The sequence below is a fragment of the Prionailurus viverrinus genome, chromosome A1 (assembly GCF_022837055.1).
Source record: "Prionailurus viverrinus isolate Anna chromosome A1, UM_Priviv_1.0, whole genome shotgun sequence".
NCBI classification, from domain to species: domain Eukaryota; kingdom Metazoa; phylum Chordata; class Mammalia; order Carnivora; family Felidae; genus Prionailurus; species Prionailurus viverrinus.
Genome location: NC_062561.1, coordinates 23149702 through 23221790, shown reverse-complemented (window position 1 = coordinate 23221790; position 72089 = coordinate 23149702). Strand labels below are relative to the sequence as shown.

The 72089-nt window shown below is 39.7% G+C and overlaps 2 protein-coding genes across 4 annotated transcripts; one reads left to right on the top strand and one right to left on the bottom strand.

The window, feature by feature from the left end:
• Positions 1-4595: 4595 nt before the first annotated feature.
• NUDT15 (nudix hydrolase 15) lies at positions 4596-13698 on the top strand. 2 transcript variants are annotated; one of them, XM_047864770.1, is made up of 3 exons: positions 4596-4842; positions 8450-8646; positions 13186-13698. In XM_047864770.1, exons 1-3 carry the CDS (start codon positions 4685-4687, stop codon positions 13323-13325), a joined length of 495 nt encoding a protein of 164 aa, XP_047720726.1. In that variant the 5' UTR covers positions 4596-4684; the 3' UTR covers positions 13326-13698. The 2 variants fall into 2 exon arrangements, with proteins under 2 accessions (XP_047720726.1, XP_047720727.1); XM_047864771.1 differs by lacking the exon at positions 4596-4842 and adding an exon at positions 5171-5476.
• Positions 13699-20594: 6896 nt separating this feature from the next.
• MED4 (mediator complex subunit 4) lies at positions 20595-68203 on the bottom strand. Of its 2 annotated transcripts, none has more exons than XM_047864768.1 (8): positions 68050-68203; positions 40823-41136; positions 33743-33809; positions 28604-28774; positions 26555-26612; positions 24969-25055; positions 23644-23775; positions 20595-21298 (listed from the first exon to the last, which is right to left on the bottom strand). In XM_047864768.1, exons 2-8 carry the CDS (start codon positions 40945-40947, stop codon positions 21126-21128), a joined length of 813 nt encoding a protein of 270 aa, XP_047720724.1. In that variant the 5' UTR covers positions 40948-41136; positions 68050-68203; the 3' UTR covers positions 20595-21125. The 2 variants fall into 2 exon arrangements, with proteins under 2 accessions (XP_047720724.1, XP_047720725.1); XM_047864769.1 differs by lacking the exon at positions 68050-68203 and adding an exon at positions 54278-54292.
• Between the last annotated feature and the right edge of the window lie 3886 nt (positions 68204-72089).

Genomic DNA, 72089 nt, shown 5'->3' with positions numbered 1-72089 from the left:
TAAGTTTCTAAGAATGGGATTGCTGAGTTGTAGGATAAACCTATGCTTAACATTATACAAAACAGTAAATTGCTTTCCAAAGTGGCTGTACCACTTTGCATTCCCACTGATGTGGAAATAAATGTTGGGGTTTAGAGCCAATGACCAAGAAAGAATTCTTGAGACCTCTTTGTTACAAAAAGGTGGTTTTATTAAAGTGCAGGGACAGGACGCATGGGCAGAAAGAGCTGCACTGGGGTTGTGAGGGGTGACTGGTTATACACTTTGAAGTTGGGAAGGGGATATGGATAGTATTAAATCTCTAAGGAATTTTGGAAGCAAGGTTCCCAGGACCTTGAGAGGGCTAACTATTGTTAGGAAAAGGTCATTTATTAATGATTAGTAAAAGCTGAGTAATGAGACCCTTCAGATGTGTATCAGCAGGCCATATTCTTGGAGGATGATTGCTAACATAGATCTTGGGGGGGTAGAGATAAAGCAAGTTTCCAAAGGAATTTTTATATGTCATAGACTTACAGGATCCCGGAGCTGGGGATAATGTTAAGCTAAGGTTCCCTTTGGCCCCTTAGCAAAGTATCATCACTGAGGCATCTGAGTTCCTAGAGGAATGCCACTCTGCCTGTTTCGAGGACTTGTCAGTGGGCTGTAGGCAGTAAGGAAATTTAATTTTTTTCTTTTGCTTTTGTTTCCCAGATCCCCTGCCAACAATGTATGAGAATTCTAACTGGACTGCCAGCACTTGGTATTACCAGTTTTTGTGGTTAAAAAAAAAAAAAAATCTTATTCATTCCAGTAGATCTATACAGGTGCCTCAGTGTAGTTTAAATTTTTAATGACTCCTGTTGCACATATTTATATGTGTTCATTTGCCACTCATATCTCTTTTTGGTGAAATCTCAGCTCAATCATTTTGCCCATTTATTTATCGGGTTGTTAGCTTTATTGTTTTTGGTCTTGAGGATTCCTTACATATTCTAGATCCAAATCCTTTGTCAGAAATGTGATTTGCAAATTTTTCTCCAAAGTCTGCAGCTTATCTTTTCATTTTTAAAAATACTGTATGTCTTAGTTACCTCAGGCTTCTAAAATCAAATATCTACCATGCACTGGATGTCTTAAACAACAGACATTTGTTTCTAACAGTCCTGGAGGCTGTGAAGTCCAAGATCAAGGTGCCAGCAGATTCTTGTGAGAGCCATCTTTCTAGTGTGCAGCCACCTTCTTCTTATGTCCTCACATGTTGGGGAGAGATCAGCTCTCTGGTCTCTGATAAAGGCACCGATCCCATCATGAGGATCTCACCTTTATGACCTCATCTAAATCCCAAAGTCCCCGTAATCAAATATATTTGGGGGTTCGACTTCAACATATAAAGTTGGGGAGGGGTGAAATACAATTCAGTCCATAATAGTGTCTCTCAAAGAGAGTAAGTTAAGTCCAAATTATCAATTTTTTTTTAACAGATCATACCTTTGGTGTCATATCTAACAAATCTATGCCTACCCAGATCACAAAGATATGCTCTTATATTTTTTTATAGAAAATATATACTTTTAGGTGTTTTCATTTAGGAATAGTCTTTTATGAATGACCTGTTTGTTATACGTGGCACCAAGTATAAATTAAATGATCCTTTGTTGTTGTTCTAACACCGTCTGTTAAAAAAGGCCTATTTCTGGCCTCTCCATTCTGTCCATTGATTTATGTGTCTATGCTTTTGTAAATACCGTATTTTTTAAATTAGTGTGGTTATCCTCGGTCTTGAAATCAGGTAGTAAGAATCCTTCAAATTTCTCCTTTTTAAAACTTGTTTTGATTATTCTATTCCTTTGCATTTCTAAATAAAATTTAAAATCAGTCCATTTCTACTGGGGGAAAAAAAAGCCTCCTGGTATTTTGGTTGGGATATCATTGAATCCATATAAATTAATTTGAAGAGATTTGTCAGATTAACAATATGGAGTCCTCTGGGGCACCCATATGGCTCAGTTCGATAGGCATCTGACTCTTGATTTCAGCTCATGATCTCATGGTTCAAGCCCTGCATCGGGCTCTGTGCTGACAGCGCGGAACCTGCTTGGGATCCTCTCTCTCTCCCTTTCTCTGCCCCTCCCCCACTGGTGTGTGTTCTCTCAAAATAAATAAATAAACTTAAAAAAAAAAATATGGAGACTTCTGGTCCATGGCCACGTATTTTCCTCCTTTTATTTAATTTCCCTCAGTGATTTTCAATAGTTTTTGGTATACAGGTTTTGCACATCTTTTGCCAGATTTATCCCCTAGTATTTTATATTTTCTAGGATATTGGTTTTGAACTCAGTTTCTGAATTTATTAAATATTATTTATTACTTATTTTATAATGAGGCATTGAATACCTCATGTAATTTACTGAATGCTGTACTGAGTGGAAAACAGAATGGGTGCATAGGTACTGGCACCGATGGCTCACTACCGCTGCCCAGCATCACAACCTGCTGCCCACATGCCATGCCACCACCCTGGGAAAACATCGGAATTCTAAATTCAAATCATGGTTTCTACTGATTGTGTATTGCTTTTACACCATCATAAAGTAAAAAAAATCATAAATAGAACCATCGTAAATTGGGACTACCCATATATCGAAATATAATTGATTTGAATCCTAGAAACTTGCTAAATTTGTTTCATTAGCTTTTTTGTGGACTTCTCAGGATTGTCTGTGAATGGAGACAGTTACTTCTTCCTTCCTGATTTAACAGTCTTTTACTGATATTTCTTGATTTTATTGGTTGCACTTACTAGAATCTCCAGCAATGTGATGACTTAAAGTGATATCCTTGCTTCTTTCAAATCTTAGTCTTTCACCAATGTATTAGACAGCTAGGGCTGCCATAAGGAAGTACCCCAGCCTAACTGGCTTAAATAACATGTATTTTCACACAATTCTGGAGTCTAGAAGTCTAAGATCAAGATGTCAGTGGGACTGGCTTTTCCTGAGGCCTCTCTTCTTAGCCTGTCTTCTCCTTGTGTTTTTACATGTTTTTTCCTCTGTCTGTGTTTGTGCCTTAATCTCCTTTTCTTTAAGGACACCAGTCATATTGGATTAGGAGTCACCCTAATGACCTCATTTTAACTCAATTACCTCTTTAAAGGCCCTGTCTCTGAATACAGCTATAATCTGAGGTACTGGGGGTTAGGACTCCAACAGACAAATTTAGTGGGGGGACCTAACTGAGACCATAACAACTATTAAATATGTTAGTTGTAGGTCTTTGTAGATACCCTATTGTCAGGTTGTTAAAATTCTTTTAAATTTTTTTGCTTAAATCTTTTTAAAATCATAAATAAGTCTTGAATTTTCTCAAGTTTTTTTTCTGCATCTATTAGGATGGTTATATGTGTTTCCTCTTTCTCTCTTTTAACACAGTAAATTACATTGATTGATTTTTCAAATATTAAGCCCACCTTGTATTTTACCCTTGTCCAGTGGTGACATATTATCCTTTCTATATGTTGCCAATTTTTATTTGGGAAAATATTACAGAATATCTTTCTGATACCTAACTTATTAAAGGATGCATTTGTGGGTGGAAGGACAGATGCTGTACAAGTGTTCAGTCACTCACCCGAACATAAATAATAAGCTTATTACTTTGAAATACAGAGGCAAATGTCAGAAATAATAGTTCAAAGAGCTAAAAGTGAAGGAAAGGAGTACTAGTGGGTAAAGTTTTCCTTACCCATCCTTACTTCATTTTCTACCATTTGACTTTTTAAATTATATGTACATTATTTTGGTAGAAGTAAAACTTATTTTAGTTTTTTTTTAATGTTTTACTTATTCTTAGAGAGAGAGCATGAGCGGGTGAAGGGCTGAGCGAGAGGGACACAGAATCTGAAGCAGGCTCCAGGCTCTGAGCTGTCAGCACAGAGCCTGACACCGGGTTTGAACTCACAGGCTGCTGAGATCATGACCTGAGCCGAAGTCCGACGCCCAACAAACTGAGCCACCCAGGCGCCCCAAACTTAATTTATTTTAATGAAAAAAAAATTAAATCCTCCCCATCCAAAGTCTAGTTATTTGCTCGTTTTTAGTTCACTTTCATTACAATTCTGTTTCAGGTGGGATTATTTTGCCAGTGCATGGTGTGCAAACAACTGGAACAGTGCCTCTCTTTCCTCTCAAATATCTAGCTCCTTCCAGCACAATTTATTGTTTGTCCTTAATTTTTTCCCATGTTGTGTTAATACTCTCAATTATTTATACTAGGTTGTTTCTATACTATCCGTCCTTGTCCTGGTCCAACACTGACTGGAGTTATAATTAGAACTAATTTACTGTGGTGGTGAAGTTCACCCAAACACAAAGAAATGGGAAGTGCAAAGGCCCAGAGGTTTATAAAAGCGTGTGGCTGGTAAACGCATGATGGAGAAATCTGAAATAGAGAATAATAAACGTTGAAAGTACAACAGTAAGTGGCATTACTTAAAACGAAACCTTGACGGGCAGTCCTGGGGTAGGCAACGCGACACTTCTCAAGCTGGGATCCCCACGTGAGGCAGAGACACCACGCACGAAGGTTACGTCCCAGGGACTCGGGCTTTGATTTCAGGGGCCCGCGCAGGCTCAGCAAGCCTGGTCGTGGCCCATGGGGCGGAGCGAACGTCACCTCCCGCAGCCTCTGCCGGGTCTCGCGCGCTATGACGGCCCGCGCGGAGCCGCAGGGTAGGCGGCTTGGAGTCGCGGTAGGAGTAGTGGTGACTAGCAGCAAGCATCCTCGTTGCGTCCTCCTGGGGAAGAGGAAAGGGACTATAGGAGCCGGCAGTTATCAACTCCCCGGAGGTCATTTGGAATTCGGGTGAGCAACCACCGAGCCAACCGAAGGAGAGCCGAACTTGCACGGGAAGGACGAGCTCTCCCCGTGCGTGCGTCTTTGCGTCGTTGCGTGTGCGCCGACGCTGAGTCATCTCGCGCGTTCCTCTGTTCTCTCCTCGGGCCGCCGCGCTCCTGGGTGCAAGCGCCGGCCGGGAGGGGGCGCTGAGCTGCGGAGGGCTGGCGAAGGGTCTGTGGTCGGCCTGAGCCCCGCCAGCCCAGTCCTTTTTCTGCCGGCAGCCTTCTATCCGCGCCTGCGGGCTGATGTGTAGGGTGTGTTTTTCTTAATGTTTACATATAAGAGGCGGAAAGTGGGTCTTTATGAAGCTCTAGCCCAGTTGTGGCAGTTCAGGCACTTGCACGGTTCGGGCTGTGCACTAAAAGTACACGGATGGACGGCCTGTGGCCTGCCCGCGCAGGTTTGGCTGCGCCGTGACCAAGCACATGGGCTAGTGAAACTCTGGGCCTCGGTGTCTTCATTTATACAGCGGGGAGGTTGGACGGAGCACTCTTTAACGTGGCACTCTGTGTTTGATGGCGGATCAGACCGATAAAGGAAGTTGGACAGTTAAGGGTCAGATCTACCCAATGGTGCGGAAAGCCGGGGATTTTGCTAAAAGGTGGGTTCTGAAGTGAGAATAGGTTAAAGTCAACGGTGGATGAACAGTATCTAAAGCGATCAGAGCCAGCGCTTGTTTTTGCATTAGTGTGAAAGTGCAAACATACATGAAAGTAAACAGTTGGTGAATCCTCATATACTTACTACTCGGCTTGTTCTTGTTTCATCTTTACTGCTCCATCCCAACAGACACGCAGATCCCTTGTTTTCTAGACTCTTCTGAAGGAAAACGCGGACATTTATTATACCGCCCATAAACAGTTCGTTATGTACCTGTCATAGGCTTTTTTAAAAAATGTAACTCCATTTTCACACCTTAAGAAAATACGTTCTCACACCTTAACAAGATAATTCTTTAATAACCTGTGATATAGTCAGTCTGTACCACTTTCCCCATTTGTCTTGAAAATGTATTGTTTTCTACCAATCAAGATCAAAGGAAGATTGTACTTTGGGATTGATTGTGATTTGGGATTGATAAATTTAAGTCTCCAAATCTAACAGTAATCCCTCTTTCCCTTTTTTTTACCATCCCATGTTGAAGAGTATGGGTCATTAGAATTTCTTACATTCTGACTATATTCTTGTAATCTACCTATTTGTTATAAAGTGCTAGTTAGAGACTTGATGCAGGTGCCTTTTAATCAGTTTGTCTTTGATAAAACATGGAATTCCTATGATCTTTTAGCACATGGAATTTTTTAAATGGTTTTCAGGATTTTAAAAAACATCAATAAGTTTATCATTTTTAGATAATTAAGATAAAACATTTAAAAAATTTTTTTTCATGTTTATTTTTGAGAGAGAGACAGAGTGCGAGCAGGGGAGGGGCAGAGAGAGAGGGAGACACAGAATCCGGAGCAGGCTCCAGGCTCCGAGCTGTCAGCACAGAGCCCGACGCAGGGCTTGATCTCACGAACTGCAAGATCATGACCTGAGCCGAAGTCAGCCACTTAACCAACTGAGCCACCCAGGTGCCCCTAGATAATTAAGATAAACCTTCAGTTAATAACTAATAAAATTTCCAGGTTAAGGGTCACATTGCCCAGAGGGACACACTGTATTGTACTTTGTCAATTGCAATGGCTAGAGATAGGTATCTTAATGCTAACACAATGAAGTATTGGAATTTTTACTCAGATATCCAATGATAATAGGCAGAATTGTCCTTTAATGAGCTTTTTACTGAGTGCTAGATATTATGCCAAGCTCTTCACATATATGCTTTCACTTATCTTTATATGACTGGTATACTGAATGGGCTAAGTTTGAGAGGAGACAAATAGAAAATGGCTTTATTTTCTCCTTCCCTTGTCTTTATAATTTTTTTAAGCTTATTTATTTTGAGATAGGCAGAGACACTGCCAGTGGGGTAGGGGCAGAGAGAGAGGGAGAGAGAAAGAATCCCAAGCAGGCTCCACATTGCCAGTGCAGAGCCTGACACGGGGCTAAAACCCACAAAACCAAGAGATCATGACCTGAGTGGAAACCAAGAGTTGGAGGCTTAACTGACTAAGCCACCCAAGCACCCCTCCTTCTGTTGTCTTTCCCTTTTCTGCTGTTCTCTGACATTTCCTGCAAATTCTATAGTTTTCCTGTCACTTGATTAGAAAAATAAATCACATTTGGTCATTATGATCCACTTCCAAGCATTTGTCTGTAGTGGGGAAAGGAGAGAGGAGGAAGACCTCCTCCTTTTCTCACTGTTTCTGGTTTCCTTCCCTCTCCAGGATGTTGGGGAGGGAGAGGGTGGGCCAAACTTTTTACATGACTAATGCTGCTGTGATCCATCCATTGGTGCCCTCTGGATGTTGTGCACTCTTCCTCAGGGTATGTCTGTTGGTTGTTTGGAAATCCCACAAGGATGTCTCTCCTGCACAGTTCTCAGACATAGGTGGCTGATTTAGCTCTTGCTTATTAGAACACTATCTTGCTTTTTCTTTCTGCTGGGATCCCCAGCAGTCTCTTGTAGCATCTACTGGACCCAGAAGAAAATTCACAATGGGAGTAATGCCCTCACTGTCACCCTTTCTCCTTGCTCATTCATCATGGGCTTCTGTAGCCAGTCTCCTGTTTTCCAGATTCTCAAAGTGGGAATAAACGTCAGCTTCTCTATTCACGTACATCCCTAAACACCAAGGGACACACTTTAGACTTGCCCAAGAGCTCTTACCTTTGTACCACCTCTACTCTGAATCACAGGCCTGTGAGTTTCTGTAGCTCGATATGACTTTAGCAGGGGAGGAATACGCCAGTATCTCCTTGGGAATCACACTCAATCTCTGTGATCAGTTTTCTTGAAGCACCTCTCACTTGGCTTCAGGCAGAGTTGTCCTTTCATCAGGATGAAGGGAAACGTTGCTACTATGCTTGAAAATTCATAACTTTCCTCCCTGCCCTAAATCTCCTTATTATGTAGGCTGGGTAGGGTGAAGGTCAAGAGACTTGCAAGCCTTTAGATGGCATCTGTTTGCTCTCTTGCCATACTCTTTAGAATTTAAGGTGTTTATTGCCTATTGTCCTGAATTTTAAGGCTTCAACGAAAATTCTGAGACTGCAGGAAAAGACATCATCCACTTCTTGATACACTTGCAACAACCCCGTTGGAAAGTAGTATTACCTCTTTTTATTAGGTTTAGCTGACTCTAAAGCCTGTGCTCTTAACTGTATCCTTAACTGTCTCCTGATTGCATACAGTTGCCAGGCACGTGAACTAGTGCTGAATTGGCTAAATGTTCTTTTTTTCTCAATAGGAAGTCCTTTTGGTCTTCAGATAACTTCAGATACTTTATAGTTGAGATAAAGAGAATGTCCAAAGGCAGGGTTGTTGATTGATTGTTAGAAAGCAAGAGCCAATTACAGGGTTTTTTGTTTTTTGCTTTAGACTAGAAATTTCTAGGCAGGAATTTCATGGCAAAAAAATAATAAGTTATGTAACTAAAATTGAATACAGTGCTGTGCTTCTGTTTTCCAGTGAAACGTGGGAAGAATGTGCTCAAAGGGAAACCTGGGAAGAAGCAGCTCTTCGCTTGAAAAATGTTCGCTTTGCCTCAGTCGTGAATTCCTTTGATGAGAAAGAAAATTACCATTATGTGACAATACTAATGAAAGGGGAAGTGGACATGACTTATGATTCAGAACCAAAGAACACAGAGCCTGAAAAAAATGAAAGTAAGAGAATTATGTGTAATAATTCATGTTCTTTGAGGAGTTTATCATCTGAGTATTACATTATGTTTGCCATGCAAAGAGAATTAATCTTTTCATACAGAAGTGTAAATACATATACTTAAATCCTGGAGACATAAGCATATAGCAGGAAACAGAACTGGCCTGGAGCCAGACTACTTGACTTGCATCCTGGTTTTTCCACGTAGAGGTTTGTAACCTTGGGCGAGTTATTTCACGTCTCTGGGTCTCTTTTCTCCTCTGTGATAATAGCAACTACCTCCGATGGGTTGTTGTAGGGATAAAATTAGTTAATACATATAAAGAACCAAATGAACACTGTAAGTACTCAGTAAGTCTTAGTTTTATTTTTAGCATTTAATTTTGCTTCAGACTGATTTTAAGCAAAACGTTGAAGGTGCCATCCTCAGTTTTCTCACTTGTGTAAGAAAGATACAAATTTCCTTGCATGGAGAGTGACTAACCTGACAAAACAATTATCCTCGGTGTTGAGTCGAGTGCTCTGAAAGCTTTAACAACATTGATGTGATTTACTGTGTGCTAAGCATTGTCCTAAGGGCTTTGCATGGATCATCTCTCTTCAAATTTCATAAAACTCCATGAGAAGGAATAAAATATCAAACTTACCAAATATATTCTTTGCCTTGTGAAACCTTATCCAAGCGGTCTTGTGTACTGGACCTCCCCTATAAACATTTAATTTATTCTCCACTATGGAAGAATCTTGTCATTCAACAAATGCTTACTGAATACTGCATGCCAGGTACCATTCTAGGCGCTAAAGAAACAGTGGTGTGTGGAACAAAGTCCCTCCCCTCTCAGGTTTTACATTTTTTTTAATCCGGGGGAAAGGCAACACATTAGCAGATACTTTACAATGTAATGATAAGGAATAAGAATAAAAGTAAAACGGTGTAAAGGATAGTGACCCATGGGTGCTGCATCAGACAGGGTGGTCATGGAGGGCCTCTGAGGAGGGGGCATATGTGCCAAGGCCTGGAAGAAGTGAAATTTCTAGAATGGATAAATCATGAGTTAAGTGGTTTGCAGATTGAATTCATTGACTGAACAGAAGGGCATGTTCTACCCGAAGGCCTGTTGAGTCATATACGACTTTTTATAAAACAGGTAATGACTTGGAATCATCTAAAGTGAACTAGCAACATCTGAGCTATTTTTACTCACTACACTCCAACACCAAACCTGTGGCTCTTTTCTTCACATCAGATAGTTCTCCAGACATCAATTGGATGCCTCCTGTACTTCTGGTCACCTGGCTATAAATTGGGGTTCCCACAACCTCCTCCTCAGGTTCAGTAATTTGCTAGAATGGCCTTCAGAACTCAGGAAACCACTTTACTTACATTACCAGTTTGTTATAGAGGAAACAGCTCAGAAACAGCCACATGGAAGACGCACTGGGCAAGGTGGGCAGAGGGAGGGACGCAGAGCATCCGTACTCTCAATGAGCACCTTGACGTGTTCACCTCCCAGAAAACTCTCTGAATCCTGTTGTGTGGGGTTTTCATAGAGGTTCGTATGTAATGGGATTGGTACATATTATCATAGTCTCTATGATTGATTAAATCATTATCTGCTGGTGATTAATTCAATCTCCAGCTCCTCTCCTCTCTCCTCAGGTGGGATGTATCTTTCTGGTCACCAGCCCCCAATTCTGAACCTATCTAAGGATAGGTTCAGCCCAGCCACCCATCAGCTTATTAGCATAAACTCAGGTACGGTTGAAAGAGGCTTATTATGGATGGCAAGTGTTCCTCTCGTCCCTATCTCTTAGGAAAATACAAAGGTTTCGGGAACTCTGTGCCAGAAAACAGGGAGGAAAGCTATATATAGATTATGATATAAGGAATATATCATATATATTCCTTATATATATATTCCTTATATCACAGCGACACACACATCAATACGCAAGAAGTATCCAAAGGCTTTCAGTTGGCCTAAGGTACAACTAAAATCATTCATGCCTTAAGAAGGGCAGGTGAGAAAATGTACCAGGTTCACTGGGGGCGCTGTCTACAAGTTCTTCTATCTCTCACATCCCCAATGATCCTGGATAAAAGGAGGAATAGGAGAGAGGGGAGTCCAGAGTAACAGTGGAAACAAAACTCAGTAGTCTTGACATCCTGAAGCTGTGGGGAGGAACAGTTACTTGTCTTTTTAATATTAACTTGCAGTGTAAATATGTATATTTCCACTTTAACACTGTTTGTAGGACTCAATTTACTTTTTTTCTTTAAAGCAAAGTACAGTTCCCATAACTGAATTTTTAAAAATTAGTTCGAGGTGTCATATATTCAGGCAGTAAGCACAGATTATTATTGTTCTCTTAAAAGAGAGCCCGAAACTTGGAAGGAATGACCATATCCTTATTTTTCTCTTTTCTACCAGCAGCAAAAACCTGACACAAGACGAGACAAAATGATGAAATACTTTGGTTTTGCATACTTAGCGTCCTTCACAAGGAGCAGACATAGTATTCATTTGTGGAGAAGGGCTGAGGGGAAAACAGCAGAGCCACTGACTGTCCCATCAGTTCTGACCAATCTCCAGCTGGCTGCCTCTGCCTCCCCGCCTCCGCCTCTGTTGGGGTTGGGGTTGCTGAAGCCTGGTGCAAGGCACGACTTCCTGTCCTGCTCTGCACTGTAGGCCTGTATTTCTAGTTTTCTTCCCCTGACGTTAGAAGGCATCTTAGGTTCAGTTGGGGTGTTCAGCTTCAAATCGTACTCGCTAGTTTTCCTTTACTGAACTTTGAATGCATAAAGAGCAGATGTTTGGGCTCATTCACCTTTGACTCTCCCGTGCCTGGCTCCTATTCAGAGTATATTGTTCAGACCATGTTGAAGGAAGAAGGGAACAAGGGGATGAGGTTCTTCAGTATAGTATCTAGACCGGCCTACATTTAAACAACTTCTAAAAGATTATTATCCTATGTTATAAAGTTCTGTGTTAGAGTTTTTGTTACTATGTTATGGTGTGTAATGTTTTTCCCTTCCTAGAATCTGGTAGTTTTGACTCATTTTTACATGCCTTGTGATTTTTTTTCATTTATATAACTTTTTTTGAGCTTGTCCACCTTCATTTTGTTGACCTTCTCACAGGCTAGTAATCTGAGGTCACACAGTATGATTTTATAAGGCCCAAGGTTACTAGCACCAAGTCAGATTTGATCAGAAACACTGATTCCTCAAAAAAAAAAAAGAAAAAGAAAAAGAAAAAAAGAAACACTGATTCCTCTCTAGCCCTTCATGACAACATAGCAGGAGTTATTTTCACTTGCTGGGTAGCCAGCTGCACCACAGCCAGGGTGCAGCAGCTCTGTGGTGGTGGTTTTATTTATAGCATAAAGATGCATTTTCTCTCCCATGTTTGTCAGATCCTGGATCTGGATCACCTGCTTCAGGTTACTGGTTATGACATCTTTTCTCCAGCCATCCAATTATAATCAGGAGGATCAGATGCTTCATTTTCTCGCAGACAGGATAAACTTTACAGACAGCTCCCTTGAGACTGTTAATTCCGCATCTTGCAACACATTGTTGGGTGACACCTCTCTCCCTCTCTCTCTCTGTCTCTCTTTCTTTCTCCCTCCTTCTGTCCTACTCTCTTTCTCTTAGACTCTTAAGTCACAGTTGCTGATCACTCCTTCCTGAACTTGTTCTAATTTCATGGATTCTTTGTCCCCTGTCCCAGAGTGAAACTGCATACCTGTATCTTACAGGCAGAGAAACACTTAGTGGAAGAAACTGCATTTAAACATAAGTATATGTGTGTGACCATGAAGAAACTTAGAACATGGAGTGTACATCTTAGTAATATAATATTTATATATTCACCTGTTATGAGCATCTGTGCTTTCATGTTCCTTACATTTAAGTCATCAAAGAGAATACTGTTGCCTAGAGCATTTTTCTAGGATTTTGTGTATTTCACAATAGATACTGTTAAATCTTTCCTTTTTCAATGGATTTTTGAAAATCAGTCCCATCCATATTGTCTTTCTATCTAAAGTGTACCACAGCCAGAGAATATTTTTATTCTCTGCACAGCTTCCATTACTTTTTAACAAGATGGAGGATAGCTTAGAAATGTAACTTACCTTATTCTATAGGTGGGGCAGCTGGTTTGTTTTCATGTAGTGTTACCACCTGTCATGTGTAAAGTTCTGTATGTTTTGTTCAGCCAAATATTCAAGCAAAAATTGAATTCTCTTAAATCTGGATTTTACCATCATGGGGCCCTTGTAAGCTTGGCCTCATGTTGAAATAACAGCATTTTTTAAATGATCCCCCTTCAGTTAAGATCTTCATTCTAAAGGCAAATGATGTTGGTACAGCTGAGCTAATGCATGGCATCACTGTGATTAGTAGCATGTTATTATTAGTTGCAGGTCATTTTTATATTTAATTAATTTTTTCGAAGTATAGGTTAACTTGCCAAAATAAATATTCTTTGTTTCCTTCCAGCTAAATAAATTGATTTGGTATCTTTCTTTTCTAGGTTGGGAATGGGTTCCCTGGGAAGAATTTCCTCCACTGGCCCAGCTTTTCTGCGCACTGCGGTGTTTAAAGGAACAAGGCTACAATCCATTTAAAGAAGATTTAGATCACCTGGTAGCATACAAAGGTCATCATCTCTAGGGGAAGAAGAAGATAACCTGATATACTTTGAAAAAACAAAATAAGGTTCTGTGAGAGAATGAAAAATACCTACATTTCAGAACAACTCCATCTTACGTAAAAATTTCTATATGCTTGCCAGTTGATTTGCCGCCTTTTAATATACCCACCACCCTTTCAGCCAGTACTTATGAAAAATTTGCTGGCATGATGTCATCAATTGCATTTCAGACTCAGAAAATGTGATGAATGGTGATATTGTGGCAATTCTGCTTTCTGTATTTTTCTGTGATATTTACTGTGCAGTTTGTCATTACCAGCCTGCCTGGCATGGAGGGCTATAGAATTTGCCCTAGTGTTTCTGTTCAAATAAAGATCCTAATTCAGATGCTAACACAGTATGCCTGTTGCGGAATTTATCACGTTTGTTGACTTTTCTTGTCTGTTTTATTTAAAACAAAATTTTTGGTACTATAGTGTGACAGTCTTTGCAACTGGAGTGACAGGACAGGTCATTAGGGTATATTTCCCAGGTTTCTGATTCAGAAGCTACCTCAAGAGAAGTGAGACAAACTGTCTGAGATATTATACTGTCATTAACAGGCCATGGACTTTTCGATTTCTCACATAATCTTTGTGAGATCCAGCTTCCTTATAGGTAAAATGAGATTAGACTAGGGCAGTGGTCCTCCAGGTGACGTCTGGGGAGGTCCATGAGACCCTTTCAAGGGCACTCAAGGTCAAAGATGTTTTCATAATAGGCAGGACATTATTTTCCTTTCTCATTGTCATTCTGTCATGAGTGTACAGAGAAGCTGTCCAGAGGCTAAGTGATGTGTGCTACTGTAACAGATTGAATTTAAGAGGAAACCAGGCAAGCCTTATGGATGAAACCGTTCCATAGGTTTATCTCAAATATAGTTGATTGGGAATTCATTGATTCTTCAGGTTAGTGATTATCCAAGCAGATGTCTTATAGCTTCAAAAACTTACCACAAAGTAGAGTTTTTCCATATCTGCTACTTTAAATTCTTAGTGGACAGGTTCATTAGGAGCTTATGAGATTGTTTTTTGTTTTTGTTTTTGTTTTACATACACATAATTAGATACGAAGATTTATGGAAAGAAAAAAACTAACCTGGGCTATATGTGGAGTTTGAGAAACTCAACAGATGAACATAGGGGAAAGGAAGAAAAAATAAGATAAAAACAGGCAAATCATAAGAGACACTTAAATACAGAGAACAAACTGAGGGTTGTTGGAGGGGGGTCTGAGGGAGAGGTGGATTAAATGGGTGATGGGCATTAAGGAGGGCATTTTGCAGGATGAGCACTGAGTGTTACATGTAAGAGATGAATCACTGGGTTCTACTTCTGAAGCCAAGACTATACTGTATATTAAATAGCTTGAATTTAAATAAAAAAATGAGATGAAATTTAAAAAATAAATATTTTCAATAAGATGGTGAAAAAAAATTTTTTAAGTTTCATGTTAGAAGGGGATTGCATTTTCCCCAGCACCTAATATGCTCCGTTGGCATCCGTAATCACTCAATAAATATTTCTCTAAATAAGCAGATGACTGGAGGAGGATTTAGAACTCTTAGGCAAGCAGTTAATTCTTAGATGGTTTGAGAATTACCTTTAATGGAAAAAAACTAATGCTGACTACTAGCAATATTCTCATACAATTAAATGTCCGCTACAGTTCCTGAAGTATGCCTCGCTCTGCCAGGACACTGGGGAGTCTGAAATATCTCTTCCTTCATCTGTGTGCCAGGTCAATCCCTGAGGTGTCCTGTATCCCCTGATAAGCAAGTGCAGTATCCTAGCAAAAACCCTCCCAGTGGAGCATGTGGTGAATTCAGCCTCCCTTGGAGAAACAGTCCTTTAATAGCTATCCAAATAAGGCAAATGCTTTCAAATAAAATACTGTCTTTGGGGCAGCAAGAATCACATTAACTGAGAACTGGGGAGAAGGAAAGCTCAGGGAATCATCTACGGGGGAGAAAACAAAGTCTTCTTCCAACATAAGATCAGTCATATCAATGCTGCCTTTTTAAAAAATAATTCGACTATTCATGATGTACTTAGAAGCCAGTGCTTTGCTTGAGTAGCCTTTGTGAAGAATGCAAATAAAGATAACAGCACACAATGACTGAGAGGCATGGACCAAGCCTTCTGCTTTATGGACTTGACAAAGTGAACACGTGAGTCCATAGTTAAGATCCTCCATAAGCATTTAGTTTATACCTACTGTGTGTCAAGTACTATGATAGGTACTTAATTATATTGTAAGTTGAATCTATCACATTTAATCCCAAATTTCCATTCTAGATTTCCCATTTTTAGTAGGCTATGTTTAAGTATTTGGCTTTTTGCCTAATAATAATGCTCAGTAGCTCTGTATGCAACGACATAGGACTCCTCATTTTACTTATCAGAACAGATCATGGGCAGAAGGAACAAAGTAGCAGGCGGGCAAGCCAAGCTGTTCACCAGCTTTTTTGACTTCATCCTCCTGTCCTCTGTTCTTTTCCTTCTTTACAGATTCACTTTCCACCCATTGTTGAGGACTCTCCAAAAGACATTATGTATAGCTCGGACCTTTTTCCTAAGCTTCAGACCCAACCACACACCACCCATCTCTACCTGAGCTTTTCCGTCCTTCTAATTTGTTATGTTCCAAACTGAAGTTGCCTTTGTATTCCTCTCCAGGAATGACTCCATCACCTGCTGAATTGCTCAAATTAGACTCCATTCCCCCACGTAAAGCAGCCACCATCTCTTGTCCATTCTGTTTCTTTCATGTCTTCTGAATCCATGTCCCGTGAGGTTGTCCCAGCTGCCTCTCCTCTAGTGTAGGGGTGTTTGTCCTCTTTTTCCCAGACTGCACCTGCAGTTTTTACCCCTCCAACTAACTGATTGAGGTCAAATACACATGACATAAAATTTATCCTGACTTATTTTTGACAGTACGCCTAAAGAGCCTTTTCAGGAAATTAAATCTCATGGTCATTTGGCTCGTTTCCAATTGAGGCTGTTACAAATAAGCCTGCTATGAACATGTGCGCATGCTTTCTTTAGGGTTCATGTGTGTACTGATTTCTGTCGGATGTAAACCTATGAATGGGAAGGCTGGATCACGGAGTATACAAATCTTTGCTAAAGAGATCTTTTTCATGTTATTTATTTATGTATTTATTTAAGTAGGGGAGGGGCAGGAGACAGAGATGGAGAATCTTTTTTTTTTAAGATTTTATTTTTTAATTTACATCCAGGTTAGTTAGCATACAGTGCAGTAATGATTTCAGTAGATTCTAGTGATTCATCCTCTACATATAATACCCAGTGCTCATCCCAACAGGTGTCTTCCTTAATGCCCCTTACCCACTTAGCCCATCCCCTCACCTACACCCCTCCAGCAACCCTCAGTTTGTTTTCTGTATTTAAGAGTCTCTTATGTTTTGTCCCCCTCCCTGTTTTTATATTATTTTTGCTCCCCTTCCCTTATGTTCATCTGTTTTTTATCTTAAATTCCACATAAGTGAAGTCATATGATATTTGTCTTTCTCTAATTTTGTTTGGCATAATACCCTCTAGTTCCATCCACTTTGTTGCAAATGGCAAGATTTCATTCTTTTTGATTGCTGAGTAATACTCCATTTCATATATATACCACTTCTTCTTTATTCATCTGTTGATGGACATTTGGGCTCTTTCCGTACTTTAGCTATTGTTGATAGTGCTGCTGTATACATTGAGGTGTATGTGCCCCTTTGAAACAGCACACCTGTATCCCTTAGATAAATACCTACTAGTGCAGGTGGGTTGTAGGGTCGTTCTATTTTTAACTTTTTGAGGAACCGCCATACTGTTTTCCAGAATGCACCAGCTTGCATTCCCACCAGCAGTACAAAAGAGATCCTCTTTCTCTGCATCCTCACCAACATCTGTTGTTGCCTGAATTGTTAATATTAGCCATTCTGACTGGTGTGAGGTGGTATCTCATTGTGGTTTGGATTTGTATTTCCCTGATGATGAGCCATGTTAAGCATTTTTTCATGTGTCTGTTAGCCATCTGGATGTCTTCTTTGGAAAATTGTCTATTCACGTCTTTTGCCCATTTCTTGACTGCATTCTGCTTTTCGGGTATTGAGTTTGAGAAGTTCTATATAGATTTTGGATACTAACCCTTTATCGGATATGTCATTTGCAAATATCTTCTCCCATTCCATTGGTTGCCTTTTAGTTTTGCTGATTGTTTTTCCTTCATTATGCAGAAGCTTTTTATCTTGATGAGGTCCCAGTTCATTTTTGCTTTTGTTTCCCTTGCCTCGGGACATGTTGAGTGAGAAGCTGCTGCACCTGAGATCAAAGAGGCTTTTACCTGCTTTTTCCTGGCAGATTTTGACGGCTTTCTATCTTACGTTTAAGTCTTTCATCCATTTTGAGTTTTTGTGTATGGTGTAAGAAAGTGGTCCAGGTTCATTCTGCTGCAGGTCACTATCCAGTTTTCCCAACACCATTTGCTGAAGAGAATATTTTTATTTTATTGGATATTCTTTCCTGCTTTGTCAAAGATTAGTTGGCCATATGTTTGTGGATTCACTTCTGGATTCTCTATTCTGTTCCACTCATCTAAGTGTCTGTTTTTGTGCCAGTACCATACTGTCTTGATTACAGCTTTGTAATACAAGTCCCAGATTGTGATGCCTCCAGCTTTAGTTTTCTTTTTCAGGATTGCTTTGGCTATTCAGGGTCTTTTCTGATTTCATATAAATTTTAGGATTGTTTGTTCTAGCTCTGTGAAGAATGCTGGTGTTATTTTGATAGGAATTGCATTGAATATGTAGATTGCTTTGGGTTGTATCGACATTTTAACAATATTTGTTCTTCCAATCCAGGAGCATGGAATATTTTTTCATTTTTTAAATGTCTTCTTCAATTTCTTTCATAAGCTTTCTATAGTTTTCAGTGTATAGATTTTTCACCTCTTTGGTTAGGTTTATTCCTAGGTATTTTATGATTTTTGGTGCAATTGCAAATGGGATCGATTCCTTGATTTCTCTGTTGCCTCATTATTGGCGTATAGAAATGCAACTGATTTCTGTGCACTGATTTTATATCCTGCGACCTTGCTGAATTCACGTATCAGTTCTAGGAGGTTTTTGGTGGAATCTCTGGGTTTTCCATAGAATATCATGTCAGAGAGACAGAGAATCTTAAGCAGGCTCTGTGGGGGTTGATCTCACAACCATGAGATGTCTTGAGCCAAAATCAAGAGCCACTTAACCAACTGAGCCATCCAGGCACCCCACTAAAGAAATCTTAAGTGCTCTCTTTATAAGGTGCCTCTTCAGACCTTGCTGGGGGTATTATATAACATATGATATATAGAGAGATATAGATATAACATATGATATGTGGATATATCTATATATATCCTGCTTTCTAAAATATTTTTAAAAATCCAAATTGTGAAATACACTTAGACCCCAGGGTTTTGGATGAGAGGTCATAGAACTGCATACATAAATTTAAGGTGAGTCTGTAGATAGCAGTTTGATGTCACATGAGAACACAGAAAGAAGGCAAGCCAATGAGAGACTTGCCAAACCTCCCTACACCTTGAGCTTGGACTTCTAACCTCTGGAACTGTGTGAAAATAAATTCCTGTTTAAGTCATGATTCTGTTTTTGTTGTAGCATACCTAACAAACTAAGCTAACAGGTGGCCTAAATCTCAAAGCTTAAGGAACTGTAACAGAATCAATGAACATTTGCTATTGTGGATTCCCACACTTTCCATGCCTGCCATCCTTGAATTGGAACTTTGGCAGCAACAAAGGCATCTCGTATAACAGGGTCCAGAGTGTGAAGTTAACTTTTGATGTAGAAAACAAAAAATGTTAATATGAAAATTTTCAAATATATCAGAAGTAGAGAATAGTACAATGAACTTCCATACACGCTATACTCAAGAGTCAGCAGGTACCAAGATTTTGCCTTATTTGGTTCAGCTCTCTCCTTTCCACCTCCTTCTTTTCCTTGGCTGCAGTATATATATATTTTAATTAGACAACCAATATTTTATTATACTGTATAATAGACACTGTTATAACCGCAATTTATGTATAGTGGTATGCCATTGGATTCACATTAATACAAAAGTAAAGAAATTGAACTGTGAGGTAATTTATACTTTCATTTAGAATTCCAAACTAGGATACTCATTTCATTCCACGTATTATTAAAGATATCCTCCTAAAAAATGTACTTTGTTCCCAGGAAATTGCAAAAGTTGGAAGACAAATGTTTTTCTATAGGTCATGTTTCATTTAAATATTAAAAAGGAAAAAAAGCTAGAAAAATCGAATTTGCAGTTCATTGCAAGGATGTGATTAAAAACTATATAGCACCTCAGGAAATACATTCTCATTTAAAAAAAATGTATATATATGTGGATTTTTAAATCCATCCCATCTTTTATCTTTAAAAAAGATAAAGAACCAAAATGTTAATTTCTATGATCTCTAGATAGAATGTTAGTTTTATTTTCTTTGTGCTTTACTATACTTGCTAAATGTTCCACTATGGATGTTGTATTACTTTTGCAAATCAGAAACAAAAAATTTTTTAAGTACACTAAAACTAATAAATCAAAATGTAGTTGTGTAAGCACATTATTTAAACATGGAGATTAACCACCAGAATTTAAAACTGCTTAAAAGTGATTCCTTGTGAAAACTGCAGTAAGAGGGAAGGTGAAGACAAGACAGTGCTTTCCATTCTAAAAACTTTCAGCCGATCTGTTAGTCTTAAAATCAGACATTATTATGGTAAGTTTTTTCGAAACAAAGAAATGAAGGAAGGAAGGAAAGAAAGAAGTGAGGGGAGGGAGGGAGGAAGAAAGGGAGAGAGGAAAGAAGGGAGAAAGAAGGAAATCAGAAGTAAAGAAAGGGAAAGGAAAGGGGAAAGGGGAGAGGGGAGAGGGGAGAGGGGAGAGGGGAGAGGGGAAGGGAAAGGAAAGGAAAGGAAAGGAAAGGAAATTAACTAGTGGGAAGACTAATGGGAAAAAAAGAAGAAAGCAACAACTTCATTTTATTTCTTCTGAGACTGTCATTATGGGCCTTTGTGAAACCTACCAGTTGTGATTACTAGTTCAGCTGAATGCATTACATCATGTTCATTCACACTCCAGAATTCTACTTAAGTATGTATAAAATCAAACTGGATTTACAGAAATAATTTCCTACCTACACTAAAGGAATATTTAAATTAAAAAAAATCAGAGTACAAACAAAAATATGTTTATTTACACATATTACAATAATTACAGACAGTAAAATTAAGACAACTTCCCATTACTGTGACAGAAGCTACCAGCCTTCACTTTCAAATGAGGGTTTTGTTATTTTGAGATATGATGCACAGTGATCCACTGCCCTTATTTAAAATGCTTCTCTAAATAATTCCAGGGGCTGATTAGTGATATGTACATGGGTTATTTCCCTCAACTTTTATTTCCAGAAATACTATGTACAAGTCCAACATAACTGGAACAAAACAGGATAGGGCAGCACTGAAATGAGTAATTTTTTTTCCAACAATAAATTTTGATTATTCTTTAAATATTCACTTAGTGGTTTAGAACTGAAACGATAATTTTTGGCTTAAAAAAGAAAGTCCAGTGATTTTTAATGGGCTGCACGGTTCCACTATAGGCAGTATTACCTGGCTTTTTTTTATAGGCTTGCTATTGTGTAAGAAACAGAATTCCACAGTATTCAATTCTGATGAATTTTGTCTTTTATGTTTTTTAATCAGAGTCACTACTACTGCTTGAGGAGTCTGTTGACATAACTTCTACATCATCTTCATTTTCTTTATTATGCCCTGGAGGTTCCAGCAAAAAGTCATTACTGTGATTCGGTGGTAACATATTCATTGACATGTCATTTGACTGCCATGGATATTGTGGAGCAAGGACATCTGGAGAAAACAAAGCATATATAACAACACTTCTACTATTAATTTACTACTTGATTACTCTTCCCTTCATGCACACAACCTGAAGTAAATATTCTTTTTAAGGCCAGGAATCAAAATATACATTTGGCTAAATTAAGAAAAAGCAAATTTATCAAGGAAAAGCATGATATTTTAATAACTAGAACCTGTGTTTTATTTTTTAGGAAATCATGCTTCCATCTAAGTAACTTTATAGAGTCAGTTGACTAATTTTTCTTTTGTAAGACATTCACAATTACAAATAAAATGTTTTCATATATATGCATATATATGTAAATTATATGCAGATTATATCATTCTCTGTCTATTCTCTCTGTAGATTTTAAATAGCTAATATGTACTATACTAAGTATTACAAGTTTAAACTACCTGTTAAGCTTTAAATCCACTCTTCTCCCTGAACCCTGAAAACATCTCCTTTGCCAGCAGCTGCAATGTTAATCTTTGTCAGCAGAGGGCACTGGAGGGACTCTGCAAGGGGAACAGGCCTCTAAGGATCCGATGCGATGTTTTCCTTCTCACTGCGCAGTGCCTGGCTGGCGTGCAGGACATCAAGTGGTGCTCACCACCTAGCAAGTTGCCTGTGGCGTTAAGTCTCACATTACGCCAAAGGTGGCTTCCCAGCAAGGCTCCCTGAAACCCTAGTGGATCACCTCCTGCTTGCCAGCTCTGGCCTGACCTCATCCATCTAACGTCTCTGCCAGCCAGTGGGCCACAGCTATACCCTCTCCACCCAGGGCACCATGATATGAACAAACAGCCTTGGGATGGGGGTGGGAGGCGCCTCTTCTCAGTTGGTCCCTTCCTTGGGTACTCTATCCTGATCTTAGATGTAGCAGCTGCTACCACATTTATTACTACTGTATTTTTAAAAAATAGTTCTCTTTACCCTTTAGTAGTATCATCTTGTTACTAGTTAATAATTCTTTAAATTTTCCTTGTTCAGGGGCGCCTGGGTGGCGCAGTCGGTTAAGCGTCCGACTTCAGCCAGGTCACGATCTCGCGGTCCGTGAGTTCGAGCCCGCGTCAGGCTCTGGGCTGATGGCTCGGAGCCTGGAGCCTGTTTCCGATTCTGTGTCTCCCTCTCTCTCTGCCCCTCCCCCGTTCATGCTCTGTCTCTCTCTGTCCCAAAAATAAATAAAAACGTTGGGAAAAAAAATAAATAAATAAAAATAAAAAAAATTTTCCTTGTTCATACTGCTGATGTCCTTTCTGCCTCCTGACTGGGCTGTGACTGGCATATAATACAGTATAATCAAAATGAGGAAAATGAAAAGATATCAAGGTAAATTAATGCACAGTGAGTTCTCAGTTTGTACGTTAGATAAACATGATGTTTACATAGCATTTTCAGTAACACAGGAACATCCTTACAATAAAATATGAAGCAAAAAGCATTATCTAGGGCATGTTTTAAACACTGTAAAAAATACAAGGAAAAAAATGAAATAGGTAAAATATTAAAAGTGATTGCTCAAAAAAACCCATAGTTTTTGGTTTTTATAACCTTTTTTATTAAAACTTATTAAATGTTCTACCAAATGAAAACAAAAGTCACCTACAAAAAATAAACGTTGGGGAACATAAATAAAGGTTAAGAATAGCCCAAAACTATATGCAAAACTTGAGGAAGGATGAAATTCAGAATAAACTGAGTTACACAAGAGTGCTGTTTTATTTAGTTATTAAAAAGTCTGTAAAAAGCTTTGTTATTCATTTGGTTACTTTGGAGTTTTTCAGGAGTGGGTTCACTTTGTATTCTTTAAAATGAACATATATATTTCTTATTCTGTTTATATACCATATTTCACAATTTTATTTAAAAAGCTATGTTTAGATCCTAATAATAATAAAAGAGAGGCCTAATGCCCAAGGAAAATAACCTATTAAAAAATGAGAGAAAAGTCGATTTATTGTAGTTTTATAAACTCAAGCTAGAACAATCTTTAAACTAGAGTAAGCAGAGAGCAGGATAATTGGCAGAAAACTTAGCTATTAAAATGAGTTGGGTCAGATGCCTGAACGGCTCACTAGGTCAAACATCCGCCTCTAGATTTAGGCTCAGGTTATGATCTCACCATTTGAGTTCAAGTCCTGAGTCATGCTCCATGCTGACCATGCAAAGCCTGCTTGAGATTCCCGCTCTTCCTCTCTCTCTCAAAATAAATAAACAAACTTAAAAAATAAAATAAAATAAATAAAACAACTTGGGTCTAGAACCTCAAACTTGTTCAACAGCCAGATATTCCATCACCATGTCTGAAAAACCTCAGTCTGTTCGAAAGCATTTTTCTGATCAACATTACCTGGCAATCTGCCTGCTGCAAGTGCATCTCCTGGTAAATGACCATTTACACCATTAGTGGAAGGATTGTTCATTTGACCCAATAATCCACTTCTCATCTCTAAATCAGTTGGGTATGGTCTCCGTGGGTCCCCTAAAAAAACAGACTGCTTTTAATTCAATCATATACAAAATAAGCATTGATACCTTCTCTAAAGAAGTATTGATTTTCCTCGGTTCACTCTGAAAAACTCAAACTACATTTCAATTTTGGAACAAGAAGGTCATCTTATCAACTGTTACTAAGAGCATAATATATTTAAAAATACATGCATTTTGTCTCTGAACCTGCATAGAAATATACTACTCTTTATACAAAGAGAGAGAGAGAGAGAGAGAGAGAGAGAGAGAGAGAGAGAGAAAGTCTGTCATTTTAGCAATTCCAGATGACAAATTAAGAAAATTATAACAGTCTTGATTCTTGTAATTTACCTGCATTTCCTAGTAACAAATGATACATACTCTTGAGGGAGAATAAATAGATCATGACACACTTCTGTTTATAAGACAGAAAGGACTGACTGGAATGCTTATTTGAAGGACTGTCTAAATTAAAACTTTTTCTAACCAACCGCTTTGATCTTGTCATTTAAAGACTAATTCCTAGAACCTTCCAGCAGAGTATCTAGAGCCAATGTTCATTTCCAATCATGAAGGCATACTGTTTAGTTTGGGGATGATGAAAATTTGGCAGATTTGGACTTTTTGCTAATACTTCTTACTCGCTCCAGATCACTTACCCCCCCAAACTGGTAATTGGTAAAATACCATTCACAAGTTACTGATGTTGAGAGATTTATCTCCTACTCCTCCCAGAAGACTACTGCTCTACATTAGGTCCTTGTCTTATGTACTGTCAATGTATGTTGCAGTTCATTACTCTTTGCTATTTCTAATTACTCCTGTTCTTTCCAGTCCCATGTATTTGCTGTTGGGTGCTCAGTGCTTCATCTTTATCACCAAAGAGCTGGAATTATCTGCTTCCAAGGCCAGAACCCTTGAGGAAACTCCAATTGTTCTAAAAGGTGGGCTTCTGGCCAGCCCGGGTATTACAGGCATATAAATCTATAGGTTTCGAATCATCACGTATCATCTTGTACTTTTAAACATGAATTTATTATTTTTCTTTAAAAAGGAAAGAAACACAGTTCCTATGGCAACAGCTTTGTAGAAAATCAAACTGATAAAACTCATGGCCCATATTATTCCTTCTAAGATATTAAAGATGTGAAAATCACCTAAGATTTAAAACCACATATGTCTACTTTAAAAAGAGAAGTATTTTACCTGGAACCCAGGTCAGTGGGGCACATACAGCATTACTCGCACTAATCCTATGTGCGTATTTAATTATTTCTTCAGAGGAGATGGCACCTGAAAGTCGAGAGCATAACATGCTAGTCTAGTAACTTACAAGGGCATAAACACGTGCCTCATAGTCACACATCATACTTTATTTTTTATTATATGTATACAAGATAATCTGAGTTACCTACCTTCCCTAATAAAGCTAATAATATGTATATTGTTAAGCTTAAATCATAGAGATTTCCCAACTAAAGAACAAAACGTCCAGAAAAATCGTCTGACAAAGTGTCAAACTTGGACATTAGCATGATAATGCTCACTATCTCAATTATTAGCTACCATTAAATAGTCTTACTGTTCTGAAAGCAACAGTGAACACAAAGAAAAGAGAGGCAAGAGTGTTTTGTCTCCCAATGACAAAGCTATTAAACTAGAACAGCAGTTCACACTATATCACTCAATTGTTGGCTTACTGTGCCACTAAGGATATAAGTAGATCTAAGTAGAAATAAATCCACAATACATTCATTAGATTCAAAAAGGTAAGCCACTAAATAATATGTATAGCATGACCTGGTTTTTTTTTTTTAGAATATATGTACATATATACTTGTATTGTTCCCATTCTATCTGTATTAAACATCTTTAAAAAAAAAAAGTGGACACACACCAAACATTAGCAGTAGTTACCTGAAACAGGAAAAGAAGAAGAAAGTTAGACAACTCTGAGGTGACTAAAGGTAAATCATCTACGAAACCATTAAAGTAACCGAAGTTTGGGGCACCTTGGTTGGTTGAGCTCAGTTGGCTGAGGGTCTGATTTCGGCTCAGGTCATGATCTCACAGTTTGTGGGTTCGAGCCGTGTGTTGGGCTCTGTGCTGACAGCTCAGAGCCTGGAGCCTGCTTTGGATCTGTGTCTCCCTCTCTCTCTGCCACCCCCCACCCCCCGACTCACACACTGTCTCTCTCTCCTTCAAAAATAAACATTAAAAAAAAAAAATTAAAAAAACAAAAGTAACCAAATTTTCATTGTAACTCTACTTTTAGTACACAAACTAAAAAATCCAAAATGGAAGTCTTTTAAGGAGAGGAGGAGCACAGGAAAAGAAGGTCTGCTGGGCTTCTGCACCATTAAATGTGTACACACCCCAAAGCCACATCTAGTTCTGACTTCATGACACTCTAGTCCTGCTCCATTTGTCCACTGCACATTCTCTTTCACTTTTGCAAGATCCATCTTTTCCAAGATCTATCTCAAATCCCACTTGCTTCCAGATCACAGTTCTTTTCCTTTCTCCCAACAACTTTATACACTCATTGTCATTACTGTGCATTTGGATACAAAGTCATAACTTGCCATGTTACTGCTTCTTATAACCTGAGAAAGGTGTGATGTCTCCTCAGTAATACATAGCTCAGTGCTAGAACCTAGCACTTTACAATAAAAATTTATTGGAACCATTTTAAAAGTAGCAAATGATTACCAGTTAACACTCTCATCTGCTTCTTCAAACAAAAACTTGGATTTTTCAGAAAGTCGTTCAGTGTTTCCCACTGTACTAACCTTTTCTTGCTTTTTCTATTGATTTGAGTTTTTCTTTTGCTTGGTAAACAGCTGTTGCCTAATTTGAACATTAAAAAAAGAAGTACGGTTTATTCTTAACTATATCAAACAGTTTTTGGCTTAATTCACAAAATCATTAATTCCATATGAACAACATGGAAAATTTAGAAATCCCCACAATTTATCTGTAATGTTCTCAAACATGTGGGTATCATTTGTATCAGTTAATGAAAGAAATAATATATGTCCATGAATCAGTCTCCATTCACAAATTCTATCACAAACATGCAAAAGAGATTCTGACCACATACCACCCCAAGAGCATTCGGGTTCAAGGATAAAATATCAAAATGTTTTTTTAGTTTGTAAGATACATTCTTGGATTGATGATCTTATTCATTTATACATTACTACTATCTCTAAGCTTAATGACTACTATAATGAAAACACCCACAACCACCCCCCACTCCCACTGGAAAGATACATGAAAGGGTAAAATGAAGTTAAGCTAGTATGTATATGCATCTTCAACTGTAACACAGTGGTTAGGAGTATGGAGACAGAGAGAAGTAGGTTTAAGTTCCATCTCCCTACTTTTCACTCTCCCTGGGCAAAGTAGTTATCAATTTAAAATCTCAGTTTCTTCATCTATAAAATGGAATGGTACTAACCTCGCATAATTAAGAAGATTAAGTTAAAACATTTAAAGTGCAAGCAAGCACAAGGCCTGATGCACAAGTGCTCAATGTTAGTTGCTATTACCTAAATCATAAAATTCAGTCTTTTTATGGTCCTTGTGTTAACTCTATTTAACTCCATAATTATATTTTTGGAAATCTAAAGAACATAATCTGAAATGCAGAAGAAAAACAAAGGTTTTTTTGCAATGATATTCATCAAAGTATTATTTTGTAACAGTAAGTTGGAAAACTAAACAAAATGGATACAATATACGAAAAATCCCTCAGTTTTAACAAATGGTAATAGAACACCAGTTGGTATCCTACTAATTACAAGATACAAAATGAATTCCTCAGAGGGGGAAAAAAAACTATGTTGTACACCTGAAACTAAAGTAACATGGTGTATCAACTATACTTTGATTTAAAAAACAATTATAAGCCTACTGGGAAATTAAAAAAAATAAAAGAATACACCTGAGACTGAAATGAAAAGCAAAAAACTATGAATAACAGCACAGAGGGACTGACGGCATTTTTTCCCTCCTCTTTCTACTTTTCTGTATTCTCTGAATATCTTTTGATAAGCAAGTATTACTTTCCTAATGGAAAATAGATTTTACTATTTTTTTTTTTAAAGCATTTACTTGGGGTCATTTTTTCAGCAGGAATGGTTAATTTACCCTGAACCACTCAGGTTTCTATTTATTGGAGCCCATTTGGACACATTTTGAAGATTCATCAGGGATAAGGATTCCAGCAGTGTCTGGTCCATATGAGAATCAAACTCAGCTATTTCTGTAATATCACCATATAGCAATTACATTAGTTAGTATTTAGTGAAATAACCGGGTAAATATGAGCAAAGAAATTGCTTTTTTGAAATAGTAGCCAAGAACTAGAGTCCTGGGGACATATGCCCAAATCCACCTAGTTTAAAATGGAGGATGAAATAAGTTAATGTCAGTTTTAACCAATTTATAAAATTGGTACATATTTCTACTGATTTCAAAATATTTTTAAAGTTGAAGTAAAGATTTAGATTACTAATAACTGAAAACTTCTATCAGGACAGGATAAAAGTACAACTTCTATTGATTCAATTCAATTCCATTAGTTCTATTAATTCAACACCGTGAAATCTTTAAATGATGAAAATATGGTTCAAAAGTAATGCAGACTACCTTAAAACATTAAGTTAAAAAGGGATGACAATGGCCTTTCATTCAAACTGTCAAGTTCTCATTTTTACACTTAGGAAATTAAGTTTTCTGCCAATTCAAAATACTTTAAAACAGATTTATTTTTCAGAAATAAATTAAACAATATCCCCTTTTTTTTTTTTTTACCTCCTCTTCTATGAACTTACCAATATTTGCTCTGCTTCCTTTAGCTGTTTTTGTAGTTGTTGAATATCACTGTCTCTCTTCTCTACTTCCTTTTCTAAAACTTGCATTTCATGATGGATTTTTCCCTGATTAAGTGCCAATTTCATCAGTTCTTGAAATTCCCCATCTCTGTGAATTAACAACTCCAGGACCTATCAGATATTGATTAAAGCAGACAACAGAATATTGAAAAGTGGCATTCCAATGAAACAAAGAGTCTACATGTAAATTGGCTAGGCTATAAAATGTTAACACCTCCAAAGTATTATTCTAATCAATGTTAAGAATAAAAATAGCCTACTTCTGATTATTTTGGAAAAAAGATGATGAAGACTTTTTACTTTTTCTCATTACATGCTATTCTTTCATGCAAATAAGAACTACCAATATGCCAAAATGAGGTTTATTCACTTCCCAGGAAAGATAAAATTTTTGTGTATCCCTAAAAATACAAAATAAACAGCCTGATTTAAAAAATGACCAAAGGAAAACTGATGCAAGCCACTCTGGAAAACACTATGGAGGTTCCTCAAAAAATTAAAAATAGAACTACCCTACAACCCAGCAATTGCATGACTAGGTATTTATCCAAGGGATACAGGTATGCTGTTTCGAGGGGGCACACGCACCCCACTGTTTATAGCAGCACTATTAACAATGGCCAAAGTATGTAAAGAGCCCAAATGTCCATTGATGGATGAACGGATACAGACGATGTGGTATATACATATACAATGGAGTTATTACTTGGCAATCAAAAAGAACGAAATCTCGTCATTTGCAACTATGTGGATGGAACTAGAGGGTATTATGCTAAGCGAAATTAGTCAGAGAAAGACAAATATTATATGACTTCCCTCCTATGAGGACTTTAAGACACAGAACAGATGAACACAAGGGAAGGGAAGCAAAAATATAAAAACAAGGAGGGGGACAAAACATAACACTCTTTAATATGGAGAACAAACAGAGGGTTATGGGAAGGGTTGTGGGAGGGGGGATGGGCTAAATGGGTAAGGGGCATTAAGGAATCTATTCTTGAAGTCACTGTTGCACTATATGCTAACTAATTTGGATGTGAATTTTTTAAAAAATTTAAATTTTTAAATAAGTGTAAAGGAAATGAATAGACCTTTTTCTAAAGACATACAAATGAACAAAGGTACATGAAAAGGTGCTCAACATCACTAATTACCAGGGAAATGCAAATCAAAACCACAACTGGATATCACCTCATACCAGTTACAACAGTTGTAATAAAAAAAAATAAAAAAAAAAAAAAGATAACAACGTTGGTGAGGAGGTGGAGAAAATGGAACCTTCATGCACTAGTGGTGGGAAACCCACTGTGGGAAACAGTATAGAAGTTATTACTTCAAGAGTTAAAAGAGAACTACCAGATGATCCAGCAATTCTACTTCTGGTTACTTACCTGAAGAAAATGAAATTATTATCTCAAAAAGATATCTGCACTCTTATATTCACTGCAGCATTATTTACAATAGCCAATATAGAAAGCAAACTATCCATCAATATATGAATGGATAAAGGACATGTTGTATGTAAGTTTTTATTTAAGTTCCAGCTAGTTAACATACACTGTAATATTAGTTTCAGGTGTACAATATAGTGATTCAACCTTCACATACAATGTCTGGTGCTCATCACAAGTGCCCTCCTTAATCCCCACTCCCTTAACAACCACTCCTCTGGTAACCATCAGTTTGCTCTCCAAAGCTAAGAGTCTGTTTCTTGGTTTTCCTCTTTTTTTCTTCCCTATGATTGTTTGTTTTATGTCTTAAATTCCATCTGAGTGAAATTACGTGGTAATTGTCTTTCTGACTTATTTTCCGTAGCATAATACTCTCTAGCTCCATCCATGTCGTTACAAATGGCAAGATTTCACCCCCCCCTTTTTAAAAAAATTTTTAAAAAACATTTATTCACTTTTTGACAGAGAGAGATAGTGTGAGTGGGGGAAGGACTGAGAGAGGGAGACACAGAATCCAAAGCAGGCTCCAGGCTCTGAGCACCCCTTGGGGCTTGAACCCATGAACTGTGAGATTATGACCTGAGCTAAAGTAGGATGCTTAACCGACCCGCATTCCTTTTTTATGGCTGAGTAATATTCCTGTGTGTGTATATGTGTGTGTGTGTGTGTGTCTGTCTTCTTTACCCATTCATCAACTGATGGACATTTGGGCTTTTTCCAGAATTTGGCTATTGTTGATAATGGTGCTGTAAACACCAGGGGCATGTATCCCTTTATATTAGTAGAAAATGTGTGGATGTACACACACAGATAGAGAAATACTATTCAGCCATAAAAAAGAAGGAAATCTTATCATTTGTGACAATAAGGATAGACCTTGAAGCCATTATGTTAAGTGAAAAAAGTCAGCAAGAGAAAGACAAATACTGCATGATCTCATTTGTATGTGGAATCTACAAGAGACAAACTCAGAAAAAGAAATCCGATTGGTGGTTGCCACGGGAGGGGGTGGGTAAAATGGGTGAAGCTGATCAAAAGGTACAAACTTAACGCTTATAAGACAAGTAAGTTCTGGGATGCAATGTACAGAAATGGTGACTATAGTTACCGATATTACATTGTATACTTGAAAGTTGCTAAGACAGAAAATTTTTGCAACTTAAAGTTTGTAAAAATGTACAGAGAAATGGGGCACCTGGTTGGCTCAATTGGTTAAGTGTATGACTTTTGATTTCAGCTCAGGTCACGATCTCACGGTTTGTGAGATCAAACCCCGCATCAGCCTGCTTGGGATTCTCTCCCTCTCTTCCCCTTCTCCACACACACACACTCTCAAATAAACTTAAAACATATATATATAAAACTCACACTAAACCTGTGATTTCATTCATAGTATTGCTTTACAATGAAGATGGTTAAAAAAGAGCAATTTCCAAAAATAGTAAATAGGTGGTATGTAGATACAACCTTTGACCTATGAAGGTTAAAAAGCATAAAACAGAAAGTCTGGGTCCAAATCTCTAGTCTTTCGTTTACCAGGGATAGAGTAACAGCACCTTATCACATAAGGTTATTGTGAGGATTTATGATATAATGCATGTAAAGTACACACAGGAAGAGCCCAATAAAGGCTAGCTATCATCATCACTACCCCACTAGAGAATTAAGATGCAATCTTACCTAAATACCCTTACTTAACTGTGCGAAGTGGGGAATAATACTTCAAGAAAGGAAATGGCTATCAAAATTCAGAACCAATTTTAAAACTGTTAACAAAAATTTGTTAAAGAGTAAAAAGTATAGACCTGCCTCTTCAAGTTCCTTTCGATATGAAGTTCTTCTCATTTTTATAGGACTCAGACAAAGACTGAGCTATATCCTCTGTCCATGTATTAAAAGTATTTACTTTGAATAATAGTTTCTTCTATAAAAAGTAGTATATTCTACTTAATATACCTACAGTCCCTATTCTTCTCAAGTCACAAGAGAAAGCAGGGTTTCCACTTCTATAAAAGTATATTTAAAAAGTTATTAACCAACTTGTTGTTTCACAACACATTTCAAGAAGTTTACAGTTTGACCTATATTGTATACTACCATAGAGCAGTAAAGATTCTTTGGAGATTTTATTGTTGAGTAGAGAAAAATTATTCAACTGAAGTCAGACCTTGATTCTAGTTCTATTCATCCATCAACCTCTAGTTCACTTATCCACTCTGGAACTCAAGCTCTTTTATAACACAGGAGGTTATAAAGACCATTAATGTCCCTTCTAAGTAAAATTCTACATACATGAAAATATGAATATTCAAATAAAATGGAGGCTAGAAAATTTTCAAATGGGCACATCACACTAATATTTAACAGTTTCAATGAAAATTCACAGTACTAAGTATAACGTTTAATTCTGTTCCAGAGTGGTGATGATAACTATCCACCATTACTAAGCTCTCCCTATGTATACTTAAGAATGCAGTATAATACATCCTCACAACAACCTTATATGACAAGGTACTGTTATTTTTAAGGACAGAACTGTTAGTTTTTAAAAAGTGTAAGAAATATCAGTGCTGATAAGACAGGTGTTAGTTATGACCTACTGAATCATCTGTGTGCCTGGCTCATAGCAAGCATATAATTGCCTAGGAAGTAAAGTTAGAACTTATATTTCATTTTGCTTATTTTGTAATTCTTAGTTGGCTTCACAGGTATTTATGAATAAAGTATCTGAGACTAGCATTCTTTTATTACCATATTTCTCTATAAGCTTTTTCTAAAAACAAAATAAGCAATATACAAAGAACAACTTTAATATCCCTAAAATTACCAACTTACACTACCTGTAGCCTTATCTAATTCCCCCCTCTCTTCCTGAGGGCATTAATCCTTGAAGAAAACAGTTTTCTGACACTTCACTACTGACAATCAACCCAATTTCTCTGCCCTCAAAACATATGATAAAATTAAAATGATGAAGGGGTGGAAAGTAAAGAGAAAAGATCTATTAGAGATTTCTCCTGTCTCACATCATTAAATAGGCTAATTCTTCCTATCTGTTTCCTCTTAAATTTTTTTTTTAATTATGGCAAAAAAACAAAGTGACATTTACCCTCTTCTTTAAAAAGTTTCTGGGTCAGAAAATCAATCTCACTGTAGAAGATTACAAAGCACAGAAAGGAATAAAGAAAATAAAAACTACTTATAAACTTAAAATCTACAAAATAACTTCTATTAATAGTTGTATGCTCTTTTATTTCTATTCATTTTCAAGATTGCAGTAGGGGGACAAGCCTATAATAAAAGGTTTATGGGAGCATTAACTTTCTTTATTCCAAATATTGTTTTAATATCCATTTAACAAGCCTTTGCTGGTTAATTCAAAAGACAAAAATGAATAAATGTGTAACTACAACTATAAGAGAAAATACTATTCACCCTTAGACAACTATTTGCGTCTTAAGCAGTATGACCTTATATAAGAGATTCAAAGAAAGTATCAATTTAAAAGTTGTAATTAATAATTTAATAGAATTCAATCTTCCTATTTTCAAACAAAGTAAATGTAAGTAGGAAAACTGCAGTAAATAATGGGGATTTCTTGTTTGTAATTTAAAAAGAAGCCACTTACCTGGTTTTCCTCATCAGGCGGCAACAACTTTTGGTTTCTTGAAATTGCCAGCATTTCTATAAGTTCTCTAGAAAAAGCAAAACAAAAAACAAAACACCTTCGCAAAGCAAATACAGTAGAAGCCTTCTCAACTATCTCTACCTGACTTACTGGATTCATGGTACCCACAGTGCGCTGAGTATTCACAGCCACTGCTCCACGGTGACTATGCGCTTGGGCTCTCACCAGCTTCAAGACTCAGTTTTGATTGTTACCAGATGCATCTATGCAAGTTTTACTTACTAGTGTAATTACATAAATACCAATGAAATATGACTGCCAACAGAGAAGAGCTGTTTCTATAAAAACCTAAGCTGAATGCTGGGGAAAGACTCAAGAGATGTCTGCAAAGGCCTACTTCAAAGAAGCAGGGAAAGTCATAACAAATTCAGCAAGAGTCTGCCCTAAGACTGTTTGATGAGCATCTAAGTTCTCATTTCACTTTATCATTCATTTAAAGTAATCTCTACACCCAACATGGGGCTCGAATCCACAATCCTGAGATCAAGAATTGCGTGCTCTACTGATTGAGCCAGCCAGGCACCCCTCATTTCACTTTAAAGAAACAAACTAGAAACTGGTAGACTTTGCATTATGGATGGTTTATGCAAGAAAAACTCCTACATTCAGCACATTGGCCATGCCCCTTCATTTACATATCATCCAGGGCTGTTTTCCCACTATAATGGCAGAATAGGGTAGTTGCAGCAGAAAATTTATAGCTTGCAAAAATCAAAAATATTTATTATCTGGCCATTCCTCTACAGAAAAAGTTCTCTGACACCTGTCTTAGATGAAAAGATTAGTGAAAACATAAGTTTATATGCTTTAAGGTAAAATAAAAAAATTAAGGAGATGAATCATTTTTTTAATCATTTTCTACTTTAATTGAATTTTTTTTATAAAGTTTATTTCTTTTAAGAGCATATGCACATGCGTGGAAGAGAGGCAGAGAGAAGGGGAGAGAGAGAGAGAATCCCAAGCAGTGGGGCTCGAACTCACAAACCACGAGATCATGACCCTGAGCTGAAATCAAGAGTTGGACGCTTAACCAACTGAGCCACGCAGGTGCTCCTAATTGAATTTTCAAAAAAATTTTTGACGTTTATTTATTTATCGAGAGAGAGAGAGAGAGCACGAGCGAGCGAGCAGGGGAGAGGCAGAGAGGGAGTCATAGAATCCGAAGCAGGTTCCAGGCTCTGAGATGTCAGCACAGAGCCGACACGGGGCTTGAACCCACAAACTGTGAGATCGTGACCTGAGCTGAAGTTGGACGTTTAACTGACTGAGCCATCCAGGAGCCCCTGAATATTTTAATTAACCGAACAGGTTATCAACTAAGAGGGATTCTTACATATAATAAAATCCTATCTTTCTGGAATGAGCATTTACTAGATATACCAATTTTCCTACACGAAACTTGGTATAAACATAATATACACATTCTAAAATATATCACAGTATTAAAAAGTATATCACAGTATAAAATATGTCACAGGTAGTATCTATATATTAGCTTCAAACTTGCTGACAGATGGACTCCAGAAATTATGCAAGAGGCACAGCTGCACAATTAGCTACCTGACACGACCAGTCAGCCCCAGTGTTGGTACCTTCTTGCTGGCTGCTAGGCTATCTTCACCTTCCTATTTCCATCTTCCTACTCCTACCTTCATACGGTTTTCCTGGATGGTGCCAATTGGACCCAACCTTCCCCACTACTAGGTTCTAGTACCACTGTGTATGAATTTGCTAATTAATGAAAAAGGGGGATATGGCAATGGAAAGTCTTCATTCACCCATTCATTAAATATTTCTTGAGTGCCTCTTACGTGCCAGGCACTTTCTAGATGCTTGAGTTATAAAAGCAAACAATGGAGGGGTGCCTGGGTGGCTCACTTGGTTGAGCATCTGACTCTTGGTTTCAGCTCAGGTCATAATCTCACAGTTCGTGGGATCAAGCCCCCAGTTGGGCTCTGTACTGACAGTGCAGAGCCTGCTTGAGATTCTCTCTCTTCCTCTTTCCTTGGCCATCCTCTCACTCACACATGTACACACACACTTTCTCTCTCTCTCTCTCTCAAAATACATAAATAGACATTAAAAAAAAAACCAGTGAACAACGGAATTTAAATTCTAATACAGGAGACAAAAATAACCAAGAAAACAGGTAAATAAAACTAAGGTTATAAGGGTTGGGAAGAAAATAAAGCAGAACGTCAGTGAGCTGGTCTGGCTACTTACACTGGGTAGGGTCAGGAAAGGATTCTCCAAGTGAGAGGAGCCAGCCATGAGGGAAGAATGCTTGTAAAAAGTCACAGCTAGTTCAGGAGCCCAAAGATGGTTTGAAGAAGTGTGGCCAGAACATAGTATGCACTGGGGAGCAGGATACAAAATGAGGACAAGGGGAGGGAAGGAGGGAGGGGCCAGACTACTGTGTCAGGTCCTTGTAGGTCATGGTAAAGGATCAGTGTATCATTCCAGAGAACGAGAAGCAACTGGATCATTTTAAGCTGGGAAATGATATGACCTGATTTATGTTTTAAAACAAGCTAAGCTATCTGGAGAACAGATTGTAAGAGGGCTAGAATGGAAATGAAGCTAGGTGGCTTCTGCAATGTTCCAGGCAAAAAATGACATTGGCTTTGACTGGGTCTGAGCCACTAGGATTTAGTAATGGTAACAGGTGAAACATGTACAGACTCAGAATATATTTTGGAGGTAGAGCTGGCAAGACAATGATGGATTAAACAAACATTTCATGAAAGTAGCATGTTATATTAATCATTTTCTGTACCCCATAGAGGAGATATAAACACTTGAGAATCTCTGATCTATATAAAGGCTGGTTTCGGGGTGGGAGAGGTGGGCACTGGGGGGGTATGGTGGGAGATGTGGAATGAGCCTTTTCTGCCTTTCTTGCAAATCTGGGAGTATGAATCCACAGAGAACCATAAAAGGGCTTGCCCTAGGCACAGAACTACAGGGGGAAAGAGAAAGCTGTAAGACAGTACATTCAGTAACCATCTAGAACAAAGTGGAAACTTCTGTCTTCCCCAATGGTAAAAAGAGGCTGAAGGAAGCCCTGAGCCCACTCTCTGGTTACAGGTGTGGGAGACAGAGCCCCATCCTCGTATAGAAAAAATTAGAATCCATCCACAATTCCCCTTAGAAACATAATTTAGATGGGGGTTAGGTTGGGTATTAGTGGTATTACAGTTCAGGTAAATTATAGGTAAACAGAATTAATAGGCTGCTGTGGAAACCTCAAGACTCCTATCAACATGGTTTGTGAGGGACAATGAGTTCTGAGTTACAAACACGTTAAGAAAAACTTTTAGGGACGTCTAGACGGCTCAGTCGGTTAAGCATCCAACTTTGGCTCAGGTTATGAACTTGCCATCCATGAATCCAAGCCCCACGTTGGGCTCTGTGCTGACAGCTCAGAACCTGGAGCCTATCTCCCTATTTCTCTGTCCTTCCCCTGCTCACACTCTGTCTCTCTCTCTTTCTCTCTCAAAAATAATTAAAAAAAAAAAAAACAAAAAACTTTTAGACAATTTGTTTATTTAAATTTTTTTTAATGTTTAATTTTGAGAGAGAGGGAGAGAGAGAGAGACAGAGCACGAGCAGGGGAGGAGCAGAGAGAGAGGAAGACACAGAATCTGAAACAGGTTCCAGGCTCTGAGCCATCAGCACAGAGCCCGACGCGGGGCTCGAACTCACAAACTGCGAGATCATGACCTGAGCCGAAGCTGGATGCTCAACCGACTGAGCCACCCAGGCACCCCAGACTACAATTTGTTGTGTTTTTTTTTAAATTCATCTAAAGACTACCTCATTCTATCATATTTTCCAAAGTAATAAAATATACTAAAAAGCTATATAATCAGGTAACAGTAAAAGATACGTCCTAAATTTCAAACTTACTATTTTCTAAAAGACAAGAAGTTATACTAGTGAGTTTTCTTTTCATTTTTTTTCATAACAAATGCAAACACGAGAAAAATTTCATTAAGAGGATAATGACAAATTTCAGATTACAGAATCAGTATATGTAACTATACGATTGCTAACAAAATGGGATTTTTTTCAAAAGCCAACCACACTGGAACAACCTCACTCTGTGAAGTCTCAATGAATCCTAGGTGGCAAACTACAAAGTGACATCTCTTCCACTGCCACCACCATCCATCTCCAGGGTCATAAAAGATAAATTTTCACTTACTGTCACTCAGTCTTTCTTTAGAGATGAATAAATAAAAGAACAGCAGAGTAAGTCAGGAGAAAATCAGAGGAAAAGAAAAACTTTTAAGGCAATTACTTATTACCAGGGTGCAGAGCACCTCAAGAAAGAAGCAGCTTATCTCCAATTTGTCACAAGACTCAGTGGAGGCTACAAATCAACCAGAAATCAAAGTGGCATTCCTGGGGAAAGGGCAATAGAAAAACGACAGCTTCTTTTAAAGAAATCAAAAGAGAACTCAGCGCCTCAACTAATCATGCACAACTAGAAAGCTGAAGGGGGAAGGTTTCAGAAATGCTGAGATTCTTTTTTTTTTTTTTTTTTGGTCTTATAGTAAACTCATTTTGTGCTTTATTGAAAGATTGTGCTGTGAAGACGCACACATTGCTGGGACTTAAGAAATATATTCAGGAATATGCCGGTCTAATGGATGGTGGTACAGCAGACTGTTTGCAACTGCTTACAATCAGTTTTTACTAAAAGTTAGGGTTAAGAATTCTAGTTAATGTAGTGGTTGAAGCTACTAGAATAAATAAGGGAAACAACTCTGCAAAAAAAAAGTAGGATTCATGTTTTCAATAAAAGAAAAGAAGATGCAACTTTCTCTTGAGGAAAAAAGAAGTAATGGTATCTTAAAGTGAGGTTGATTATATAATGACAGAAAACCTAGGGTTGCCTGGGGGCGCTGAGTGGGTTGGGCGTCCAACTTCACCTCAGGTCATGATCTCATGGTTTGTGGGTTCCAGCCTCGCATTGGGCTCTGCTGTCAGCACAGAGCCCGCGTAGGATCCTCAATCTGCCTCTCTTTGCCCCTCCCCCACGGTTCTCTCCCTCTCCCTCTCTCTCTCCATAATAAAGAAAGTAAAACAAGAAAGAAAAAATAAAGAGGGAAAACCAGGACAAGAGAGTACTCCACACTCAAGGTCTGCTACAGACTGTGACCCTGATGTGACTAGAAGCCAATGTGGCCAGAAGCTGATGTGACTCAAGGACTGCAGAGCCCTGTGGAATGACTGAAGAGCTCTACAAAGAATGCATCGGATTTCAACCTCTTCCTGACGAGGTCAGAGAAAAGCAAAACTACATTAGGATCTGCTGCTGTGCAACTTTTGAAACACTGAGATTCTTGAGGACAACTGAAATGATCCACTACTCCAGCAGGTCAACACATTTCACCAGGCAGAAAATGCTATATACTCAGTAATCAAGGAAACAAGCAAATAGGGAGAGAGAGAAACTGGTCAAACCTAGCTAGATACAAGAGAATTCCAATTTAGTCTCAAATTTAACACAGCTGGTAAATTACTTAATTATGCTATCTCAGGTGAAGACTACATGACTATCATGTATATGCACTCCTGCAGGTACCGACATCGTCAGGAAAACGCACCTCAGATATACGGCCAAATAATCCAGGAACAAGATCTTAAAAGTGACTACGGAGTCGTCCAATGTCAAAAGAAATGTTCAAATACCATTATCCTGGATGAGTAGGTTCAAAAAAACCATAGTTCCTGAACTTGCAGAGTATGAAATACACACTAGGGTCACAAAACAGACGAATTATGTTACAGCAAGTGCGCTCAGAAAAGAAATGAATTTACTGGGCTCCAGAGTAAAACGGTGGGAATAATTCACTGACTATACTAGGGCAAAGATTTGAAATTCTAAGACCAAGACTTGGAACAAAAGGCAGCAGTCACTACTTCCCAAAGGGGGTGTCACTTCTTCAGAAGTCAACATAGTCACAGGAAAGTGGCACACTAAGCTAGACATTTGGTTTCTACCTCACCGGGCGGTGGGAACTTACCAAGTATTTCAAAGCAGAAAAGTAATACGAGATGTCTTTTAAAAAGATAGCTCTGACCCTGGGCAATACAGTAAGATAAAGTGCAGAAGCATAAAGACAAGTAAAACTTTCCGGAGACTGCGTTAAAAAATAGTTAACGACAGTGGGGTTGGGAACAAGACGTCAAATCTGCGCAAGGTTTTAGGGGGAAGAATCAAAACAATTTTAACATCCAAGTGAATGTGAGGGAGTTAAAGAAGGCTTCAACTTGACAAACAGCCACGAACCATGGTAGACTAAGAAGACATCCAATTTCTCCTACCTCTTCCACACACGCTGCACGCCTGCCCTCCCAAACTTGCAAGTGTGTAAGCAGCACCAAGTCATACGTGCTCATACTTCCAGGCTTTTGCACATGCTGTTCCAGCTACCTGCCGCCTACTGAGTCTGGTGAACTCATTCTTCCCATGCAGTCCTTTCTCCAGGAAGCCTACCCTGACTACAACCATGACAGGCACCCTGAGTCCTCGGGTTCCAGTATCCCGCAGTGCACGACTCTGTAAAAACAGGCTCTGCACCACGGTCGCTGTTTACGTCTGTCTCTTCCCCCTGACACTGGGCTCCTCTACGTCGGGACCTAGTCCCCCACCCCCTTCACTACAGTCTCCCAGCGCTTGGGACCCAGGGGGAGTTCCTTAAGTGTCTGTGGAGTGTCCGTGGACGACGGTACTCACACCGGGCGATCTCTAAGGTCCTCTACAGTTCTGACCGTGTCGGGGTTCCAGAGTCACTGTCATTATTAAAACGTCTTCTAAGGCGGGGGGATCCCATGTCGGCGTCTCGGAGGGTTGCAGACCTCAAGTGCCAACACCTGTGTATCGTCTCTGGGAGCGCGGCCTCCCCACCGAGCCCCGGAAACCGGGAACGAACACCCCGGCAGGCCCGGCCGATGCAGAGTCAGTCCTCCGGGCCCAGCCCTCTCAGGCCTTCAGGCCGACGGCATTACCTTGACAAGACCTCCAGATCTTCCAGCGCAGACAGGAGCCGCTCTCGCGTGCTGTTACCACCTGCCGCTCCAGAGCCGCCTGCCGGCCGCTCCTTCTCCTTCTCTCCACTCGAAGACGCCGCCATGCTCCCCACAGGCTCGTTTCCGCGACTGCGCAGCTGAGCACTGGGGAGCCGAGGCGGGCTCCGGAGGCGGAAGCAAGAGTCACCGAGGCGGGGGAAAAGAGGCCAGTACACAGCGCCCCCTATACTCTTGGAGATGCACTGAGGGCGGCGGCGCCATCTGATGGGCGAGCGAGAGTTTCTCCGTCTAACCTAGGGAGAGAGCCGGAGAACAGGGAGGAGCAAGGCGGTCAGGTTCTCCTGAGCCTTGTCGTTTTCACAAGGAATGGGAAGTTCAACGGATTTCAAGCATTTGCGGAAATTGCATAATGACCCACCTGTTGTATCTGGTTCTTTGTGAAATGGACTGGTCTCAATATTAACCTATCTTTAATCTGCATCCCTATGATGCTAACCCCGCCTTGGCTGTACCTCAGACCCTCTCCGCTGTCCTGGACAAAATTTCACACCGTTTCCTGTCTCTCCAAACCTCCAACACCTCTTTCCCCCAATTCCCACTCTCAACTTAGGAACTTGCTTTCTAACTCACTGAGAAAGAGGAGAAATCTGAAGATAGGACTCCCACATACTGCGGCCCCCAAGAGTGTCTGCCCGCCAGCACCGTGCCCTCCCCCCCCCCCCCCCCCGCCCGGCTAGCTGCTGCCCGTGCACTTGCCTTGCTCCTAGCCAGAGAAATTCTCTGCCAATAGCTGTATCTTTCTGAAGGCACCGTAGTCCTCCTACCTCCCAAATGACAATGTTTCGTCCTGTACTTATTCCTATCGCCATACCTGCTACTTTCCTGGTTTTAGAATATTCTTACCCCACTTTCCCTACTAGCAACCACTTTACTTCTTTGTTCCCCTCTGCAGCAAAACACCTACAAGGAGTTACCTAAATACTTTGTTTCTAATTCCATTTCTTCCTTATACCCATTTCAGTTAGTTTTCATCCTCATTTTCCCACCAAAACTCAGATTGTAAAGGTCATTGAAGACTGCCATGCTCCTAGGCCCTGGACCTGTTAACATCCTCCTTTATCCTGGAGAACACTTTCTCCACTTGGGTTCTAGCATGCTGGTCTCTCTTTGTTGCTCTTCCTCTCTGATCTCCCCTCTCCATCTCTCTGGCTGATTCCTCCACTCAACCTTGACCTCTAGACAGAGGAATGGTTGGGAGACACTTCTAAGTCCTCACCTCCCCAGCTCACTTTTGATCATCTCACGCAGTCCAGGGGCTTTAAACACTGTCTGTATGCTGACTCCAAAATTTGTATTTCCCACCCCAACCTGTCCTCTGAATTCAGGCTTGTATGCCCAGTTCTTACTAGATCCTTCTGTTACTGCACAGAGAACCGGTTCTGAGCTCAAGTGGAGCTACACTCTGCTGGAAAATCAATATTCGAAAGACAGGTAATGGGGGGAAAGGAAAGTTTACTTTATTCAGGAAGCTGGTAACCTAAGACAGTGGGCTGATGTCCCAAACACTATCTTCCCTGTCTAGGTGAAGCTGGATGGTTTTAAAGGGAAAGACTTGGGAAACGGAGGAAGGTGCTCCAGGCAGGAGAAGCAGGTGCCCTGGCGGCTAGTCCGAGATGGACCTGACCCTGAACAGACTTGCTGGCATCAGCTGCAGCTGTTTGGAGATACGGTCAGGACTTACCTTCTGGGGAAGCTTCGTCCTTCACTCCTCTAGGCCAGCGGTCTGCAGGTCTCAAGGCAAGTGGGTTAGTTCTGCTACACACCAGGGAACTTTGGTCAACAAGCGAGGAGTGTGTAAGACTGAAGCAAGTTAGCCCTTAAGAGCAGCTGGAGGGCTGTTACAGTTCCCACTGGGTGTCTCAAATATGTGGGCAAACCCGAATTCCTGATCTACATCCCCTCTCACCCAACACACATATCACACTTCTTGCAGCCCCAACCACCCCCCCCCCCAGCCCAGTTGATGGCAGCTTCTTCACTTTGATTTTTCAGGCAAAAGACATAGGGTTTTCCTTGTTTCTCATACATCACATCCATCAGGAATCCAGATAGTTCTGCCTTCAGGACATGCCCAGAAGTTGTCCATGTCTCATCTTTCTGCTTCTTTTTTTTTTTTTTTTTTGATGTTTATTTATTTTTGACAAAGAGACAGAGTGTGCATGGGAGAGGAGCAGAGAGAGAGAGGGAGACACAATCTGAAGCAGTTTCCAGGCTCTGAGCTGTCAGCAGAACCTGACGTGGGATTCAAACTCATGAACCTTGAGATCATAACCTGAACTGAAGTCAGACGCTTAACCAGCTGAGCCACCCAGCTGCCCCTCATCTTTCCATTTCTAATCTCAGGTCCACATCTCCATCATGCCTCAGCTGCATTTACTGGGATTGCCTTTGCGCTGTTCTCTCTGCTTCTCCCCTCACATCTCAGGCACAGCCCTTTCTCAAAGAAGCCCACCTGGCCACCCTTTTCCCTACTTGCAATCTACCCCCACATCCTATACCCTTTCCCCTGCTCTACTTTTTTCCATAGCATTTGTCCTTTTCTAACCTTCTATATAAGTTAGTTGGTGGGGGCACCTGCCCTGAGGGGACACCTCAGTTGGCTGAGCATTCCAATTCAGCTCAGGTCATGATCTCATGGTTTGTGAGTTCAAGCTCTGCCTTGGGCTCTCTGATGTCAGTGCAGAGCCTGCTTCAGATCCTCTGTCTCCTTCTCTCTCTGCCCCTCCCATGCTCATTCTCTCCCTCTGTCTCAAAATAAATAAACTTAAAAGAAAAGTTAGTTGATGTGTGTTTTGCTAATTATCTCTTCTGCTGGGATGTAGGCTACATGAAGCCAGAATTTCTGGTCTTTTGCTCAGTGATATTGCTCCAGTGCCAGAAGGCTGCCTGACAGAGTGGGCACCGATGACTATTACTGGATTTGTTGTTGACAGAGGTGCTAAAATCACCAAAGATGCTGAAAACAAACTGTAGATATCTGTAGTTTTGCCTCTAAATGGTAAAGCCTTATTTTCTGTCTTTTCTGTCCACATTCTCCTTAAGGATTCTCAAAAGCAACTCCAAATATTTATAATATCCTCAACCAGAAATGCAATATTCTGCAGCATAGTAGTAGACACTCATGGTTACTTTGCAACCCAACAAACACTAGTCCGGAAGCTTATTTCCCCAGTCAGTCACCGAAGTAAGTTTGAAGGCTCATGTTCAAGATCACACTCACTAAGAGTGGGGTAGAGAGTCAGACTCAGGCAATTCTCTCCCCATAGTCAGGCAGTGAGAAAAGGAAAACAGACCAAATACATTCATTAACTGTCTTTAAGAAGCAAAAAACCTTGACATTCTATTTCAAAGCCCCTAATCCCAGGTAAAAATACCACTCAATTCAGGATCAAGCTTCCATCTCAAAAACACCATTTATAGTTTTTGAAACCATGAATTACCTCTCAGAAAGCTACTGGGGGGAAGGGGTGGGTTCCCGGCAATTTGCTGGCTTTTAAGACAGCAATTTCAGTTTTTGTGGGTTTTTTAAAAGGTTTATTTAGTTTTGAGAGCGAGAGTGTGAGCAGGGGAGGGGCAGGAGAGAGAGAGAGAGAGAGAGAGAGAGAGACAGCGAATCTGAAGCAGTTTCCATGCTGTCAGTGCAAAAGCCCGACGTGGGGCTCAAACCCACAAATCATGAGACCATGACCTAAGCCGAAGTCAGACACTCAACTGACTGAGCCACCCAGACGCCCCAGCAACATCAGTTTTTAAATCAATTATAAAGCCTCAAATGTGCCATTTAAACTGCTTTTAACAAGTCAAGTTATCTCTGGTATATCTAACTGGGGCTGCTCTACATCAAGAGAAGTTTCACAGTCTGAATAAAGCCTCTTATCTCCTTCACACCCCTGTCCTAGTTACATCGTGAAACCTTCATCAGAAGAACTCATCCTCCACGTTCCAAAGCACAAAAGCTCCCACTGCCCCAAACTGCTCAGTGTTCATTAAAATTATCAGCCCCGTGGAAAGCATGGCATTTGTCTTTAACTCCCTACATTCCTGTGCCTTGAGAATTAAAAAAACAGGTTAGGTTGCACATCTTATTCCCTTTAAATATTTGTGGTGTGGTTTCAATGGAAAGGCCTTCTGGAATGAACAGACCTTCTGTAAAGAAAGTCTCATCTTCTCCCTGAAATTCCCCAGGCGTCTCTGAAAACTAACCGCTTCTCAGTAACTCAATAGAAAGGTGGGCAGCATTACTGGCCTCCTTTCATAGATGCACTTGTTTTTTCAATAAATGTTTACCAAGCTGTGTTTATATGCCAGGGACTACACTAAATGCTGGGCCTGTAACGGTGAATAAGACAACAGTGGTCAATGAAGTCTTCCTGGAGGAAGTGAAAGCAGAAACTCCTAAGAAAGCCGATGGGGCAGGAAGACTGGCAGGGATAGAGGAAGGAAAAATTAGAGTAAGGAGTTAATGTCAGATAGAGAATGGTTAAAATATTTCACTGACTTCTTTTTTAAGTATGTTTTTAAGTTTATTTATTTTGAGAGAGAGAGAGTAAGCATGAGAGTGGGGAGGGGCAGAGAGAGCGAGAAAGAATCCCAAGCAGTCTCTGTGCTGCCACGGCAGAGCAAGAAAGCGACCCTGGGCTTGAACCCACGAAACGTGAGATGGTGACCTGAGCCAAAATCAAGAGGTGGACGCTTAACTGACTGAGCCACCAGGCGCCCCGTAACTCAGATGCATAGTGGATTGAATGGTAGACCTCCAAACAGATATGTCCACATTCCAGAACCTGCAAACATGACCTTATTTGGAGAAAGGGTCTTCGGAGAATTAATTAAATTAAGGACCTCAAAATGTGATGACCCTGGGTTATTCAGGTGGACCTTAGATCCAGTTTCAAGTGTCCTTATGTGAGACACAGAGAGGAGACCCTGGAAGAAGGGAAGGCCATGTGAGGACAGAGGCAGAGATTAAAGTGATGCAGCCACAAACCAAGGAACGCCCGCAGACACCAGGGCCAGGGAGAAGCAAGGAAGAGCACTCTCCTAGACCCTTCGAGGGAGATAGCTCTGCCAGCGATTTGGGGCTTCTGGCCCAGAATGAATGTCTGTTGTTTTTAGCTACCCAGTTTATGCCAATTTATTACAGCAGCCCTAGGAAACTAATACAAACTGGTTTGAATGAATAGACATTCTAAATTAGATTCTGGGGCTCCTGGGTGGCTCAGTTGGTTGAGCATCTGACTTCGGCTCAGGTCATGATCTCACGATTCATGAGTTCCAGCCCTTCGTGGGCTCTGTGCTGACAGCTCAGAGCCTGGAGCCTGCTTCAGATTCTGTGTCTCCCTCTCTCTGCCCCTCCCCCACTCACACTCTGTCTCTCTCTCACTCTATCAAAAATAAATAAACATTAAAAAAAATTTAATTAGATTCTAAGGAAATACAGGTTCATTTCTTCTCATAAGTAAAACAAATTGCTAAGTGTTTCTTGGGTGTCTGAAGATTAATAAACTAAATGCATTAATATTAGCAGCGTCGATTTCGTGTATCATGAGCTAAAACAATTAAAGACATCTTGGGCTCAGGGCAGTGGCGGGGTGGGGATGAGGGGGTCCTGGGTTGCTCAGTTGGTTAAGCATCCAACTCTTGATTTAGGCTCAGGTCACGATCTTGTGGTTTGTGAGTTTGAGCCCTGTGTCAGGCTCTGCACTGGCCTCTCTCTCATCCTCTCTCTCTCTCTCTCTCTCTCTCTCTCTCAAAATAAATAAATAAACTTCAAAAAGTCTTGTGCTTGGGGCACCTGGGTGGCTCAGTCAATTAAGTGTCTGACTTCAGCTCAGGTCATGATTTCACGGTTGGTGGGTTCAAGCCCTGTGCTGGGCTCTGTGCTGACAGCTCGGAACCTGGTACCTGCTTAGGATTCTGTATCTCCTTCTGTCTCTCTCTTCTTCTTTTTTTTTTTAAATTTTTTTTTCAACGTTTATTTATTTTTGGGACAGAGAGAGACAGAGCATGAACAGGGGAGGGGCAGAGAGAGAGGGAGACACAGAATCGGAAACAGGCTCCAGGCTCCGAGCCATCAGCCCAGAGCCTGACGCGGGGCTCGAACTCACGGACCGCGAGATCACGACCTGGCTGAAGTCGGACGTTTAACCGACTGCGCCACCCAGGCGCCCCATGTCTCTCTCTTCTTCTGTCTCTCTCTTTCTCTCTCTCATTCAAAGATAAATAAATAAACTTAAGAAACCTTGTGCTCATTAGTAGAAGTCCAGGTTACGGATTAAACGCTGAAAGAGATCTTGGAGGTCATCTGCTCTAGTCTGACCCCAGCCTGTGATTAAACATTTTCTGCTAGAGGAAAGCTAGCTTCCTCAACTGTCAGTCATTTTCATTTATTTTGAGCCCAAAGTACATGATGATAATTTTCACACATTGGACCCAAACTGTCTTCTGAGGTCATAAGTAATACATTTAATCTGTCTTTCACAGAACAGGCTGTCAAGGTTTTCTTCTTTCTTTTTTTCTTCTCAGTGTGAACTGTATTTATAGCATTAACAAGGGAAAAAGTGGTTATGTTTTCAAATATATATTTCAAAATCTCAGTTTTAGATTTCAAAATAAAACCTGAATAATTCATTTTTTAAAAAGGGGCTAAGTATTATGCTGGATATTTATATATAACCATTATTTTGTTATAGTTTCATTGAGATGCAATTGACATATAATACTGTATAATTGAAGCTATACAACATAATGGTTTGATATGTGTGTATATTATTAAATGATTACCAGAGTAAGTTTAGTTAACTTCCATCACTCAAGTTTTTCTCTTAACTATGATTTGTTAATGTTTTTTCTTATTATAAAAAGTATAAAAAATAAAGGCAAACCAAAAGAAAAGCATGTTCATCTTTAAAAATCTAGGAAATATAAAGAAAAAATAAAATCACCTTTTAACCTTCCATTAAGAAACACATATTGTTTCCATTTTACTGTAATTTCTTCTCAGCTTTTTACTTTCCATACCAATCATCCCTAGTTCCTTCAGTAGCACCTCATTTAAAAGGGTTTCTAGATGTTTCATTACTCTGACTATCATCTCTTTCACACATTCTAGTTGGTCCTTCATAATATACAGCAACTCAACATGAAGGGGCAGTTTGTCTACAGCTAAATAAAAGGGGACTTTTCTTGTGCTCTCGAGAATCACTGCAGTCAAATTAAAAGATCGGAGCCTTTGCAATATTGTAGACTGCAGTTTAAGTCTTGATTCCATTGACTTATGGCCTCTGTGTTTCAGATTCTCCGTCTACAAATGGGGATAATCATACTCCTTTGAAAGGTTCTCGGAAGACATAAAATAATATATATAAAGTGCTTGTTACATGATATGTGGAAATATTATATGTTATAATGATAGCTAATATTTATCGAGCCAAGTACTGCTGAATGCTCTATAAGTACAATTATTCTCCCTGTTTACAGACAAGGACACTGAGGCCCAGAAAGTTTAGGCAATCTAGCCCAGCTCACACATCTTGGGAGGTGACAATCTGAATTCCAAAACTGTGTTTTTCACCACTACACTATGTTGTACAGCAACTAACATTATAACTGTTACTAATGCAGTTAGTATTACTTAATGCATCCTAGTATTGCAGTAACTTTTTGGAAGTCATGTAATTTTTGCTGATTTATTTTAAGTTTGCAATTTATTAAAGCAATTTCTAAATGGAAGCAACCAATATATCTTTCAATATGTTGGAAGAGTAATAGAATAAACAAACATTAGTATGTCCATGTAATATGTTACTATTCATCAATAAAAAAAGAATGAGTTATCTGGGGCACCTGGGTGGCTTAGTTGGTTAAACGTCCAACTTTGGCTTGATCTTGGTCTTATGGTTCATGAGTTCAAGCCCCGAGTTGGGCTCTGTGCTGACAGTGTGGAGCCTGCTTGAGATTCTCTCTCTCCCACTCTCTCTGCTCCCCCTCCACTCTCTCTCTCTCTCTCTCTCTCTCTCTCTCTCTCTCTCTCTCAAAATAAATAAATAAACGTTAAAAAAAAGAGCTATCAAGCCATGCAATGACATGAAAAAAGATTAAACACATATTGTTAAGTGAAAGAAGTCAGTCTGAAAAGGCTACATTCTGCATGATTCCGTTTATATTACATTCTAAAAGAGGCTTAACACATTGAGATGGAAAACAGATCGTGGTTGCCAGAGGCTCAGGAAGTAGGAAGGGATGAAAAGGTGAAACACAGGATTTTTTAGGTGGTGAAACTATTCTATACAATGTTGCAGTGGTGGATACATGACACTATGCTTTTGTAAAAACCCATAGACCTTTACAGCACAAAGAGTGAACCTTAATGTATGCAAATTAAAAAATTATTTAGGAGGTCAGAATACCCTAGGGAATGTGACAAAATCAACTTACTATATTATAAATGTATGAATCAACCTCACTGAAAGGGGTGAGTATAAAAGGTGCTGATCTAAGTAACTTTCATCTGTAAGACTAAAGGCAAAATAAATGATATATAAATACTGTAGTCTGGGTAATAAAGTTTTTTCCCAATGGAGTATAGGTTAACAATTCTGAAACTACTATACATGTATGCTGGACTTGAACAGTTAAATAAATAGATGGCAGGTGTGGGAGCCAGATTTCTCCCTATTGGGGTAAGATATTATAAACAAGCAAGGTGAGAAGGCTAGAATAATCCATGTGGTAGTGGATTAGAGTTGGACACATCAGTATGAACTCATGTTTACTTAATGGAGATACAGATGGTTACAAAGAGAAATATTTATATGCTTGTGTGTGCGTATATATATCCTGATTAGTACATACACATATATTTCCTTGATCCATCTTCTTGAGAGGGCCTAGAAGCAACAATCCCTGTCCCCTCATAGCAACAAGCACACTTAGGGTCTTGATCTTGGTTCTTGGTTTCTAATACCATTCTTCATTTCCTTGGAGAAATGGCTGATTTGAGCACTGGGACAAGAAATATACAAGATGAACCTGGGGCATCTTGTAGCTCCAGCAAGTAACAAATGTTAAAAGAAAAAAATCTACAATGGTGGGGTATGTCAAAGGGTCATCAGGGCCAATGAAAGAATTCCTAATGATGAAAGGTAGAACAATCTGAATAACAAAATAAATAACGCAGTGCTGAATCATAACCTAAAATACAAAATAAGTATCCATGAGTACATGCTGATGTAAATAAGTGATTGGATAAATCAATAAATTGGGGAGAATAGACAAATCTCTCATGTAGAATTCTACATAATTTATGTAGGTGCTTAACACACAAGGAGTTGGTGCATAAACTCCCTGCTCCCCTAAATGTATGCTGCTCATGGTAACTTCCTTCCAAAGGGTGCAGTATGTATGGAAAGGGTAGGGGGAGAAACCTTACAGTGGAGAAATCTAACAAATACTACCTCAGCCATGTGATCAAAATTAATATCAACAGAAATAAGTCAATCATAAGTGTCCTTGATATAATGTGATGAGAATAGCACTTTACTGTTCTGATCTTCCTCCAAACTCATAATCTCATCAGACAAATCCCAACTGAGGAACATTCTACAAAGCAGCTGACTTCTCCAAAATGTCAAGGTCATCAAAACCAAGGAAAGTCTGAGAAACTGGTGCAATCAAGAGAAGGAGCCCTAGGAGTCATGACAACCAAATGTAACGTGGTATTCCGGATGGATTCTGGAACAGAAAAAGAATATGAGGTAAAAACTAAGGAAATCTGAAGAAATCATGGGCTTTAGTTAATAATAATGTATTAGAATTGGTTCATTAATTTTGACAAATGAACCATATTAATATGTCAATAATAGAGGAAACTGGTGTAGAGTATATGGGAATCTCTCTACTATCTTCATAATTTTTTCTGTTAGTCTAAAACTATTCTAAAATAGAAGTCTATTTTAAAAATTCTGATGTTTTTCAGGCAAACTACCATTAAACCATGTTAAATTGCTCAACGATGCTTACAATATTATAATTTATATAATTGTTGCTCGGGGAAGAACAAAGTAGGATATTAATATCATAATCCCTTGCTATACAACTGTTAGTTTTTATAGTAGTTTCTATTCTCTTTCTTCTCTTAATCTCTTACAATAATTCTTCATTTATTTTTCCAAAAGTTCCAACATATCAGGAAGTTTTCATGCCCCTTTTTCTTCTGGAAGCCTTGCCTCCTAGAGTGCTCTGGGTCCAGTGAGGATGATTTTGTGAGAGGCTAATTTACTGTTATGCAGGCATATAGTCTTCTGGTGATATAACCTGATTTGAGGATAGAATTTAAGGTAGTTGGAAGAAGGAATGAATTGCATACACTGTAAATGTTCTTTTCTGTTTTTCTCTGCTAGTGTTTGCCGAATAAAGTCAATACAGTTCCAATCCAAAGCAAACATATGTGATGTTTCAGTTAGCCCCAATATCTTTAGTGCCTTTAAGAATCTTCTGGGATGCAGCAGCCATCATTCAACAATCAATGCAGCTGGGGTATGGTCAATTAACCAAATACAGATCCACCTAATTATACCTTTACCCACATTGCTTCGGTTGACACACAAGGCATCCATAATAGATTGTGCCAAATTCATGAACTTCAAATACAATATTTAAAAAAAATTCTTCTATGTTTAACATCCTTAAACAACAACCAAAATAAATAAATAAATAAAAGTTTGAGGACAAAAGAACTTTGTTTTGCATGGAATAACACATGTTTAAATTTGTCCTCATGAATGTTGGCCATGTCTTTTTAATTTCATATAACCACTACCTACCACATAGTAAAGGTTCAGCATTTTTATTGAAGTTGGTTGACTTTCCTCGCATCTTAATGTGAAGATCAGTTTTACATTCATTTTAACTTTTGTTTTCTCTGAGATCTAAATATTTATTTTGGCTAGATTGAGGGAGATTTCCCAGAAAAGCTTCCTTTTTGGCTGCTAGAAAGTTAGTTCCCTTCCTGTCTCTAACTGTGGACACAATTCAGAAAAGATTAACTATAATCTCCATGCTGCTGGTTTGTTTTTCATTTCCTTGCATTTCAAATCCTGTTCATTTTCGTGTGTTAGCCTCTCACACGATACGCAGATGCCTGATAAATGTTTACTGATTTGATTTAATTTAGAAAAACACCTTGTGAGAGCTAAACACTATAGTTCAATTGGCAAAATTGGCCTCAGATCACCTTAATCTTGTCTCTCTGAATGTTTACCACAATCCAAAAAGTACTGTATGACCCTGTGTGCAAATGAGTCACTGTATCCCCTGCAAAAGCAGAGATAAATATTGAAGTGCCAGGAAATGAAGAATTGAACCCACCTCAAAACCACCAAATTCCCAGACCATTTATATTCCCTTAGTATAATGACATCATCATTCTTTCCCATTTTTCCATTTACTTTCAAATACATCCATCCTCGTGTTATCTGATTTCGACCCCAACCAGAAGATTTTTCCCATTAAAGACATAAGGATGAGTTTCCTGCTAAGTGTTTGAATAAAAGCAATGAGGTTAACGGAGGTATCTTGGCACTCATCAGGGCAGAACAGTGGCTTCTTTGTCTTTTCAGATTCTCTGGTGCTTGGCCCTTGCCTCTTCTTGGATAACTTGTTGCTCTTTGACATGCTGGGCTTCGGCCAGGTCTGGTCCTCCAACCAACCCACAAGTTATTCCCTTCAGGCCGCCCCAAGCCAGCAGTGAGCACAGTGACTCTCTGTCCTCAGCAATCAGGCTTCCAGAGACTGGCCTGCCCATTTTGTGAATCTAACACCTGATATAAAATTTCTAATTACAGACACCAATTTCTCCCTCCTAGGAGATCTGAAAATGCAAGCTCCACTCTTTGTTAGGACCTTTTATTTTCATTGGAAAGCCCCTGCCAAACGTTGGCCACATTTCACTCTGTCTGATCCATGCTTTTTTATCTCTTCTCAACCAGACAAACGCATAATGCTTCATTTGCTGGATGACCAGGCAATCCATTTCCAAGATCGACTTGTACACAATGCTCCTGCTGGGCCAATGTGCTGTGCACAGCGCTCCAAAGGTATTTCTTGGGCTCTGGCGGGACTACTGTGTGGTTCCTCAACAAAGGCCTTACAATTTCTGAGTGAATTTAGATCATTCAGTTTTAGCTGCATCGATGGTTCTTCCCTGAGTCTTTGGACACCAGTCCTGCTGTGGGTGTAATGCTGGATTTAGAGGTGAAATGGTGGAATTGTGGAACATAAACATTTGACAAGTGACCACTCTGACAGAGGCATATTTAAATCTTTTGCAAAATTATGTCTTTTTGGCTTGCTTGCATCCTAAGATATTGGTCAGTCAACTTTACAGCCTACTGGAGAGCCTGGCCCTGTCGGTGCCTCAAGTATGGTGAAATGGGGAGAAGTCCAGGGATTATAAAGCTCTAACTAATCCTCTTTCTTATTCCAAGTAATACTTGATATTCACACGGTTTCTGTTGGGTATGCATGCACCCCAGGGACCTGGGTAGTACTCACAATGGCCCCAGGCAGTAGGGAAAAAGAGACTGCTGAGGTCTGACACTGCCCTGGGCTGTCGGTACAAGACAAAGGGTCAAGGTCAGAAGGGATCAGGGAGAGATGAGGAATCCTGAACTAGTCCGCAGGGAAGAGCAGATAGTGCACAGGCCTCTGTCAGGGACTTGGCAAACATTTGGCTAGACTGTCTCTTTCTCGCATTTCTTTCAGGAAATAATACAGTAGTGGAAAACTGAAGAGGGTTAGATTGAAAAAAAAAAAATCTTGTGTCAACTCTGGGCACAGGCCTTCCTGTTCATTCATTCATTCAGTGATATTTTTTTAAGTTTTAATTAATTAACTTATTAATTAATTTATTTATTTTTGAAAGAGCGCTAGAGACAGCGCATGTGCAAGTGGGGGAGGGGCAGAGAGAGAAGGGGACAGAGGACCGGAAGCGGGCTTCACGCGCACAGCAGAAAGCCCAATGTGGGGCTTGGACCCACGAATGGTGAGATCATGACCCAAATCGAAGGCAGACACTTAACCGACTGAGCCACCCAGGTGCCCCCATTCAGTGATGTATTGAGCAGTGATAGTAAGTACTGTTCCAGATTTTTACAGTACAGCAGAGGATGAACCAAATAAGTTCCCTGCCCTTTTAGAGCTCACCTTCTAAATGGGGATGGAAGATAATTAATGAGCAAACATACCAGGTAATTTTAGTTTATGATAAATATTATGAAGGAGTGGGGGCCATTTTACATAGAGTGGCCAGTGAAGGCCTCTCTGAGGAGGGTGATATTTTAGGTAAGAGCTAAAGGATAAAAAGGGGGACCTCACCGTGCAGCGATCCAGGGAAGATAGTTCCAAGCAGAATGAACAGCAAGTACAAAGGGCCTGTTTCCTAACACGTGGAATTATATGAGGCCCTGAGGAGGCTGGAGCATAGTGAGTGAAGCAGTGGGTTCGATGAGCTGAGCATGTCACACAGAGGCCTCATCATGTGTCCCGTAGAGCTCTTGCAGGTCATGCAGGGAGTTAGTATTTTAGTTCTGTTACAATGGGAGTGTAGAGGGCAGTCATTAGGTTGCTTTAAGGTGAGCGTCACAAGATTCCAACAACCTAGTAGTCATTTGATCTTCAAGGTCACAGAGACAAATCAGATTTTAAGTAACTGTGTTAAACATTTCAATCATGTTGTCTATCAGGATTACAGCCCCTACGAAGGGAAGCTTCTCTTCTGACAGATCTGCTTAAGATATATCAATTAGAACAAAGGTACATCCAACAAAGTCATGAACTGCCCCTGCTCCCAATATCTAATAGTATCAGTGACCTAAGGTTGGGCCACACTCATTTGTCATCTTTTTTTTTTTTTTTTTTTGAGAGACAGAGGGCACAAGTGAGCAAGAGGCAGAGAAAGAGGGAGAGAGAGAATCCCACGAGGGGCAGAGAGAGGGAGACAGAGAAGTGGGGCTTGTGCTCACCTGATGTAGGACATGAACTCGTGAACCATAAGATCATGACCTGAGTGGAAGTCAGATGCTTAAGTGACTGAGCCACCCAGGTGCCCTTTATCAAATATTTATGAAGTGACTGTTATGTGCCAGGGATATAATGGTGAGCAAAACAGACACCTTCCTTGCTACCCTCAAGCTTACACTCTACCTAGAAAGACTGACAATTAAATAGGCAAACATAAGTTATTTTGCTAAGATAGGGAAAGTGCAGTGCTATGGGAGCATATAACAGCATAGTCAAGTAACCTGATCAAGGAAGACTTCCTGGAAGAAGTGGTGTTTAAGCTGAGAGCTGAAGACTAAGTAAGAGAAGTCCAGTTCTAGAAGAGGAAGAGCTCTCCTAATGAAGGAACAGCATATAACCAGAGGTGAGGGAAAACATAGCATATTTTAAGCAACTTAAATAATTTCAGTATGATGGGAGGTAGAGTACAAGATTGAGAAGTAAGAAATGAGGCTGGTGAACTACCTAGGGACCAGGTCATGAGGCTACAACATGAAGTGTATTATAACAATGTTAAGGGGTGCCCAGGTGGCTCAGTCGGTTAAGCGGCCGACTTGGGCTCAGGTCATGATCTCGCGGTCCGTGAGTTCGAGCCCCGCGTTGGGCTCTGTGCTGACAGCTCAGAGCCTGGAGCCTGTTTCAGATTCTGTGTCTCCCTCTCTCTGACCCTCCCCCGTTCATGCTCTGTCTCTCTCTGTCTCAAAAATAAATAAACGTTAAAAAAAAAAAAAAGAATGTTAAAATATCTGTACTTTATCATGTAAGCAATGGGAAATCTCTGAAGTGTATGGAAAATGGATTGGGAGGGGAGGAAGACAGTGGTAGTAAAATCATCGTAGTAATTCAGGTGAGAAATGGTAGTCATTTGACCAATAGTAGCCATAGAGATGGAGGAAGGTTGACTGATTACAGATACATTTATCCACAGCTTGAAAAGATAACCTGGCATCAACTCTCTTTGTGAAAAATTAAGGAGAGAGAGAGAATGAAATTAACACAGAGAAAAGCCAAAGAGGCCATGATAAATTGTGTAAGCCAGATTTATAAGGCGGTAAGGATATGTAGATGCTGTGAGGAAAAGGAAAGGTATGCAGAGTACAGGGAAAGAAAAGGGGAGTGGGAAAGAAGAGTACATGTGGCCCATGAGAGAGGGAGGGGAGCGAGTGTCAGTCCCTAGCAGCCCAGTTCCTGACAGTTTTCCAGGTTCAATTCCCAAAATGTTCAGTCAGCTTTATCCTGTGCTCTGTTCATAAATTCCCATGATCTCTGTCTCCCTTATTGCTGCATCGAAAGGATCCTACCCCTGCTCCATTACACAAGCTAGTTTGATTGAGTTTTATTTCTTGCAACCTAAGGAATTTGAATAAAACAGTAATGGTTATACAAGTGAATTCTTCAAGAAGTGAATTAATTAAAATGGAATGCAAATTAATGCAGTTATAATGAAAAATATAACTCCTGAGTGATCATAGATGTTCGGGTTTACGGATCAACTACTTTTCAATGTGGTTAGTCCAGCTACAATCCAAAAGTAGCTTCAAGAGCATAGATTCAGAACAAAAAGTATTGAATGGGCTCATGTCTGATGGACCCATTTCTCTCCCACTCAATCTCCAGGGGGTGATGCTGAATGCAAAAAACCACTTCTGAGGCAAGACAGCACAAATCCTGAGGTGGTTACTCTTGGAAGATGTGGCAAAAGAACCTGGAAGAGAAGCTACCTCCTGGTGAAGAGGTAAAGAGCCAGGGGGAAGTGAAGGGATGACGGAAACCCAGGCTGATCAATCATGTTGGACATCAGGAAGAAGGGGCAGAATGGGACAAGGCTCCCAAGTGTGATGACCATTGGGAGACCAGTTTGGCTGGGTACAGTACAAGAAAATTAAGAAACCTATCATGGTTCAGGCCTTGTGTAGGAGCAAAACAAATGACGATCTGACCCATGTTCTCAGGGACTTACAGTCTAGTGAGAAACACAGACATGTACACAGGTAACATAAGGTGGAAAGGGAGAAGACAGGTAAGCACAGGCGCTATGGGTTTATAAAGAGGTTCAAGATATAACAGCTGAGCTCAGACATAAAGGTGAAGTCATAGTTACACAGGAATGTCAGGAAGAGCAAAATTACAAGTGTATTTGAAGGAGCTGAACTACCAGAAGCAGGCTGTATTAGTAGAATGTAAAGAGAAAAGTAGGGAATAGCAGAAGAAAAGTCTGGAGGGTTAAAGGAAAGTCATATCATGAAAGACATTTTTATTTCCAAGACTTAAAAAAAAAATGGTAAAAGTTTTTTCAACAAAAATGTTTTCCTAACTGCAAAAATGAGTACACTAATTATATCTTCCAATTATAAAAACAAAAACAAACCCCAACAAACTAGAAACATAAGGAAACTGACAAAACACCATTATAATATAGCTATTGGTAAGTAGATTTTTAAATTCCAAATATCAAATAAACACAAAATAACATTCTATGGAAAAATTTAATCAAGCTCAATTTAGTAGAAACATGTTAGGATATGGACACTACAAAAGGTGAAAATAGACCTTTCTCTTTGTGAGATAGAAACAAGCACCATATATTCTTTTCTATTTTGATGAAGCATCTACTAATATGGGTCATGTATTTAGCTACAAAGAAAATCTTAACAAGAGATCTTAGAGATTTTATAAAGTTTTTCTGATTATATTCAATTAAGCTAGAAATCAATAAAATTTGACTTGGTTTTATAAGAGGTCACCGAGTGCTTTTTAAGCAAGAGAGCAACACAATCATGTAGCAAATGGGTTGGAGGGGAGTTGGGAGAGACAGGAGGAAGGAAACCAGGTAAAGAAATATTGCAGCAGTCCCAGGAAGTAGTAATGTGGGTCTGAACCAAGATAGGAAGAGTGGGGAATGAAAAGGAGTAGACAACTTCAAATATATTTAGTAGATAAATAACAAGGGCTGACTAATTGAATTTAGATGAGAGGGAAGTGTGGGTAGGGGGATGGAGAAGAGTTAAATGATTAAATTAGGTGGTGATGTGGGGAAGGTAGTATCATCAATTTAGTGAAGAAGACATGAGAAGGAACAGGTCTGGAGAAATGGGGAGTTCATCTTTGAGCTTGATGAATTTGAGGAACATGGCCCAAACAGTTTAAGGATACAAAAGAGAACTGTATACATTGCTATTACCAGGATGATTATTCTTTTTTTGTAGAAATTCAGAAGCTCCTCTTCTATTTGGTGCCCAGAAGGGAATGAGAGTGGCTTATCAAGAGTACTTAGTAGAACTTTCACCACGTACTTCTTACACCCAGGAACAATTAAGACAGGGTTAGGAGTATCTTAGATGGGACAGAATGAAATCTTGCCATTTGCAACAACATAGATAGAATTAGAAAGTATTACGCTAAGTAAGTCAGTCAGAGAAATACAAATATCATATGATTTCACTCATTTGTGGAATTTAAAATACAAAACAGATGAACATAAGGGAAGGGAAGCAAACATAATACAAAAACAAAGAGGGAGACAAACCATAAGAGACTCTTAAATACAGAGAACAAACTGAGGCCTGCTGGAGTGGTCGGGTGGAGGGTGGACTAAATGGGCAAGGGGCGTTAAGGAGGACACTTGCGATGAGCACTCGGTGTTATATGTAAGTGATGAATCACTAAATTCTATTCCTGAAATCATTATTAGACTATATCTTAACTAACTTGGATTTAAATTAAAAAAAAAAAAAAAAAAAGACGGGCAAAAAATGTCCAATCCAATTGGGAAGATAATACTAAGGACTATATAGCCAGTGCCACAAATGTCCACTAAAGCAATTGTCCACTATTGGAAGAGGAGGCAGACTGTATGTGAAATAAGAATGGCCTTACTTTTAATAAGTCATGGGGAAACACCCCCCCCACACACATACACACCACATACACAAAGTCCTAGGAGACACAGAAGTCTTTAGGGTGCAGGATGGATCATAAATAATGGCTCACAGATAGGAATAAGCTGAGAGGTGGGAGGGAGCCGTGAAGTCTCAGGACGCAGAGGAGCACTCTGGGGAGCAGAAGGGAGAGAGGGAACCCAAAGCATGGAGAGGAGTTGGAGCTCATCAGGGCAGACAAAGGGCGATGTGGCAAAGACTGTGTCAAGAAGCTAGTGTTACTTCATGGCTCTTGTGTAAATTAAAGCCATTAAAATTAATTTTGCCCTGTGAATTTTCCTGAGAATTTCTCTACACTTCTTTGGATGATTGATATCCAAGACCAATGAGGTTCAAGAGAAACTTTTATCTAACACGGACATAAAGATAAAGCCTTACTTTTTGTTTTCACATTTGAGGATTAAAGGATTTTGAGTACTTGAGGGGGCTTAGTAAGTGTTGATTACAATGATTTAGAAAATCCTTAGGGCGTCAAGTGGTGACGCAGCATAAGCCTTCTCAGAGAGTGTATTTAACCCTTACAGGCCCGAAGTCACGTGGTACAGAGGGCATGGCCAGGGAAGAGGCAGACCTGCTTGACCAAGTGGTCTCAAGAAAATATGATCTGTTTCATCTGTGGTTTTCTAGACTGTAAGATAGTAATTGTAATTTCTTCACTCATTCACCAAGTGTTTCATGAGTGCCCACTATGTACCAACTACTGCTCTACCTGCCTTGTAATATTAGTTTGAGAGTTAAATGAAATAATATAAATGAAAATACCTAGCATAGTGTCTAGAATCTATCAGGTTCTAATTATATTCACTCTTCTAACCAAGAGGATTTTGGGGGTATTTGAGTCATTATTGGGTCAGGCCAACAAAGGGCCAAGACACTCAGGGTGTTTGTTACAAATATCAGGGTGTTTTGTGGAGCAAAAGAATTGACTGAATTGTGAATCAAGAATGTGAAGACCTTTAATTTAATACATTTTGAAGCAGTAGGATGGAGGGCAAAATGTTGCCTTCAGGGAAGTGAAGAAGGTCTAAGCCATGGTTATTCTAGGAAGCCTGTAGAGGGTGTGATGGAGCAGCAGCAGTGTTCCAAGTTAAGATCCATTGGAAATATGAATGTCCTCCTGGGTCTAGAACATTTAGAAAGAACTACAAGGTAGTTTGCTTCATCAACATGTTCAGAGTTAAGGTGCATGACAAAATAATTGTTCTGAGACATCTTTAACTGTAAACACTGCAGTGCACCCACTGAAGCCTAGAAAGTGAATTTGTAATTCAGGATAAATATTTTGAATTGACTGGATAAGGGCCTAGATAACTCAGACATTCCTGTTTTCCAGTGCTTCAAAGCTTCAAGTAATTCATTTGAAAAAAAGAAAGGAAGAAAGCTGACCCAAGCTGCAAAACATGTTTTCTCTCAGTATTACTTTTGCTTCTGAAGTGGGCTGGTTTCATTATCAAAGGGTGTGGCATTTTCCACTTGTCTTTTATAAATTGAACTTTAGCCCAGACCCTGAAGAGCCTAATGAGGTTGGTCAGAGGTCACAATGAAATGGAATATGCCTGACCCAAAGAGAAAATGGAAAGATCAAGGCCATTTGCAGGTGCCCCCTTAGTGCTCAGAAAGGCCATCACATTACTTATAACAATGTGTGATTAACTGTAACTGCCCTTAAGGAGCTTCTAGTCTATTGGAAAAGATTGAGAGATAAATGGGCAGTTACACCCTTTGATACACCCTGTCCATGGAGTAGCAATCCTGAGAGGCAACGGCTCTATCTATTGGACATAGAATGGGTTATGGGTTTCTTGGGCCACTGAGCAGTCCTCATAATGGATAGACTTGTGGGGGAATGAGGGGTGGAGGAGATTTGGGAATGCAGTCAGTGCGGCCTTGCTTACAAGCTTCAGTGTGGCAGTGGTGAGTTCCAGGGAACCATTTGTTGCTATTGAAGGATTTGGTCAGGTCACCCACAGCAAAACCTGTATCCCTCCATGGCAACTCAGACACTGACAAAATGGAATAATAAGAGAACAGTAATCCGTTGATCCCTCCAAGAAATGGAGAAATGGCCTCCTCATGAAGGCCCCTGCAGACCTATAAGCAGCCATGAGGGGGCAGTCTCCAAAAACAGCATGCCCAGGAACTGAAGGAGCTGGGGGGCATGGAAGGCCTGTAGTTCCCCTCCCTGAGCAATGCTGACCTTTGGGAGGAGGTTGTGCCATAAGAAAGGTCATCGGATAACAGAGTCTTTGCCATTCTCCTGGCCTGTGGAACTTGGGAACATAGATAGACTTTCAACTAACTGCATGGAAAACAGCTCTGGGACTCTCTTACACAAGGGTGCCCCTTGGTAGATGATTCACACAAATGCCAAGCTTATAATTCATACGTTCATCAAGGGGGGTATGTTGGAGAGGAGGGCCAAACATACCATACAAAGGGAAAGCTTGATTTGTAGATTATTCTGCAGCAATTGCCTCTATTAAGGAGGTAACAGAGCAGGGTGTTTAAAGAGCATGGACTTGGGAGCTAAATGCTAGGGTTTCAGGCTTGACCTGATTTCTTTTTCTCTGAGACTTTGAGCAAGTTTCCTCATCTCCTAAATCTCTGCTTCTTCATCTGTTGAAGGGGATAATAAGGGGACCTATGTCACAGAGTTGTTAAGACTAATGTGAATAATCCAAGTCAATGCTGGCATATAATACATACTTGATAAATAGCAAACATATAAAGTATGACCTGACTTATAAAATGTGAATCGTAACCTATTTGTCCAAACATAAGCAAGATTTCTATTTAATTACTCATAGAGTAGTAACTGGTCACGGGGTGGTGATTGGAAAAGATGAACTGGGACACAAATCAAAAGCATATTCTGCGATATGCCCTTTTTTTCTAAGACGCTCAAAAATCCCTCACTGGTCTAAAGTTTTTATGGAACATAGTTTGGAAACCATTGCATTATTGGACCAAAAATAAAAGCTATATTTCCTAGGGGCACCTGGCTAACTCAGTCAGTGGAGCATGTGGCTCTTGATCTCAGGGTTGTGGGTTCTGGCCCCATGATGGGTATGGAGAGTGCTTGAAAAATAAAATCTTAAACAACAACAACAACAACACTGTATGTCCTAAACTGATTACAGTGAGGTCAGGCATACTTCCTACTTGTGCTAGAAAACCAGAGGCAACGTTTAAAGTTGGGCCCGCTGAAGGCATTCCTTCTAACGCTTGGTGTCTATGCTAACGAGTGTGATCTTGATTTTATTTGAAGGGTTTATGACTGACAGTGTCATGGCAAACAGTTAACAAGAGACCAGCTTCAAGGAAATAAAAATCTGTTATTTGGGGGGCACCTGGGTGGCTCAGTAGGCTAAGTGTCTGACTGTTAGTTTCAGCTCCAGCCATGATCTCCCAGTTTGTAGGTTTGAGCCCTACATTGGGCTCTGCACTGACAGTGTGGAGCCTGCTTGGGATTCTCTCTCTCCCTCTCTCTGTCTCTCCCTCTCCCTTGCTCACTCCCACTGTCTCTCTCAAAATAAATAAATAAACTTAAAAAATCCGTTATTTGGAGCTACTGTGAATATACACAGAAGCTTTTAAAGCATGAATAATAGGACATTGGTGAGATAGTGAGTAAAAAATTTAAGTGCCTGTGTATTTCATATACTAATACAAATAATATTATTTTAAACAAAGGACATAAAAAGCAGGTGAGAAAACTTTGACTAAGAAATTAACCACCTCGAATTTGCCTAGTGCTCTAAGAAGAACTGGCCAGGGTTTTTGTTAAGTTGCTTAACTCATTTAAACATGTGATATGAACTGTAATTTCTATTTATGTTAAGAAAAAGGCTCTGAAATGTAGATTGTCATTCAAGGATGACTAGAGGTTAAATCTGAGATTCATTAATTTTTAAGGCTTGTGGTTTTCAGATATTACCTCTGGGTGGTGACATTGAGGGAAAGGCCCGGGGAGGGGGGGAAAGCTATCCCTGGCTTCTGGGAGTTCTTTGTCTCACGTCTACCCTCCCCTGGGGTCCCTTCTCCTCTCCATGCCTCAGCCTTAGTCTCCCCCATGTAGCAAAGGGTTAGGAGTTGAATTTCATGTATTTAATTACACATGCCTGGCAGGAAAAATGCCGTGGACAAGGCTGTGATCAAATGATAAGGCTACAGACAGAGACTAATTAAGAACACCAAGCATATGTGAACAGTTTTGTTATTTCAGAATAGAGATTAATAAAGTTAATGTTTTAGGGGCACCTGGGTGGCTCAGTTGGTTAAGCTCCGACTTCGGTTCAGGTCATGATCTTGCAGTTCGTGGGTTCGAGCCCCACATCGGGCTCTGTGCTGACAGCTCGGAGCCTGGAGCCTGCTTCGGATTCTGTGTCTCCCTCTCTCTCTGCCCCTCCCCCACTCGTGCTTTGTCTCTCTCTATCAAAAATAAATAAATGTAAATAAAAAAATAAAAAATAAAGTTAATGTTTTATTTATTTAATAATACAAACTCCATATTATTATGCCAATAGACAATTCGGCATAACTGGTATATGCAAATTTTACTTTCATAGCTTAACTCTTCTCACTTTTGGTCCTCACAATAGTACCATCATGGCAAAGCAGGGTTGGGACAAAGAGAACCAAGGCCAGAAGTGGCTGATGGAGCAGAAGACTCGTGAAAACAGGCCCTGCATTCCTGGCATTTAAAGGTCTTGGTCTAAAGCGAGAGGAAAGAAGGATAAAATACTAAGGGTGAGGAAAGGGAAAGTTGTTTGTGTTGACATAGGAAGGAACAGAATAGGGATGGAGAGGGATTTTAGAAGAAGGAAGGGGTTCTGGTCAAGTAGGTAGACCTGCTCTTTAGCAGAAAAGGGGCCTGGTAAATACTTGAGCAGGTTCCTTCAGATATCTTTGAGGCTAATTGAGATTTTTCGTTCTCATCTCCCACTTTCCCCTACTACCTCAAAACATTGTGGTACCCCAACTTCCTTAAACAGGGAATCAAGTTTTTCATTCCACAATTGGAGACAATGCTTGATAAGCAAACCAGCTGGTCTCACTAAAATGTTAATAGCTGATACTGGATCCTTTGCTATTTTGATGGGAAGAGGAAGTAAGAGAATGTGAAGGCCCTGGAATGAAAAGGCTTCCCAGAAAAGGAAAGGAAGCATATTAAATAACAAGAGAAACAACTAATATTTATTGAGTACTTATGTGCCAGGTTCTGTTCTAAGTGCTTTACATGAATTAGTGTATTTGATCCCCACAGCACCCTGTCCGAGGTACATACTATTACTAATCACCATTTTACAGATGATGAAACTGAGTCATAGAGAGGTTAAGAAACTTGCCCAGGGTCATACTGGTAGGATCAAGGTTCGAACGCTGGCATTTCTAGTCCTAGCGTCCTTACTCTTGGCCATGGCTGAAAGAAAATTGGCTCAGAGAGGGGATGGCCCAGGAAACAAAACTTCCCTACATGAATGATGTTGTCTCAAGTCAGCTGGTTTTCTTCCAAGCGTTAGGGATAAAGAGGAGTTCAGGCAGAGGTGCTTTATCTTGCCACAGATGCTGTCTCTGCCCCTCAAAGGAACACCGGCAGAGGTTGTTACTACATCCAACCCTATGGAACATTGTGATACGCTCTTGGTCCCATGTGTGTACTGTTTTGCTGCTTGAATTAGTGATCCCGTTGCAGTTATTTAAGCTTTCTGTGCATTGGAGTCCACATTTGGAAATGGGGTTATTTCCACTTGTCAGCTCTCTGACTCAGAGGAATGCAGAGGGCTAATGGGCTGATACACACAAAGTGCTTTGAGCCATGAACCAGGACTGACTGAACTTTTAGAGAACAGTATGACTTGCCAGGGGTATTTAAACTGACATAAATGTTAGAATATTCTCCTAGTAGATACTTTGGATGTTCTTGGTTAAGCTGCCTGGTCCACCATGACTGCCTAAGTTCTTCTCTAGACTTTCACACTGAGCAGTGCTAATGGAGAACTGTCTGGTGGACCTACGCAATGCCTGTATAGTCTGGGATTGTTCAAATTATGTAGAGATAAGGATTCCTAATTCAAAATAAGAATCTTCAAGCCAGGACCTTGAAAGCCATTGCTTATCAAAAAAGATAAAAAACAACTGGACCCATTCCAAGGAAACATTTAACCTAATTGCAAACACCATACCTTGGCATTTAATTCCAATGAGAGTGTTTTAACTGACACTACCAAGGGCAGAACCAATTGCAAATTAAAAAATAATAATAATAATGATTTACAAAGAGATGTGGGTAAGAAGATACCAGAGACTAAAAGAATGGGGAGAGGAGTTTCAGCTGCAGCTATGATTAAGAACCAACAGGCACAGGAAGTAATTATCAAGGTAGGGTTTTTGTTTTTTTTTTTAAACTTTTTTTTTTTTTAACGTTTATTTATTTTTGAGACAGAGAGAGACAGAGCATGAACGGGGGAGGGGCAGAGAGAGAGGGAGACACAGAATCAGAAACAGGCTCCAGGCTCTGAGCCATCAGCCCAGAGCCCGACGCAGGGCTCGAACCCACGGACCGCGAGATCGTGACCTGGCTGAAGTCAGATGCTCAACCGACTGCGCCACCCAGGCACCCCAAGGGTTTTTGTTTTTAAAGAAAAGTGTGTCTGATTAATCCACACCGTCTAATGGAATTTCTCTCCCTTTTTTTACAGTACAGAAGTATCAGTTGTCAACCTATGTTTTCAAATAAAACAATGAAAGCAGAAAGATGATCCCAATATTTTTAATAGATGCAGTCATCAATTCAATGATATTTATGTCTTGTATCCATGCACCTTAGCACAGTCACACTTCTCCAGACCTGAGAAAGGAAGCAATCATTGTGAGCTAATAAATAAACACGACCACTGGGAACCAAGGGGGAAATTCAGGAGCAGAAATGGGACAGTTTAAAATAGTTTACAAAAGAGTTTGAGAGCAAAGGAAGGAAACTGAACAACGAAAGGGAGATGGTAGACCATGAAGACCATAGAGTATTAAAGAACTACAAATCCAAAGCAAGGAAAATAAAAGACAGTTTTCCTGAGTGCTGTTGTGATGCAACCCATTTCAGATAAAAGCTATAACAAATTTCCCAAAAAAAAATTTAGATGCAAAGAATTTGATTTTAAGATGCTAAGCCTTCTTTTTGGCAGCATTTTTTCATATTTACAGACACTTCTTTTTAAGCACTGAAGTCCCTACCTATTCCTCACCAAAGGGAAAGTATTGATGCAGTCTCTTTAGTGTGAGAGTAAAGACAGACATAATCTTCCCAGGAGAATTTACAGATTAAAGCTCTTCTTTACATGAGCAGGAATTTTTAGCTGGAAAGCTGTGGAAGAGGTACAAGAACCTCCCTGGTGTCCCTCCTCCCAAATCTCACTGAAGGCACTTTCTGCTTTTGCCTCTGTCTTCCTTGGTCATCACCATTTATGATGACAGTTGTATCTGGTTCCCCAACACATCTTCACATTGTCTTTGCCCAGATTGAAAGAGTTTCTTTTCAATAAAGAACAATGGGGTTTGTGTAAGGCAAAGGTCATTTTGGTAAAATTGAGCTGTGATAATTTGCTACGTCCAGTCTATGATAAGGTCACTGAAAACCCACTAATGAGCATTACAGCGTAAGGGAGACCAGTAGTCCTTTAACAGCCCCATTTCACCTACAAATGTTCGCTGCTTTTGCTGAGAACTGGGGCGCAGGGGCTGGTGCTCCAAGTCTCTGTGCCAAAGCTTGTTTACAAGGGGGTGAAGGATAGTTTCGTTGGCCACACTCTGTGGTCCGCCCTACTCTGCGCTGGACTCAATAGGAGGAAGGGTGGAGTAGTCACACAGAGTTTTGACAATGCTCCAGTTCTTTGCACCCCAAATATTTACTGAGAAAGTCAGGTCATTCTTTACAGATGCCAGGCCTAACCTACAAAAGCTGGCGGAGGGACAGGAGGAAAAAGAAGGGCTCTCTCTGTTTGGTAAAGATGTACTCACTGGGTCTAGAGTAATTGCAAAAGCAGCAGTACAGAAATGCTAGAATGGTCCTGCACACCCTCCTCAAACTGATCACCCATTTGAAAACTCAGCTTCAGGGCAACTTGCCTATACAGATCCCATTCACACATTCCTGAGTCTACAGGCAGCTGTTTTCTTCTGCCTGGAATAGTCTTCTCATCTAGAGTCTACCTTTTCTTCTGGATTCCTCTCCAGTCCTCTCCACATCCCACTTCCTGTTTTAAGCCTCTCCCAGCATTAAGTCCCAGCCCACAGGAATCACTTTGTTCCTTAGCCTCCTACACCATTGCCCAACACTGGTAACTCTGTGGCATTTATCTGTTTATCCATTCAGCTCCCCATTCCCCCAGCATCCGACATGGCACATAACAGTCAACCTTCACTCTGTGCCTAGAAATGATGATAAATTATTATGGTAGACTGGTGTAGGCATGCCTGTCTCAAGTTCATGTTTAGGTATTTCTTTTTTTTTTTTTTTGTAATCTTTTTATTAGAAAAAAATTTTTAAGTTTATTTTTGAGAGAGAAAGAGAAAGTACAAGTTGGGGAAGGACAGAGAGAGAGGAAGAGAAAGAATCCCAAACAGACTCCACAATGTTAGCACAGAGCCAGACATGGGGTCAAACTCATGAACCTTGAGATCATGACCTGACGTGAAATCAAGAGTGGGACCCTTAACCAACTGAGCCACCCAGGCACCTTTTTATGTGATTTTTAAACTCAAATGAAAGGTTTTCCATGGTTAACACATGTGAAATGTAGTAAATCCTTAATATGTAATTGTTTTCAGACATCATGGGTTTTATTAGGATGCATAAGAAACAACGCTTGGCAGATCTGTGGTAAAAGGAAGAACAATTAACTATAGAGAGAGACAGGAGCAAAGAAAGGATTCATACAGTCCTAAACCCATACTGGTATGACCAACCGGTCCAGTTCCAAAGTTACCTGGAACTTTGCCAGTTTTAACACTGAAAGTCCCATGCCCTGGGCAACCCCTCAAACCCAGACAAATTGGCACAGTTGGTCACCTACCAGATGGCCAATGAGCATTTTGACAAGAAGCAAATGCAGGTTTTAAATAATGGGCTGAGCCCCCTTTCTCCTCTCTCACCTCAAATCCTGGTGCCACAAGCTTCTCCAAAGACACTTCACTCTTCGATGACAAGTGCCCAGTTCCCAGAAAGGAATCCTGGGTTTATTCAATTCTCTCCACTTCAGAAGCAATCTCAGGCTTGGGAGGACAAATGGTCAAGGGAAAAAGCTTTATACAGAGTTCTCACAAAACAGAAACTAAAAGGAGTATTTGGAACAGGAAACAGTGACCTTTATGGCATGATTCCCAAAGGGAAAGTCAAAGGCAGAGACTCAGAAAGGCAAATGTTCAGAGTCCACGGGAACTCCAACTTACTCTGAACATTCCATACCAGGCCTGCTAATTGCAGAGCAGAGCAGCTGGTGTGATAATGTCCCTGTGCAATCGACCTGACTGCGACAATTCAAGTGCGTAGATTAACAAGAAAACTGGGACCTAGGATTATGACTATATCTGAATGTTGTCACATATAGCAGAACATAGTAATATGTTCTGAGAGACAAAAATCTATATGACACAATAGACACATTCTGAAAAACTGAAATGGACCTGAAATAAGCATAATGGTAACATCATAAATAATGGTATAGTCAAAAACCAACCCTAGCTCTGTAGTTTGTAGAATGATGGGAATTGTTTTCCTTAATAGAATGATAACAAACTTAAGAATTTTGATCTGCATGATGTTGAACACAGTAACTTAGAGCAATAAAAGCATACCTGGGAAATGGAAATTTTTACCGTTTGTATCTCTATATATCACTCAAGGGAAAGGTGGGGTTGATTTCTTTAAGGACAGATTTCTGGGATTGCCTGGCCGGCTCAGTCAGAAGAGCATGCAACTCTTGATCTCAGGGTTGTGGGTTCAAGCCCCACATTGGGTGTAGAGATTACTAAAATAACAATAATAATAATAAGCTTTAAAAAAAAGTATAGATTCCTGTGACTAAAAATGTTCACATGTACTGTGCAGGTAAGGCAACTTGGCCTAAGGTTGAAATTTAGGGTACACGGTGCAGGATATAATGTTACCACCAGAGGGTATTGTTTCCTCTTCCGGATTGTTGGCAAGTTTATGTAACCACAAACTAACTCTAAACCAGCCCCCACTAAAAATGGGCCAGGCCAGATCCCAGCAAACTGGATTAATCTATAATATTCCCACAAATTCCCTTTTTTCCTCCCATTTTCGATAGTGTTTGGTTTTCCTTCAGTTGAGAGAACCATGCTGGCAGCAAGCCAAACTATACAAACTGTACGGAGAAAACAGATCACGCCCCTCCTACTGGTCAAAACAAGAGAATGGCCACTTAGGAAATTAGCCCAGGTGGCTATTTCTGATTATCCCAGGAGGCAGGAGTTTCCAGGGACCGAGAGCTCAGCAGCTGAAAAGAGTGAGCAGAGAGATTTCAGGAGCAGCACGGCCTCCCACATGAATTTTGATGTAAGCTGATTTACAACTGAAAAAGGTCCATGTCTTGTTAGAGACCAAAAAGCCTAGGAAAGTTACCAGAGAGATTTTGACAACTTCCAAAGTCAGCCAGGGAATCTATCCCAGCCCATTAGTATACCGAATTTAGAAACCAAGGTCCTGGAAAGGTGCCCCAGGAAGATGCCCAAGAGAGTCAGTTTGAATCGGGCTAAATGCTTACTCTTGAAAAAAGGAAGGCTTTGTCCCCTCCAGCTCGTTCAGTGCCATAGGCTGTCAGGGAGACAGGCTGCAAAGCGCAGAAATATGGGATATTAGGTCATCTGCCTGACCGAAAGCAAGTTCAACAAATACAAACTTAAAGTCAATAAATAGTTTCCCTTTTTTTTTTTTGACCAAAAATAATACTTGTTCATTGCTAAAACTTCAAACAATACAAAGGTAAAAGTAACAAGTGAAGGACTTTCCTCTCAAAGCCAGCCCACTGACTGAGGGCTGAGGAGCCCCATTCACCAGGAATATTCACTGTTGATGATTTGCCCATATTTTTCAGGGCTTCCAATTTCTATGAATAATAAAAAAATTTGATTGGTCTGTCTAACTTTCTATCTATGTATTCATCCCAGGCATCTCTCAATCACCCATTGGTTTGTTTTTTGTGTTTTTTTGTGGGGTTTTTTTTTTTTTTTGCAAAAAAGGAGATCCTAAAATATATTCTTATAATTGAGTTGTTCATTCCATAGATCATTGAATTTTTCCAAGTCTGTCTCATTCTTTTTAACACTGACATGGTATCCCATTGTACGGATGTCTCATAACTTTATTTAGCCCTTGCCCTATAGATGGACATTGATGCTATTTCCAATTTCTTTTTCTATTATGAAACTGTTATAATAAAATTCTTAATTAAAAGAAATAGTTATTAATGGGTATGTTGTGTTAAGGATCACATACTGTGCTAAGTCATCTTATAGGATTTTAAGATGAATAAAAAATATTTTTGCCTACTTGGAGTTTACTCTCTAGTGGGGAAGAACTATAAATATCTGACACATGAAAAAAAAGACTCAAATACTAAGTCATCGTACAAAGAATATTTCCAAACAAATACCATTCGCTGACCAGGGAGCAGAGAGAAGGGAGGCATCCGATTCTAACAGTTGGATTGGGAAAGGTTTCATGAATTGATTTCATCTATGTAGGGATTTGCTTTCGTGTATTCGATGCAGGGAAGTTGAGCTGGAAGCTTGTAGAACTCTTAACAAAGTCACCCTTTTCACCATGCACTGAGATACGATTTTTGCTGTCTGAATTTCCTTTAACAAATATAATTCCAGAAAGGCCTGGGAATGCTTTGTCCTTCTAAGCTTGTTTTGTTACGTTTAATCTACAACTTTATCTGATAACCTGAAAACTCACTACAAATGTCCAACACGGTACTTTTTTAGATAAGAGTGCGCTCTCCAAAATCAAGCACGTCATAGACTGTTCCATTATTCTTGTTACATGTGGTGTGACTGTCCAGAGAAAGACATTTTTATCAGTAAACTAAGGTCAACGGTGTGTTTTAAAGGGAAAACATTCGAAATAACTCACTTGTGATAACAAATCTCTTTAAGTCCGAATCCTCCCAACAATCATGTGAGCCTGCTGAAAGGAGAGTTTTTCTTTTTAAGCAATCTTAATTAGCAGGTCTTTTTCTTATTAACATCTTCAAAGTGCTTTGAGCTCCTCCCTAGATGAAAGCTTCTATGTGAGTACAAATTATTATTATGCTCACAAAATACACACACTAAATGCAGGAAAAGTGCAAACAGTTTAACTCTGCAAGCCTGCAATGCCCTTGAGACACTTTGATCTGCCAATATAGCCATCAATTATTCTATATCCTTTACTCTCTAAATGCATGCATCAAAGCATTCTCATGCACACCCTTGTAAATCCAGCTGTTTATTCCAAAATAGTTCCTCTTAATTAACCCTTGTTTCCTTTCCCCTTTGTTGGCAGCTGCTGATTCAGCTTCTGTTGAGAAGGTATACACAACTTGGCTGTGGAATGGAAAAGAACTCCAATTTTTCTTTACCAAGATGGTCATGACATAAAAGAAGTGCATTAATAAAGATTCTTTGATGACCTGGGAAAATGCATATGACGCAGTAAGTGAAAAAAACATGGTATAAAAATGTATAGAGTGTTATCTCAACTGTAATACTAAGGATTGCTAGCATGAATTGAATACAAACATTTAGCTCACTGACCTGAATGCCTTACCTATGCAATATACTTTAATTTTCACCATGAGGTGAATACTATCATCTCCCTTGTTGTCATAAAGACTGAAGCTCAGAAAGGTTAAACTGATGAGGTTCTGTCTGGCACTGTCTGGTTCCAAAGCTCATTCCCTTAAGTGATGGTCATGCTGCCTTTTAACAGTGACTGCCCCTCGGTAGAGAGATTTGGGGTGATTTTTTCCTCCCAACGGTTTTTACACTTACACATTTTAAAAAGAAACAAAAATAACATATTAACCACATGAATTAATCAAATAAAAATAAAGAAGGCATTATTTATAGGCGTGCTGACTTGGGATAAATATAAGAAACATGTCATTAAGCTCAGAGTTCTCTGG

Coding starts and splice junctions, on each gene's coding strand:
- NUDT15 (XM_047864770.1), top strand. CDS start 4,685: ATGACGGCCCGCGCGGAGCCGCAGGGTAGGCGGCTTGGAGTCGCGGTA. Junction 4,843..8,449: donor GGAGGTCATTTGGAATTCGG/GTGAGCAACCAC, acceptor TCTGTTTTCCAG/TGAAACGTGGGAAGAATGTG. Junction 8,647..13,185: donor AGAGCCTGAAAAAAATGAAA/GTAAGAGAATTA, acceptor TTTCTTTTCTAG/GTTGGGAATGGGTTCCCTGG.
- MED4 (XM_047864768.1), bottom strand. CDS start 40,947: ATGGCGGCGTCTTCGAGTGGAGAGAAGGAGAAGGAGCGGCCGGCAGGC. Junction 33,810..40,822: donor GATCTGGAGGTCTTGTCAAG/GTAATGCCGTCG, acceptor TGCTTTTTCTAG/AGAACTTATAGAAATGCTGG. Junction 25,056..26,554: donor AATAGAAAAAGCAAGAAAAG/GTTAGTACAGTG, acceptor CTCGACTTTCAG/GTGCCATCTCCTCTGAAGAA.